Source organism: Ziziphus jujuba, chromosome 1, assembly GCF_031755915.1.
Source record: "Ziziphus jujuba cultivar Dongzao chromosome 1, ASM3175591v1".
NCBI lineage: Eukaryota > Viridiplantae > Streptophyta > Magnoliopsida > Rosales > Rhamnaceae > Ziziphus > Ziziphus jujuba.
This window is the reverse complement of record NC_083379.1, coordinates 2,735,405-2,796,352: the sequence shown is the minus strand read 5'-3', so window position 1 is coordinate 2,796,352 and position 60,948 is coordinate 2,735,405. Positions and strand designations below refer to the sequence as shown.

The 60,948-nt window shown below is 33.1% G+C and overlaps 11 protein-coding genes across 23 annotated transcripts; 6 read left to right on the top strand and 5 right to left on the bottom strand.

Annotated features, from left to right (window-relative positions):
• The first annotated feature begins 320 nt into the window (after positions 1-320).
• LOC107434079 (uncharacterized) lies at positions 321-7,073 on the top strand. Of its 7 annotated transcripts, none has more exons than XM_048467249.2 (13): positions 321-685; positions 1,739-1,913; positions 2,302-2,371; positions 3,046-3,242; positions 3,653-3,728; positions 3,816-3,899; positions 3,973-4,052; positions 4,232-4,358; positions 5,138-5,197; positions 5,304-5,354; positions 5,447-5,605; positions 6,049-6,181; positions 6,597-7,073. In XM_048467249.2, the coding sequence occupies exons 1-13, from the start codon at positions 592-594 to the stop codon at positions 6,767-6,769; spliced, it is 1,479 nt and encodes a 492-aa protein (XP_048323206.1). In that variant the 5' UTR covers positions 321-591; the 3' UTR covers positions 6,770-7,073. The 7 variants fall into 7 exon arrangements, with proteins under 7 accessions (XP_048323206.1, XP_048323212.1, XP_048323211.1 ...); XM_048467251.2 differs by having other exon boundaries at positions 324-681; XM_048467252.2 differs by lacking the exon at positions 321-685 and adding an exon at positions 706-861.
• Positions 7,074-7,745: 672 nt separating this feature from the next.
• On the top strand, positions 7,746-12,007 carry LOC107433926 (serine/threonine-protein phosphatase PP2A-4 catalytic subunit). 3 transcript variants are annotated; one of them, XM_048467600.2, is made up of 11 exons: positions 7,751-8,065; positions 8,615-8,671; positions 9,215-9,298; positions 9,701-9,772; positions 9,873-9,944; positions 10,079-10,119; positions 10,467-10,533; positions 10,711-10,902; positions 11,004-11,093; positions 11,191-11,298; positions 11,513-12,007. In XM_048467600.2, the coding sequence occupies exons 1-11, from the start codon at positions 7,985-7,987 to the stop codon at positions 11,576-11,578; spliced, it is 930 nt and encodes a 309-aa protein (XP_048323557.2). In that variant the 5' UTR covers positions 7,751-7,984; the 3' UTR covers positions 11,579-12,007. The 3 variants fall into 3 exon arrangements, with proteins under 3 accessions (XP_048323558.2, XP_060669928.1, XP_048323557.2); XM_060813945.1 differs by lacking the exon at positions 10,711-10,902 and having other exon boundaries at positions 7,749-8,065; XM_048467601.2 differs by lacking the exons at positions 11,004-11,093; positions 11,191-11,298; positions 11,513-12,007 and having other exon boundaries at positions 7,746-8,065; positions 10,651-10,853.
• Positions 12,008-13,082: 1,075 nt separating this feature from the next.
• On the bottom strand, positions 13,083-14,021 carry LOC107434481 (uncharacterized). The gene has a single exon (XM_016045976.4). It carries the CDS (start codon positions 13,751-13,753, stop codon positions 13,268-13,270), a length of 486 nt encoding a protein of 161 aa, XP_015901462.1. The 5' UTR covers positions 13,754-14,021; the 3' UTR covers positions 13,083-13,267.
• Positions 14,022-15,520: 1,499 nt separating this feature from the next.
• Positions 15,521-19,339, top strand: LOC107434312 (uncharacterized). The gene is made up of 4 exons (XM_016045797.4): positions 15,521-17,000; positions 17,433-17,693; positions 17,787-17,878; positions 18,430-19,339. The coding sequence occupies exons 1-4, from the start codon at positions 16,278-16,280 to the stop codon at positions 19,193-19,195; spliced, it is 1,842 nt and encodes a 613-aa protein (XP_015901283.3). The 5' UTR covers positions 15,521-16,277; the 3' UTR covers positions 19,196-19,339.
• Positions 19,340-19,837: 498 nt separating this feature from the next.
• Positions 19,838-25,642, bottom strand: LOC107433844 (protein SOSEKI 1). 3 transcript variants are annotated; one of them, XM_048467707.2, is made up of 7 exons: positions 25,403-25,642; positions 22,891-23,062; positions 22,669-22,738; positions 22,471-22,583; positions 21,477-22,194; positions 21,236-21,358; positions 19,838-20,316 (listed from the first exon to the last, which is right to left on the bottom strand). In XM_048467707.2, exons 2-7 carry the CDS (start codon positions 23,018-23,020, stop codon positions 20,274-20,276), a joined length of 1,197 nt encoding a protein of 398 aa, XP_048323664.2. In that variant the 5' UTR covers positions 23,021-23,062; positions 25,403-25,642; the 3' UTR covers positions 19,838-20,273. The 3 variants fall into 3 exon arrangements, with proteins under 3 accessions (XP_048323664.2, XP_048323663.2, XP_048323662.2); XM_048467706.2 differs by having other exon boundaries at positions 19,838-20,320; positions 21,236-21,355; positions 25,403-25,638; XM_048467705.2 differs by having other exon boundaries at positions 19,838-20,320; positions 25,403-25,635.
• Positions 25,643-26,937: 1,295 nt separating this feature from the next.
• LOC112491831 (cation/H(+) antiporter 15) lies at positions 26,938-30,311 on the bottom strand. The gene is made up of 3 exons (XM_048473159.2): positions 29,852-30,311; positions 28,747-29,757; positions 26,938-28,471 (listed from the first exon to the last, which is right to left on the bottom strand). The coding sequence occupies exons 1-3, from the start codon at positions 30,110-30,112 to the stop codon at positions 27,134-27,136; spliced, it is 2,610 nt and encodes an 869-aa protein (XP_048329116.2). The 5' UTR covers positions 30,113-30,311; the 3' UTR covers positions 26,938-27,133.
• Positions 30,312-31,919: 1,608 nt separating this feature from the next.
• LOC112489868 (cation/H(+) antiporter 15) lies at positions 31,920-35,868 on the top strand. Of its 2 annotated transcripts, none has more exons than XM_048473165.2 (3): positions 31,920-32,389; positions 32,673-33,689; positions 34,400-35,868. In XM_048473165.2, exons 1-3 carry the CDS (start codon positions 32,129-32,131, stop codon positions 35,732-35,734), a joined length of 2,613 nt encoding a protein of 870 aa, XP_048329122.1. In that variant the 5' UTR covers positions 31,920-32,128; the 3' UTR covers positions 35,735-35,868. The 2 variants fall into 2 exon arrangements, with proteins under 2 accessions (XP_048329122.1, XP_048329125.1); XM_048473168.2 differs by having other exon boundaries at positions 32,223-32,360.
• Positions 35,869-36,715: 847 nt separating this feature from the next.
• Positions 36,716-38,910, bottom strand: LOC107422865 (hypothetical protein At1g04090). The gene is made up of 2 exons (XM_016032407.4): positions 38,635-38,910; positions 36,716-38,540 (listed from the first exon to the last, which is right to left on the bottom strand). The coding sequence occupies exons 1-2, from the start codon at positions 38,747-38,749 to the stop codon at positions 36,964-36,966; spliced, it is 1,692 nt and encodes a 563-aa protein (XP_015887893.3). The 5' UTR covers positions 38,750-38,910; the 3' UTR covers positions 36,716-36,963.
• A 7,467-nt stretch (positions 38,911-46,377) lies between these two features.
• Positions 46,378-48,420, bottom strand: LOC107423148 (hypothetical protein At1g04090). Its single transcript, XM_016032708.4, has 2 exons — positions 48,220-48,420; positions 46,378-48,107 (listed from the first exon to the last, which is right to left on the bottom strand). Exons 1-2 carry the CDS (start codon positions 48,314-48,316, stop codon positions 46,543-46,545), a joined length of 1,662 nt encoding a protein of 553 aa, XP_015888194.2. The 5' UTR covers positions 48,317-48,420; the 3' UTR covers positions 46,378-46,542.
• A 3,351-nt stretch (positions 48,421-51,771) lies between these two features.
• Positions 51,772-54,062, top strand: LOC107422770 (beta-hexosaminidase 2). Its single transcript, XM_016032301.4, has 2 exons — positions 51,772-52,815; positions 52,910-54,062. Exons 1-2 carry the CDS (start codon positions 51,843-51,845, stop codon positions 53,854-53,856), a joined length of 1,920 nt encoding a protein of 639 aa, XP_015887787.3. The 5' UTR covers positions 51,772-51,842; the 3' UTR covers positions 53,857-54,062.
• Positions 54,063-56,501: 2,439 nt separating this feature from the next.
• On the top strand, positions 56,502-60,201 carry LOC107425558 (uncharacterized). Of its 2 annotated transcripts, XM_016035656.4 has the most exons (3): positions 56,505-56,702; positions 58,121-58,357; positions 59,117-60,201. In XM_016035656.4, exon 2 carries the CDS (start codon positions 58,136-58,138, stop codon positions 58,349-58,351), a length of 216 nt encoding a protein of 71 aa, XP_015891142.1. In that variant the 5' UTR covers positions 56,505-56,702; positions 58,121-58,135; the 3' UTR covers positions 58,352-58,357; positions 59,117-60,201. The 2 variants fall into 2 exon arrangements, with proteins under 2 accessions (XP_015891211.1, XP_015891142.1); XM_016035725.4 differs by lacking the exon at positions 59,117-60,201 and having other exon boundaries at positions 56,502-56,698; positions 58,121-58,574.
• The last annotated feature ends 747 nt before the right edge of the window (positions 60,202-60,948 follow it).

The following is a 60,948-nucleotide window of genomic DNA, read 5'->3' as shown; positions in this document are numbered from 1 at the left end:
AAAAAAATTAAAAATTAATATATAAAAATCAAAAAATATATACTAAAATTAGTATATAAAAATGAAAAAAATAAAAAAATATATAATTTTTTAGTTATATAATATATTATTTGGATTGGATTGGATTGGATTGGATTTATATTTTAAATCCATAACCAATCCAGTCCGTACAATTTATAATATTTTGAACCCAATCCAATCCAATTGATATGAAAATCCAATCCAAACCGTTAAAAATAGATTGAATTGAACGGGTTGAACGAGTTGGATTTGATTTTGCCCACCCCTGGTCACAGTGCTAAAATATTTACCGTGTAAAGCAAGTCAGGTAAAGTGAGTCAGTCAGAGAGTGAGTCCCAAAGCGCATTAAAAATTAACCAAAAAGAATGGGATGGATTTGCGTCTTTGTGAAGACGAAGACAAACAAGGCCGCCCAATTGACAAACAGCTAACTCCACCGAAATTACACAGTAACCCCTTCCTTATTCCACCGTATGAGACCAATGTAAGAAGGACCCAGATGTCATTTTAGCTTCTCTTCCCCAGTCCGTTTGACGTTCCGAGTTTCGAAGAAAACGGTTTGTGGGGTTTATGGAGGGAGGCTCACGCACACCCAGAAAAAGGGAAGCAGACAGAGACTTAAAGTTTACCAGGAAGAGTACAAAACAGACGATTAGTAGTGTAGGTAACCAACTAGCAGGGCTTCAAAATCATATCTTTATGGATATTTATTTATTTGCATAGCTGACAGTTACGCCCTTAATGTACATTTTATATATATTATAATATTATAGTGTATTTGCTTGTTTTGGTTATCTTTATGTCCATCCATTCGGCAATTCACGTTTCTTGGTATTTGAGGTGAGGGTTTGTTCCTCCTTCATTCCCTTATCTGATTTTATTTGACTTCCTCTGCCCCAGTTTATTGGGATTCTGCTTGTTTTCTTTCTGGTGGGTTTGCACCGCTTCTTTTTTTGTTCTTAAGCAGTTTGAAGGCTCCTTGATCGATGAAAAGGATGTTTTTAAGTTAACTTGGACTAGTTTTGAAGGCAGTTTCAATATCTAATTTAACGAGTTTGCCTGATTATATAGATCTTGATTTTTTATTTTTATTTTTTTATTTTTCCGTATGTGTCTGTATCTTCTCTAGTCAATTGTGGTGGAAGGCCCTTGGCCTTGTTTCTGGGTTTATTTATTTGGGTGCATTTTCTCTTTTTTGTGGGTTGCATTATTAGTGTTCATGGAGTTGTTATCACTTGATGTTCAAGTTAGCCAATCCAGTTTTTTGTTTGAGGGCGTTCTAGATCATGAAATTCTTTTTACCAGGAAGTTGATAAACTTGTGTTCCACTTAATGTGTATTATGATTTATGTTTGTACTGATTTTTTTAGAAAGCAATAAAAGGAAACAAATTGTATACATTAGTGTTTTATGTGTTTTAGAAAGTCATATTTGTGATGGTATTTCGTATTCTTTATTAGTTATGCTTCATCCTTTCAGGAGTTATCATGATTTTTCGAAATTATATAGAAGGAAGAAGTAAGGTTCTGTTCTGTTTTTTGTGTTGAGGTCATCATGAATTGGACTTGTTTGATATAAAATAAGGGCCAGCTAATTGAATTTTTTAAAGAAATTTTATCGCCAATTCTTTTTCCAACATGGAGTTGCAAAATTAGTCCTTCTGGTTTGGTATTTATTTATGTTCAAATCTCAAAAGCTTCAAATTCATAATTTGCAGGTGTACATTTTACCAATATGGTTAATGATGCCGAAGATGATAATTCAGTCACCAAGCCCCTTGGCAGATTATCTGTCTTTTATTATGGCGTGGGGCACATGCTTAATGACATTACTGCTTCCTGTTGGTTTACTTATCTCTTATTGTTCTTGACAGATATTGGACTTTCTCCACGGTATATATCTAAAAAATCTTTAGATTCTACCTGGATTTACATTTCTATTCGTGTTTATGCATACATGCAATTGCATCTCTGTGTATCTTTGTGGACACATGCATCGTTTTTCAATGCATTAATGTGATGATGAAAAAATGAATATGCATTAATATGGGGAAAAGACATGCATATAGTCTTGGTTTCTGCATTTTGTAAAATGAAATGCAGATCTCAATAAGTAAACCAAACTGAGCCAATTATTCTTTCTGTTGGATGTGAGACTAATAGTATGTTGTTAAGACATATACTATTCTGTCTATTTTCCTTGTGACATACCCCATTTCGTGATTTATTTTTTAATTTATTTATTTTAAGTAACTCTTTTTTATTTCATTAAACTTCATAGGAATGCTGCTATTGTTATGCTTTCCGGACAAGTTGCCGATGGATTCACAACCATATTTGCTGGTGAACTGGTATTTTGAAACTAAATTTGTCCTTCATGCATAGTAGTAATTTTTCTATACTGTGCATTTTAACATTTGTTCTGTTGCTATCTTTCCTAATTCATCACTAATTTGATTAGTTATGTTTTTTGACATCAAAATTGATCAGTATGATCTTTTTGCTGTTGAGCTTGAACCTCTGGCAAATTGACTATCTAGACTAATGCGGATGAAGCGATCTCACTGCCTGGGTCATTATGATTCATTTGTGTATTTAGGATGCTCTGTAATAAGGAAATTTGCACATGGTATCTGTTGCAAAATTTGGAAATGGAATGCTGCTTTGTCTTGATGTAAAAATAAATAAACAATTCCAATATAATCATTTCAAGTCTTTTAGGTTTATCGTTGAGTGCTCCCTGTCTTTCAGTTTACAAAGAATGCTAACTAGTTTTAATCTTGGAATAGATATCTAAAATCTACCTACCTTCGTGGGTGTCTTTAATTTCTCTTATGTAAAACATCTCAACTATGGGTGTAGAAGTGTTGTAATGACCCAAGCTTGAAATCCTGCTAAGTTACTTTCTAACTTATTTAGTAGAAATGACTTTAACATTCTTTCATGTTTATGTTATTCTAAGCAATCTTGTAACCTTTGGTTGTTGGAATTGATGTTCTTGCTTTTTCATTTTGTGTTTTGATAGATAGACAGGTTTGGACATTTCAAAATATGGCATGCTGCGGGCTCTATTTTGGTTGCTATTTCATTTTCATCTGTTTTTGGTGGTTGCTTACCTTGTACGATTTTTGCTACCTCTTCATCAACATTAGAAACTGTTAGTTATAGCACATTTGCAGCAATCTTTAATGTGGGTTGGGCTGCTACACAGGTTTCTCACATGTGAGTACTTCATTTCATTTTACAAATTCACAACTAAATATGTAAACTGCACTTGTAGTTTCTCTCTATACCGATCCATTTTAGCCAGGTCTTCTACAATCAACATGTTGTTATGTTGCTTTGGATATCTTTAGGACTTCTTGTCATTTCATCAAAATAAAAATGCTGAGCTACTGTGATGCTAAAGAGCTGAATAGATATTTATCATTAACTTTATAAGAAACTGAGGCAAAAAGCCATTGAGGGCCTGCCTACTATTTATGGAAATTTATTAAGCGTAGAGCACCAGTGAAGCCTTCAACTTCTATCCCTCCTACACTAGAAGATAATTAGGAGAAGAAAATAAAATATAGAAACACATTCATTGGACATGGAGGTACTTATACGAATTATAATTGTTTTTGTTGAAGGTCTATGGTGAATTGCATCACACTGAATTCAACAAGTAGAGTAGTGCTGGCTAGCTGTCGAAATGCTTTTACAATGGTCAGCTCCCCACGAATATTAAATTACTAATAAATTTTTTAACACTTCTTTTGCACTGGTTGACAGCCCTGTTTATTTCTCTGCAAGGTTGCCAACCTCAGCCTGTATGGAGTTGCTTTAATAGTCTTCAATGTCACTCCAGCAAAAACACATGCAGATATTCAAAATCAGGTATTTTTATTGATTATATCTGTTAGAGCTTCTTCTCAAGCATGATTGTTATCCAATTTTTGCCTATGAACAGTACCGCTGGATAGCATATTTGTCAATTTTCATTGGGTGCTGCTTTGTGGGTATATTCCATCTTGGAACCAAAGAGCCAAGGTGTGCTAATTAGTTTATGCGATTTATCAATTCTTGTTTCTCAATTTTCAAGAGGCTGTTGCCTAATTCAATAAAACCATGTGCATCATTCATGTATCATAATTTTTTTTTGCAATCATGTATCCTATTATGCAATTGCAGTTAAATGCTCATAACAACCATTTTCATTTACTGTGTAGACTAAAGGTAGGCATACAAGGAAACAGTCATGCAAGGATATCATGGACGTACTGGTTCAAGAGAGTTTTATATTATCAGGTTGCTATTGTTTATGTGCTCACTAGGCTGGTACTTAATGTTTCACAGGTTAGCAAGCTTTTCATTTGTGGTGACTTATTTTTTTAAATGACAAGAATTTACGTATCTTCACAATGTGTAATAGAAAATATAGAGCTGCTAATTGATGTAGGACAGGTAGGGAAGGAAAGAAAATTGAAAATTAAAAGATAAGCTTTAGTATCAGACTAGAACAATTTTAGGATCACTCCTAAAATCCCTAGGCATCACATCTAGTTTTGGTTTGCATTACACAAAACCAGAGAAAATAATCTCATAAAAATACTTGTATTATTAATCAACTTTTCTAGAAGAGTTACAAAGATCCCTATTTATAGTAAAACCACCTAACAACATTAGGAAACTAAAATAATTAAAAACCTAAGAAAACTAATTAATAAAAGTTCTTAACATCATAAAAAAACTAAAATAATAAAATAATTCTAATTAAATAAGGAAACTAAATTAGGCTAATGCTGCTAGATCCTTGAAAGGCAATGAGCCCATCTTCATCCTAGATCATTCCAAATCAAAGTTTGGGCTTTAGAATCTGATTTTCCTCTCCTTTGATTGATAAGTTTTCAAAGGTTTTTTTTTTTTTTTTTTTTTTTTTTTTTTTTTTTTTTTTCCAATTTGCAACAATTTCTTGTTTCCTTCTTGCATCACTAATACTTAAAGTTTCATTGATCTTCCAAGTAGAAAAATTTATCTTGGTAATATTATATAAATTTGTCCCCCTTTAATAAGTTTTTCAGATGTTTATGTGCAATTTAATGTAGTTTTTACATATATGACCTCTTTTTACTCAGGCGTATCTTGCATTCTATGTAATTAATGACCTGCGGATGGCACAATCAGCTAAAGCTTTGGTATGTAGAAAATCTTATTAATATAATATTTCTTTTAACCTTTGAGATTATACAATTTGGAAAGAATAATGAAAGGCTGATTCTCTAATCCAACTTATGGGAGTAGGTTCCTGCAATCATCTACATATTTAGCTTCATCATATCAGTTACTTTACAGGTTCCCTTCTGAAACTCAGAGGTCAAAGATTTTTAAATGATCTTTATTTGCTTTGTTTGTTGATTACAAAACATTAAACCTTCACATTGCAGGAGATTTCATGGACTGGCCAACGTCTCAAGGCCTATTATACTGCCGGAGGAATTCTTTGGATATTTTGTGGTGCGGGGATACTTATTTTGCCTAGAAATTTGAGTGGCTTCATGTACATTGTGTCAATATTTATTGGTGTAGCAAATGCTTTAATGACGGTATGATGTATTATTTGGTTCTTAAGTATTTGATTAATTTCTTGCAATTTACAAGTTTATTGCATTTCAGTGGAATTTCTATGGAAGATAAATAAACAGTATAACCAGTCAACGAAGTCAGTAGAATTGAACAAAGCCTGATGAGAAATTTAAGGAACCTTGTTGTCCTAAATATCATTGTTATGGAGGAAGTACTTCATTAGTCTGGCATTGTCTGCATAATAACACTTAGCACTAAGGTATCTGAGAATCTTTTCTAGCAAAGCATTTAAGTTATTTCCTTAGTTTCTGATCAAGATAAAGAACTTGAGGCCAAGATAGCTAGAATGTCTTTAAGCTAATATGAAAGAAAAAAAGGATTAGCTGCTAACACTGATTATTATTTTGTCTCATTTTTGATAGTTGTTGAAAACTTTGGATCTAAAATTTCTTTCATGTAACAGGTGACTGGAGTAAGTATGCAAAGTGTTCTAATTGATACAGATCTCAATGGCTGTGCATTTGTTTGTGGGTCATTGAGCTTCTTGGACAAAATCTCATGCGGGATTGCTCTATATGTTCTTCAGTCTTATCAACGTAAGTTGAATCTTACCAAAGTATATTGGATTGCTGTATGCAAAGTGTTGCTCTATTAATTTCTTTCTTGAAGTTGTGTCTGCGTCTGCATGCATTGCTATAGCCTATATTTCTGTTATGATTAAATTGTATGGAAAAGCAGAATAAGTATGTTATCAGGCCCTTTTGAGTTTTCACCTCTGATGAAGAATGGAACACCCTGTGTAAGACTTAGGGACTAAATAAAGTCATATGTTCTACTCAAATTACTTGAGATTGAGGCATAGTCAAACTGAATTGATAAATCAAAACAAGATATTCTTTTCATCTCTCCTCTTCCCATGCAAAAGAAAATAATAAATGTCCTCTTAAACCTGTGGTGATTCTCAGTTCAAAACTTGGTCTTTTTAATCTGATATCATACTCCACAATGCAGGTAGCTCTCTGGCCATGCAGGGAAGTAGTACAGATGGTTACTACGTTTCAGTAACAAGAGTTGGTTTAGGTCTTCTTCCAGCAATCTGTGCTCTTGTCGCAGTGGTGGTAACATATAGCATGAACCTTCACCGTCCCCTTCCAAAACCTTTAATAGAGCCATTGTTGGTATAATGCCCGAAAAATATAGAAGATAACCATTGATATTCAAAATCATTGTAACATATTACAGAAATTGCCTGATCTTTCAAGAATGTGCCTGAGATGGACCAAGGAGATTTCAGAAGAGAGTTCTCATGAAAGTGCCACGGTGAACAGGGTTAACAGGACAACAAAGCATTTGTTTCATTTTAATTCTTTTGTTCAAGGACTGCAATCTTCCATGTGGAACTTTCTTTATAGGATATTGTTTTTGTGTATACATAAAATTTGCGATATATTTTTTTGCATTCGTTGATAGATAGTTAGTTCTTTTTCATATCTGGTGAAACTTTGCTGGAAATTAGAATTTGAGAGTAACAGTCACAGTTTTTTGAATTTTGTAAAACTAACAAAATGAAATAGACACTGCATTAAAATATTGTTTTCTCAAGAAGCAATTTCACTCATTTATTATTGACTATGAAATAATGTGACATTGGTTCCATATAAATTAGACATATATATATATATATATTATTTTTTGCTCATATGGACTACATTTTGGTAACAAATTTAATATTTATATTAGACATGGATCATGAAATTGTCTTAAAGTAGTTTCATTAATTAGAAAGTAACATCCCCAATCATTATATTTTATGAAAGTCAAAAGTAAATTTTATCGCTTAAATAAATTAAAATAGAATTTGAAATAAATAAGAAATTTAGAAATGGAGAGATGAAATATAAAAAGGAACTCTCTTAAATTATTAAAGAGATTTATTATTGAAACAGCTTTTAAGCTTATGTAATTTGAATAAATATAGACATTTATTTTATTTTTGGATGAAAAACACAACATAAAAATATAATGGATCCAATAAAATAGGATAATTTAATATAATATATTATTATTATTATTATTTTTTTAAATAAAATGTATAAAATGCTCCAATCAAATTTCCTTATTTTGGGAAAAATTACAAAAATTTTTCGCGGTGAGAGAATTGGAGGTGAATTTATATTAAGAGTCATTTGGGATATAAAACAAAACAAAACTAAACCCAGTTTATGTGTTTGCGTGGTTTGTTTACTTTCGTTTGCAGTTTAAACCAGTTTTTGTGTGTGTGTGTGTGTTTGTGTTTGTGTTGGTGAGTCGAGAGTGAGTGTAGTTTTTTGCGTAGAGAAGACGAGAAATTGGGGTTGCAGGAGGACGACGACGACGAAGACGAAGAAGAAAAGGACAAGATGAGTGTGGATCATGGGAATTTGGATTTGGACTGCCACATTTCACAGCTCATGGATTGCAAACCCTTGTCGGAAGTCCAGGTTTCTTTTCTTCTCTTTCTTTTTCCCGCATTTTCCTCTTCCATTTTTTTTTTTTTTTTAAATTCAGGGATCTAACCTAGGTTTCTTGATTACCCTTGAATTTTTGGTTTTTGCTTCCATTTGGCCCCAAATATATCCTTTTTTTACCTGTTCGGGTACAAAATTTTGTTCTTTCACTTTTCTTTTTGGCCCTAGATTAGATTTAAGCATATGCATTTCGTCGTAGAGTTGAAAAATCTCGCTTCCAGTTCTTGTGACGATTCCATAGTGGTATATGCTGACATTTCTATTAATGTTGTTTTTGTTTCGCAGAAAAAAGAACATATAATTGGTAATGGTAGTCTTTTAACCGTGTTCTTGATTTTTTTTTTTTTTTGGTCTTTTTTAATTACGTAAAATTTCAGTTGGAATGTTGGAATGAGATATGGATATGAAAAACTGTTGGGTGCATGTAGTTAATATACATTAAGGTGTATCCTGACCCCTGTTCCGCGTGCATTTATTACTGCTAAAAAGATGGATAAGATTTTTCCGTGTCTGTGAATGTAGGTTAGAGTTTTATGTGAGAAAGCAAAGGAGATACTCATGGACGAAAGCAATGTTCAGGTACTTTTCTCTCCTTTGCTGTTTTGATTTTCTACATGCTTCTGTGCCATACAAAATATGATAATGTGGTTATTCTCCAAAAAGCTTGCTTCTCTTGGAAAGTTTTGTAAAGATTTGGGTGCATTCTTTTGATTCTATGATGTTGTTACCATGCCTAAATACCCCATTGGAAACGTTCTCTTAATTTTCATATTTGGCACTTTTTTGGAAGGATGTTTTGTGAGGTTGACTGTCTTGGATTCTCAGTGAGTTCACTAATAAGTACAGGGTATACCCATAGGAGTGAAAAGAAAATGATGAACTCTAAGTAAGTTGAGCACACAGTTTGGTAATATGTATGAGATTATGGTTATAGGCTGAGGTCTTAGCTTTTTGTGAGCAACAAAAATTATTTATGAAAAGAGTAAGGTGTCCTGGCAGTGCCATTATGTATTATTATTACATCATTGCAAAGCTGAGTGCACTATCACATAGCATAATGGATTATTACCGGGTTTTGTGGCTAAGTTGTTTTTATTTATACATTTTTATTTTTGAATGCAGCCTGTTAAAAGCCCTGTGACAATTTGTGGTGATATCCATGGGCAATTTCATGACCTTGCTGAACTTTTCCGAATTGGGGGGAAGGTAGTGTTTGCTCTTACTTTGATGATACACATTTGTCATATTGAATCTATGTTTGTGTATTATATGATTAGCAAAAAGGATAATGTGGTATATGTTGTAAAGCTTTGCCACTAACTATATAAATATTTTCCAGCCAATTTTGGAATATTTTTTTTAGGAAGTGATTCTTATACAAAAGTGCTTTTTTATGAATCACTTTTTAACAATTTTTATCATCAAAGAAAGCTAAATAGCAGTGATAAGCAAATGCACTAGAAAACACTTTTTCCTTAAAGCTGCTTTAAACAATACCAGAAGCACTCCCAAACATGTTTTAAGTCATTAATTCTGAATGGTGCACATCATACTTGTAATAGCTCTTTTATGAAATTTATAATTACCTTTGTTCTTATGTCTTGACAGTGTCCAGATTCCAATTACTTGTTTATGGGAGATTATGTAGACCGTGGGTATTATTCTGTTGAAACTGTGACAGTAAGTTTCTGGCTGAACCATTTGCATTCATTATTTAGCACAATATCACTCAGATCGTCTGTATTATGGTAATAGTAATTGACTGTTTCATTTTATTCAGCTTTTGGTGGCCCTCAAAGTGCGTTATCCACAAAGAATAACAATTCTTCGTGGAAATCATGAAAGTCGTCAGGTATTCTATTATTAATTTTTCCTCCTTTTGGAACACACCTCGGTATTACTTTTTTTCTTCTCTGAGATATCTAGGACATGTTGGCAATGTTGATTGTGTTAGCTTACAACATATTTTATTTGTTTTATCTGCAGATTACTCAAGTTTATGGTTTTTACGATGAATGCCTGCGGAAGTAAGTGCCATTTGTTCTTGGTTATTTTGGCTTTCATCAGATATGTTATTATATGTTTTATCACTTGTTTAAACCTATAGGCTTTTTTTGAAAATATTTTTGTAAGACTCTCTCTCTCTCTCTCTCTCTCTCTCTCACACACACACACACATATTGTGAGATGAGTTTAATTGGACTTGAACAATTACAAAATTATAACAGCACCAGTCTACTGCAAAATTGTAATCATAATAAGCATAGACAGTGATTTTAAATTCATAAGGTGCTTCAGTTTGTTGCTTTCATCATGTTCTGATAATGAACATGCTATACTCTTATAGTTGGCCTTACAATTTGTCTAATTACAGGTATGGTACTGCTAATGTTTGGAAGATTTTTACTGACCTGTTTGATTATCTTCCATTGACAGCGCTGGTTAGTAGGATCATTTTCCTTTTCTAAACCTTGTGGGCTATTTAGTGCGTAATATTCTTTCAGTTAGTTATTTCGTCTGTCATTTTGAAGTAACTAGTTATTTTCCATTGAATGAAGGACCAATCTATTTTTGTGTACATGTACAAATTGAACAATTGATAAGTTCTATGGATTAAGGTTGAATCGGAAATATTTTGTCTGCATGGTGGGCTGTCTCCATCCATTGAGACCCTTGATAGCATACGGAATTTTGACCGTGTTCAAGAAGTCCCTCATGAAGGACCCATGTGTGATCTCTTATGGTCTGATCCGGATGATCGGTGTGGTTGGGGTATTTCACCCCGTGGTGCTGGATATACTTTTGGCCAAGTAACACTGACTCATCCAGTTTTATTATCTGCTTTTTTCTTATATAACTGGCTTTTCTTCATACTTTTATGCCTTCCTCATCTGTCATCACATTTTTGCAGGACATATCTGAGCAATTCAACCATGCCAACAACCTGAAGCTGATTGCTAGAGCTCATCAGCTGGTTATGGAGGGTTTTAACTGGGGACATGTAAGTACTGTTTTTTTTTTCCAGTGATGAATGCCCCCTTTGATATGTATGGTGTATATGATGGTCTAATTTATTTGTTGACATTGTTTTTTGTCAGGATCAAAAGGTGGTTACCATATTCAGCGCACCCAACTATTGTTATCGCTGTGGGAATATGGCCTCCATTTTGGAAGTTGATGACTGCAGAGGGCATACTTTTATCCAGGTCTCTCTCTCTCTCTCTCTCTCTCTCTCACGAAAACACACACACACACACAAAGGTGTACTGAAAAATTGGAATTTGGTAAAAGGCAGAGTTATGCTTTGTCAGTAACATTTTTGGATGGGCAATGTTTTATACATTCATTGGCAAATATTTATTTTAGTTTGATTGGTGGTAATTTACTAGAAAAACTTTTCACTATTCTTTACCACTACAGTTTGAGCCGGCTCCAAGGAGAGGAGAACCTGATGTAACCCGTAGGACGCCTGATTACTTCTTATAGTGCTGAATTTCCTAAGACATGTTGCGTACTGACTAAGAGAGGTGCTTGAAGCTATTTATAAAGATTAAAGATTTGTTAATATGAAGTTTTGCGCGGTTAGAGGGTGTTGATGGCCCAGAGTACATAGAGCGTGCATTTAACCTAGTTTGGAGCTTTCATAAGTTTCCTGATTATGAGCCGTGAAGCTAGCATCTCTTTGTATCTTTTCTTCCCAGATTTAAGTCATTTTTGTTTTCCAGTTTTGGTTTATTTTATTTATTTTTTCTTTAAATTTTTTTTAATGGATTTTGTTTTTATTCATTAGAATTGTTTTGTCCAATTTATTTATGACCTCAAATGGGGGCCGCCTGTACCAATGGATCCACTTTAGACGGAATTACAGCTTTTTAATTTGATGTTAGGAGGATTTGATCCGTTCCATTCGTCCAATTAATGATTGTTTAGACAATTACATACCTTCACAGTTATGTACGAAATCCAGTTGTGAAATGTTTTTTTTTTTTTTTTTGGGTGAATTAGTTGTGAAATGTTATGATGGAATGCTATCGCTGTATTTTTGTGTTGTAGCAATGAGGATGTCATAGTTAAGGAATTTTGTGCCTAATTTTTTTTTTTTTTATTGGATAAATAATTTCTTCTTTTTAAAGAAGCAAATGTTTTAATTTTGGGTTTCAACCTGTTCGAACCCGTGCCTAAAACATGAAGGAAGGTAGATTTTATTTGGGATTGTATACTAAGATAGAATAGGATAGGATGTATTGGATAAAATTGTTGAACCTTGATTGAAATCTTTCCTCGTGGCATGGTAATGACCATGTAATTGTCTGTTCACAACCAGCAAAACTCCCCTCTAATTATTCAATACAACAATTGTAGCATGTTAGCGGTACAACATCACTTTTTAGTTAAGAGGTTGGTGGTTTTTTTATTTTTATTTATTTTTTTAATGTGTACGCATGTGGGTCATACGAAAAAAAAAAGGGTTTTGTAGAATAATTTAACCTCGATGTGATTTATGTTATTAAATTCATCAAGTCCATAAGGGAATCACTGTTACAAACTTGCAGAAAAGCATACTGATCCTCGTAAAAATCAAAGATCGATAGTGAATAAAAGACCAACTATTTGTTGTTTAGCAAAATAATAAGAGCTTATATCAAACCAATAATAATATGGACTAAAAGTAAAAGCATAAGTTATAAACACATAACAACTGATACAGAACAAGTTTGAAAGCCAAAAACAAAAACAAATGGTTATAATATTGGGTGTCAAATAATTAACTTGGAATGCAATCTCAAATGATACTGCGAGTGAAAAAATTACTAGGAAATTCATGCGTCTATGTGGCCAGAACTTGCTCCAAAGTAGCGGAAATTTGTCTTTGTTTTAATTAATTACAAGTAATACAGAACAAGTTTCAGAATGTAAAGGTCATTTAATACAAAAAACATACATATATATATATATATATATATATATATTTAATTATAAATATAAGCAATAATAATAAAACCCCATGGTTTTTCCTTTCAGGAAAATAGACAAGAAACACAAAACATATAATACCTTAAACAAAAATGAAACGTACTGCGATGGGAATTAACCAAAAGATTATCAGCCTCTGGAAAATACATGCTGAAATCACATATATAATGCACATATATAGAAAAAAAGAAACAAGAAAATCTACATAGTTAGACGTAGGACGGGCTTTTTCTGGGATTCCTTGAGAGAAGAATCACGCTTGAGCTTAATCAGATGGCTTAAAACCTTTGCATAACGACTCACCATTTTCTTGAGCTTCCTTCCTTGCAAACCCTCCTTCTGCTGTGTTGTGATCAGCTGTAGATTCTTCTCTTCTTCTGTGAAGTGTTGGCCAAGGGAACTTCTTCCTTTGCTAATTTCCTCATGACGATCATCACCACCACCAGACTTGATCACCACCACTGCTTTTCCATCACCATTGATGAGTTGCTTCAAGCTCTTATGCCCATTTTCTTCCCCATCAAGAGAGCTCTCTCTTCTTCCTCCTCCCTCTTCTCCTCCATTAAGATCACCTTCCGGAGGACTATATTTTCGATTGGCATCTCGGGTATTCAATGGCTTTCTGGTCCTCTTGGACATGGAAATATCATAATGGAGCTTTTGAGGAATATTGCACTCACTTCCCATATTATTGCAACACAAAAAATTGAGAAGAATGAACCCTACTCCAAAGCAGAGTGAATAAATCTCTTTTTTTTTTTTTTTAATTATTTAAAAAAGAAAAAACAAATAAAATGATAAGAAAGTTAATTAATGATAGCTTTGGAAGAAAAAAAAGTAAGAAAAAGGTAATGAGAGACTGGATTGCTTGTTCATCAAATGAGAGAGTAGTTCAAAGGCATATTAAAAAAAAAGGTAAAATGTCTGCTTTCGGAATGTCTTTCTCACCACCAATAAGATCCTCATCACTACTAGAAGGAAGCTGGTTTTTTGAGTTGAAAAATAGTTCGAGAAGGTAATTATAGATTAGTGGAAGAAGAATTTGGAGCAAGAGGGCGTGGTAGCGGTACCAAACACATTTGTTTATTATATGCTTTAACTACCGTCTGATTTGAATGGTGGTCCAGATGTACGATTGGATATACATGTAGAGTCATGTAATATACTCTCAATTTTTGAGTTGTCATTTTCTCTTAAGAAATTTCCTTTAGATCATTTACATTTGGTAGGTGATTGCATGCTTTCATGTTATATGGTGGATAGTAAATTTCTTTCTAATATTTGTTGCTTTCATATTATATGGTGGAGAGTAAATTTCTTTCTAATATTTGTTTCCTTCTCTCCAGTGTTAATGTCTTCAAAAATTTCCAACCCACTGACCCCTAAACATACAAAAGAAGAAAAGAAAATTTAACGTCTCTATTTTGTTAATTTACGCTAGTGTTTTAATCACTTGGTCAAGAATATGATCCATTGAAAAAATGTAGGGTAGACAACTATGCATGACATATAAATTACAAGATTTAATTTTAAATTGTATGATTATTACCCTGGAGGAGGGATTTCAATCCTCTTTTAGTTTTTGGTTGAGGCAGCATTGCCATCCTAGAGAAAAATGTACTGAAATTTACCAAAAAAAGAAAAAAAGAAAAGGAAAATGTACTGGGTAAAATAAATAAGTAGATTTTAACAAAAAGTGTAAACATGCAGACCGAAAAATAAAAGTTGCAAAGCAAAAGCTGAAAAAGTTTTTTTGATAAAAAAATAAAATAAATAAAGTGGTTGGGCTAAACTTTTTTACATTTTAGTTGGGCCCAATCTTCATTTCATTTCGTTATATTATGAGGCCCATTTTGTAAATTTATTGCCAAAACAATTTTTCAAAATTGGTTAGATTTTAAACTAAATGCAAAGCTTAATATATAAAAGAAATACAATGTGAAAATAGGATTGATTATCTCTAAAATTTTCAGGAATTTTCCATTGGATGTATCTTAAATTGAGAGATTTTTAATTCACAAATATTATCAAATTAGTACATTATTATTGTCATCTCATTCATGTTATAGAAAATTGTAAATAACTTTTTGTAGGTTGAAATTTTTTTTTTGTTTTATGTATTTTTTATTTTTTATTTTTTTTTGGCTGGTGTATTTGTTTTATGTATTTATTCGGTGGGTTTGGATCAATTACACATTACTATGGGACCAATGAAATTGTAACCTATATACAAATCAAAGAACATTTAAGGGCAAGGCAAAAAATTAAAATATATATATATATATATAAAGCATAAAGAAGTGCAAAAGTAAAATAAGAACAGTAATGTTCAATTTTTTCTTCTGTTTTTATTGTTTTTTTGTTTTCCAAAATTATAAAGGTTTTGTATTTCAAAGAAATATCTATATATATATATATATTTGTATTATGTAGAGGTTTTGAAAATAACGACTAGCATATCAAACTGGTGGAAAAAACATGCCAACCCATGTGCATTTCCTTTCTTTTCCTGGGATCTCCATTCCATATCTCCATCTGCACAAAACCCCAAAAACCCCAAAAAGAAACCCTCTCTCTGCCTCTGCAACTATATGAATAGCTCTCTATCTCTCTCTCTCTCCCCTCCTAAATCCTAATCTACTATTATTACAACTACGGCCCCATATCTAGTTTACAATATTTACAATATTCTGCAAACTTCCCAGCTTCCCATTCCTCCCACTTTTAGCATCCAACAAAAAAATATTATAAAATTAATCTCAAAAAAACCAAAAATTCAATCTTTATACTTTTGTGGGCAAATGAACTACAAGCTTCTTGGTCTACACATTCTGTCCTCATTGGCTATGTTGGGGATGAAACCTAGGAATCTGCGCTCTCTCTCTCTTTCTCTTTCTGCAAATCTCTATTCTCTTACAACTCCTCTTGCCTAGTACCTAATGCCCCTATTGCAGATCTCTAAGCTAAGCCTAGCAAAACAACGACAAAAAAAATAAAAATTAAACAAAAGCACACTTATCCTGCTTTTGACACCTGTCTCCTGTGCACTCACCACTGAGAAAGACGATGAATTACCCAGACCCAGTTACTTCCCCAATGCCATCCTTGAGATTCCACAGCCATTTGTCCCATCTCTTCGTTGCTCTTCATTTTCCATACCCATGTGCTCTACTGCCAAAAGAACAGAGCTTGGCTGAACCCTTCTTCTCCAATGGCGTCCCTAACGCCTGGGGTTCTTTCCAAGCTTCTCAACAGTGTCGCCGATAAGGATTTCAAGGTTACCGGAGACCACCGCTCGGCACTCCTCCAGGTTATTGAGATTTTGCCTTCGCTCGGTGAAGGTGATGACGACGATGACCCTTGGAGTAGTAGAGGGTTTTTTCTTAAGGTTTCTGATTCTTTGCATGCTGCTTATGTTTCCATCTCCGACCATGACGTGGATTTGATATATAGCGACAAGATTCAACTGGGTCAGTTCGTTTACGTTACTCGGCTTGATTCGGCGTCTCCGGTTCCGGTGGTTCGTGGCTTGAAGCCTGTTCCAAGAAGACGTCCTAGTCCCTGTGTTGGGAACCCCATTGATTTGGTTTCCAGTGATCTGCTGCAAATTGGTTCGAGGTTTGGTTTTGAGAAGGCTAAGAGTAACGGCGTGAAGAATAATGTTGAGAAGGGTGGTTCCAAGAGACGGGATTTGAATAATGGGAATGGCAAAACCAAGGCTAGGAGCTCTATCTCTGTCTCTGAGGCTATTGTGAAATCGAGATTTGGGTCTTCGGCGACGATTAACAGTAATGGTTCTCCTGCGAAGAAGATGGTGAACGAAGGTTTGGACTTGAGGAGACTGAGCTTGGACTCGGCTAGAAGAGCTTGGAATCATACCCCAACCTCCAACGATACTGCACAAGGAAGTGCTTCGCGTTTCAAATCCAAACAAGTTCTGAGTTTTTCTACTTTTGTCTCTTTCTGTGCCCCCGTTTTTGTTTATAGTTTTGTTAACATGGTGAAATATATATATATATATATGTATGTATGTATACATCTTTAGTTTTCATGGGGCATCTAGTTGTGCTTGTAAACTGAAGCTTCATCTCTGCTAGAACTTGCCTTTTTATAGAATTAAAAAAAAAAAAAAAACGTTTTACATAAGATCAGAGTCTGTATGCTTTGCATTGCACTGTAGGATTAATAGTATGCCCGTCAGTTGGATGTTTTTATTCTTGTGCACGTGGAACTGTTATAATTTATAAACATATTCTCTCCTGGTGCTCTTGAAAGAAAAGAAAAAGATTTTAGTAACATGAATAGAATGGCTGTTTTTTTTCTCTTCTCTCTATAAACTGATATGATTAGTTTTTGGTTGCTGCAGGTGATTTCTGATAAGAAGGCTTCTGTTAAGCATGATTCATCTGTAAAGCGTCCAAGTTTAAGCATTTCATCACCTCTGAAAACCAAAAATGAGACATGTTCTCCAATGTTAATTAACAAGACGCCGAAGAAGGTTGTGAATTCAACATCCGAGCAAACTATTCCTAACAGGCTTGTTAAGGTGGCTTTAAGTTCTAAAACTTGGTCAGAACAGGGGATTTCATGGAATAAGTTCCCACCTGCCATTAATGATCTAGGAAAGGTATGCAATCGTATACAAGACTATAATGCCAGACTTTTAGTCCATGTGGTGGAAAGTTCTTATTCTCTTCTTTGATAACGTGGTCTGTTTCAGCAAGCTGTTCATCATAGAAATGTTGCATTTGTAGCTTCTGTGCGAGCTCTCCAAGAAGCGTCAGCAGCAGAGAGTGTCATACACTGCATGTGGTATGGTTTTTTCTATTATTCTGGTCGTGGTTTTGTTTTTGTTCACTTGCTTATCAAGTTTGAATTTTCGTAAATGAGATAGCGGCTGTGCTTCTTTTTGCTGGTAATTAGTTTATTCAATAGTGCACTGCCTGTATTTTAAAGTTATCAAGATTGGTGTATTTTTACCTGCATATTTAGATTGTCAAATGGATAGAAGGAAACTGGAAGTAATAATTTTGGAAGTAAAGGTTTATCGCTAAGGTTGTTCTCATTCTGTGAAAGAAAAACATAATGAAATAATACAGAACCTCAAGTTAAGGCAGATTAGAGCCCTTTTCACTCGTTGTTGGAAATTTCCCAGAAGTTCTTGTATAATATTTTCCCTTCTCGATTCTATAGGTGATACTGATATTATTGTATGTGAGGTTATATGAGTGCTGATGTACTTTCCTCTTTGTTGCACATGAAATTGGGCTTCTTAACCTGCTTTTGGGGAATGTTAGAAACTGACTTCTTTTCTCTTACTCATGCATGCAACAAAAAATGATTACTAAGTTTCCCTTATTCAGTGTTTTTGCAGAACTTTGTGAGTCCCCCCAGAAAGTCTCTGCAGGATCACTAGTGCAGAAATTTTTGGACCTCAATCAAAGTATGCAGAGTGCAGCAATGGTTGTTGATTCCTTGCTAAACCAAGGGCCTCGTGATGAACAGCATTGGTTAACACCAGATGTGTGTAAAACTTCTTCTAGCAAGAATGCCACATTATGGGTTAAAGCTGCTGTTGAAACTAATCTGTCCAAATTCAATCTATTTAGAATACAGGACAAGGGTGAGGTTCTAAATGGTGAGAAATGCCATTGTGTCATCTTAGAGAATGCATCTGTGGAATCAAAATCTGAGAATTGTTCACCCAAAAGTAAACAAAGTCCTAGGAATCATGGAAGCTCTTCATCAGACTCAAATTCCAAGTCAGCACCATCTTCGTCAAGGAAGTTCCTTTCGACTGCAAGAAAACCAAGTACTGAAAGGGAAAAGTGCTTGAAGGGCAGCAGATTAAAGGAGGCAGCAAGTTTAGCCGAAAAACTTCTTCTGTTGTCTCGAGAATGGTTCTTGAAGTATTTGGAGGACTCACTAAAAATAGGATTCAGGGTGAACAGGGGTGGGGAAGGCTCTGAAATGGCTTGTCTTCTTGGGCAGCTTAAAAGGGTAAATCAGTGGTTGGACAACTTGGTCATGGACCGAATTCAGGAAGATGAGAGGATAGAGGACCTGAGAAAGAAGTTATATCGATTTTTGCTCGAGCACGTTGATTCTGCGGTTGTTTCCGGTAAGTAGATCTATATTTGAACGCTAACAGTAACAACACCCTAAAATATATGCTATCCTAATGCTGACACATTTCAAGTTCTTGGTAGAAAATTTGAACACAATGAATGATCTAACCGTATAAATGATTTATTGTCATTTGATGCTTCTTCATGCTTCTCTTTTCATTTTTGACCACTATGCTTCTTGACTCTTTTCCAGTTCATGAAAATTGATTTGACCACTATGCTTCTTGACTCTTTTCCAGTTCATGAAAATTGATTATCTGACAAATAAAGACGAATCTAACAAAAGCATTTAGTGCAGAGTTCAAATCTGTGTTAGTCTGGCGTTTAAGGAATGGATGATGGAGTATATTATCCAGAAAAAAAAAAAAAAAAAAAGATAAAGAAAAAAAAAAAAAAGGACGTTTCATTCTTCTGATAAACTGTTAGGAATGCAATACCTCTTTCATTTTTTTTGGTAATGGTACAATACCTCTTTACTATTTTGCATCACTGCAAGAAATCACTATTGAGGTGAAAGAAGTTCAATTATATATTTGCAATTTACATTTAATTATTTAAATTCATGAATGGGATTATGGGAACAAATAGTCTCCTTCCTGAACAAATTGCAGCCAATCTTAGTACATTCTGTTTTTGTTTTATGTTGTTTTTTTGTTTTTTTTTTTTTTTTTTTTTTGTATTTTTGTGTCCATTTCATTATGGAATTCGGAGAATTTGTCACTTGGAGTGTGGCTGTTTTATGCCATTACAATTAAGAAAACTCTATTGTACAGTGCATGAATTTAATCAAAGAGCCTGCAAAATTAATAAAATTACAACAGAAGGATGCTATATATGTAGGAAATGTAACTAAGACTGTAGTTTTACATTTTAATAATGAATTATAAAAAGAAAAAAAAGAAAAAAAGAAAAGGAAAAAAAAAAAGCTTGGTATCAGCACTATATACTTTTAGACTAAATAATTAATCAGTTGGTCAAAAGATAAGCAGAAGCTGAATCATTGAAATTAGAATGAGAAGGTGTTTTTTTTAGTGAAGTTGGTGCAGCCTTAGCCAAAGCTTTCATTCCCCTGCAAGATTTCATGTGGGAGTGCATTTTCTCTGGCTTGAATGGCTTCCCGCACTGCCTGCATTAAAAAAGTTCACTCAATTTTAATTAATCAGAAGGATCAAAACTTAATTAATTCACAAATTACATTAATCTATGTATCAATATTGGCAATTCGGCAGAGTTAGCGGGACTACATATTATAATTATTCAATGATTATGACTTACTACTTAAATTTGATAATAAATTAAATAATTTTGTACGATTGTTGTCACAGCCGGATTGCCACTTAACATATTATATTATTATGGTCGCACAACCAAATTTACATTCAAGACAATATAACAAACGAAATTAAGGAAATTAATTTTTGGTAATCCTTTTTCATAAATAGAAACATTTAAATTTAATTGACCAGAATAGAGTAACTTTAAATTTAAAGGAACTATAAAATATAAGTTTGGTATATACGTAACATCAATTTTGTTGTTGTGATTATTATCCAATAGTAGGCATTCACCAAAAAATAAAATAAAATATGGAACTATAAAATATAAGTTTGGTATATACGTAACATCAATTTTGTTGTTGTGATTATTATCAAATAGTAGACATTCACCAAAAAATAAAATAAAATATGATCCAATGGAAGACGTTTATTCAGTCATACAATAAAATATGATCCAATTGAAGACGTTTATTCAGTCATACTCTCAATTGAAATAAATTTTTTAATGCAATATAATTCGTTGGCTCAAAAGGGATTCTAGTATTGATTTTATATACATATATATTATATTAATATAAATATCATAGGGCATATCAAACAGCAATAGTTCAGTCAACGAAATCAGAGAGCAGAAAGTTTTCGTTGCATCCTACACTCTAATATATGTTTTGAGTCTACGACAAAAGTAGCTTTCATCAATCAACTTCAAGAATAAGATATGCAAACGAATAAAAATTTTAAAAAAGCATTTAGTTTTCACTTACGCGCAAATTGGTTCTCGGACTGGTCTGTAAGCAGCAGAAACTGCTTTTTGGTTTGTGGATTCACACTGGCTCTGGCTCTGCTGCTTCTTTGAGTTGTCTTTTTCACCATCACAGCTTTTCCTGCTGTATGTAAAGCAAAAGCTACCCAATATCATTATCTATGTATACAATATATAAATATATTAATTTGGTACATTAAAAGAAGTAAAAATTGTGAATGGATTTGATATTTATAATATACCTTGAACTAGAAGAAGCGCTGGGCTGAGGATGCCAATAAGTTCCAAAAACTCTGGCGGACCCACCCAACTTGTCTCCTTTTAAAATAACATTCTCGCTACTATTTCTCCGTTTGGTTTCATTAGATTTATCGCCACCACCGCGACGGTTCAACATCACCAATACGGTGTCGTTGGTATCCACAGCACCACAGCTCATCAAATTCCTGAATACATATGAGGCTCCGCTTGAATGGCTCTTGCTCTTGGTGAAGGCTGATTTTGATGATGTTGTTGTTGTTGTTGCTGTTGATGATGATGAGGATGAGGATGATGATGATGAATGTGAGGAAGCTGGTGTTCCTTCCATTTGATCTCTGCCATCCATGTTCTTCTTCTTCTTCTTCTTCATCATTTTCTTGTTCATTTCTCGATTGGAATTGAAAGAGAAAGAAGAAGAATGATCCTCTATATTCTTCATGCTTTCATCGGATTCAGTGTCAGTCAAAGTGGACCTGTCTGATCCAAAATGAGGAGATTCTTCGTTGATTTCAGAAGATGTCTTTGTTGGGATTTCGATTTTGGAATCTGGGTATGTTTGAAAATCTTGTTTGGAAGACTTTGGCTGATCAAGTTGTTTATGTTCTTCAACAAGCTCAGTAATGGGGGCCTGTTGTTGTTCTATGTGTACAGGAGAAGCTGCTTTGTTTTCAAGAACATATTGAATGTTTGAAGGAGCATCTGTATTTTACCATTTAAAACCCCACAATCAATTTGGATTGCTACAATAATTAAGTTGACAGAAAATGGATGGTAAAGACTATAAATAATCCAACCCATATTGTCATATATATATATATATATATAAAGATTTTTTTTATATGGTACAAAAATTCCATTGATTAATTTCCAAATTTGTGGAAATACAAATAAGGAATTATAAAAATTGTGATAGAATCAAAAATATGAAACCCAGCAAGGCAGGTCAGGGTGGGGATACTGATGGAAAATCATTACCAAAAGTTGCAGAGATAATCTCGGATCCTTTGAGAACGTATTCATTGTCAGAAATGGGAGTGATTAGGTCGTCATCCAGCAAGTCTTGCCAAACATAACCAGTCTTGTACCTCCTGCATTAATATTAATTCAAATATTTCCATCTACAATATATTCATAAATCACCCAGTGGTTTTATTTGGATGGTAAGAAAAAAACCTTTTATAAGACCAAGCATAAGCTTCCACCATCTCTTTTCCTCGTAAATCAGTAAGCCAGCGCTTAACATCTTTTCATTGTGACATATGGACCCAAAAAAAAAAAAAAAAAAAAAATCAAACTATTAATTGCAATATTATTGTGAAAATGGACATTGTGCGTGTATGTGTATGTGTGTGTATGTATATATGTGTGTGTGTGTGTGTGTGTGTGTGTGCATACCCCGTAGATAAACTCCAGTGCGAGTGAGATGGTGGACTCGAATGAGATGGGGATGATCGACCCGACCCATATGACTGAGGAAGTAGATGATGTGAAGTCTCCTCACTTCACCTCCTGCTTTGGCTTCCATTTCTAATTAACTCACTCTCTCCTTTTTCTTCTAATACTTTTTCTGCGACAACAACATCAAAAAAATAAGACAGTCGACCAGTACTGTTTTCCAGGCAACCAAACACTTCTAATTCCTTAGCAAACAATTCAAATTTATCTTTTATATATATACATATACATATATATATATATATATATATATGCTTGGGAAGCCACGAGAGATCTTTGTCTCTCTGCTGCCGGCCTGCGCTACAAAAAAGCCGAATGAAAACATCGCACATATATACATATATATAGTACTTTCATGTAATTGTTACCTTATTTTAAAGCTTATGATAAAATAATAGAATAATGCAGGCCTGGCATCTATCTACCCTATAAAACTATGGAGAATAAAAAAATATACATTTATTTTGGTAAAAATTATAATAAGCTTTCTCGCAGAAACAAAAAGAGAATCATGGGTTTTCGAGATTACTCTTTCTCAGTTATTTGTTTTTCTTTCTACATACATGCGTTTGTTTTGTATCCTTTTTATATTCTGTTACAGGCTTATAGCAAGTGTAGCTTTGAAACAGTGAAATTAACTAACAGATTGTACGGTATACCCAGCTGAAATTTTGGAGGATGACCCAGATTTGCTCGCACCTATATATGGATTATGCAGAGAGAAAGAGAAAGAAACTTTATCTGATTTTCCGCGATTTAAGTAATGAGCAGATTAATGAAGTTGAACTAGGCTCCCTCAGCTTTTGACCAAAAACGTTTTATTGATCTTTTATAATTTTCTTGGAAAATAAGTAGTCGGAGGAATGGTCCACATGATCAGTCCAATACTAACCATTTTAATTATTTATTCGTTCACTAATTAAGTAAATGAAAGTAAAACTAGTAACTTTATTTTTGGAACTATATACAAGTAGATATCATAACATTTTGGTCTCAAATTAACCATATTTGTACTTTTATGTATGTATGTGAGCCGTTGAAAACAGAGCAATAATATCGGGGTCCGGTGGGCTTTCAGTCATCAAATTAAATTTTTTTTTGTAAAAAAAGTGATAAAATAAAATTTTAAAAAGTTTGTAATAAATATATATAGCAACTTAATTTAATTAGAGAGGGTGTTGGTCAACCAATGCAGCAAGTCAATCAATGAATTGGTTGATTTCGTTAGCTACAATTATTATTGTTATCTAATTTTTTTTTTTTTTTTTGGTACCCTCCAATGTCCCAAACTATATACTAGTATTGTATGTCATTAAAGTTTTTATTTGGTGCTTAACAGAAAAAATAAAATAAAATAAAGTATATTTGGTGGGGATGACTACGACAATTGAATTAAAATTTTTGGTTTGTCAAATCTACATCTAGCTAGAAATCAGAATAGATAACAAGGGAAATAATAAATGCAAAGGTTCAAATGGATTACTTAAAAGATATGCATACGAACAAATTGCAAAGCAGACTTTGGAATTTAGAACAATAAGGGAAGGTATGTACTCTATGTGTATTCAACTCGTTTCTATCTTAATTCCACCACGGCTGAAGACTACTTTGGATTCTTCTAAGAAATTTCTTTGCGTACGTAGTCTCCGACAGACAATCCAATGTCAAATGTTGAGAAAAGGTACAAACAATTTCATCAACGAAAATGATATATCATTTTCTAACTTTGTTCATATATTTTGCCAAGTTACTATTCTAGGTTTTTTTTTTTTTTTTTTGGGTTAATTCTCATATATATATATATATATAGTTTTGCATTTAGTGTAAAAAATAAGCGTTCACATGAGAGCTCAAGGTCTCTGGCTTTCAATCAAATAAAACTGTTGGTTTGAATAGAATATAACCGTTTAAAATTTTTGAATTGAATTTGATTATTTTAAATTTAATGCATATTAAACTAAATTTTATATCTAACTTGTCAAATTTAAAAAAATATGGTTGAGCATCTATATTTATATCTACAAGCATATAATAAGGAATTTAAGGGATTTGAGTAGTTTGTAACATAAGTGTTTTGAATCAATTCCTACATTTCACAAGGGCACTTTCTCTTTATGGATTACATGTCGTATAAAGTATGCTTTTTGATCAAAATGTTGGGTTTTTTTTTCTGTTTTTCTTTAATCAAATTACACAAGAAATAAAAACAAGTAGCTAGGTTCCTAAATTAATCCACCTGCATAAGCTATATGGATAAATGAAAGAGCAATAAAACATGTCAACCTTAACAAGTATACATAAATATATGAAACAATTACATTGGGACCTCATTAATGAAACAGCGCAAAATGAGAAAGAAAAATGATAAGACATGGGAGAGAATTTAAGAGAGGAAAACAAAAAAAATTGATAAAATAAGATGATAATATGTATGATCATTGTATATTCTTACTTTTTCTGCCGACACACCTGCTGGCCAAAGAAAATTAATAGGCTTCCTTCAAATTAGCCATAGCTATTGCATCCGCAGAATTAATAGGCTTCCTTCAAATTATACATTCACATATACAATATTATTCATAGGCCAAAGAGAGAGAAGAACTGTAAATACACACAGACAGACTAATGCTATTTTATATTGGTTGCCAGGTTAATGGCAATAACCAACAAAAAGACCAAAAAAGGAAAAAGAAGTAGGTTAAGAGTAAGAAATCAGGAAGAAGACGAAGATGCCTTTGGTGGAGGGGAGTGTTTGATGTTGAAAATGCAATTATATCTGAAAGGCTACGTACGTACCTATTTTCAGTAGTTGAATTTTTTTTATTTTTTTTATAATCTACGATAATGATAAATGGACCCCACCATATAAATAACAAACCAAAATGCACATGAGGAACTAAATGTACAAATATGGATCAACAGATGATGGTGATTCCTAGCTTTTGATGACCTTAATTTTATTCATAAGCTTCCCATATATAATTTCCTATTCTAATATTAGTTACCATTACCAATTTATGAATGTGTAAATAGAAAAAAACCGTGGTGTAAAAAAAGAAAAATGCTATCTGTTATGTTCACTAAATGAATTTTATATACACAATTTAAATAATTAATATTAAAATATTTATTTTTAAATTAAAAATAATAAAATTTAATATATAAACTAATGATCTTCACCGACCATAATTTATTCTTACCAATGATAATAAATAATAAAATTCGAAAAAAAACAATATACATATCTGTTGGAGTGCTGCTATCCTGTCCAACTTGCGAAAGATCACAGTTGACAATCCAGTACAGTTCAATGTATCAAAAGTACGTCTGTAACGGACAAATTTTGAGATTCAATAAGAAACAATTTCAGTCTTAAGCGCACGAATTAAAATCCCGTTCAATGAAGGACTTCAAAATTATATAATTTATTTTGAGACTAATAACGCTTAAAGCATCGACGTGCAAGTTACGAAAATCAATTATACATCATCTATACTAGCAAGGAACTCTTTGATTACGTAATTTTCTTTCTATAAATATTTAGTGGAACACTTGATTAAAATTTTCTCATTATAGAGAAAGAATGCTGGTCTGGTGCCTTGTATTTTTTTTGTGAGGATGGTTTGGTGTGTTGTTGATTCAGGAACTACGTCCAAACTTTAGCTAGATTATATCAAGCACCGATTGATCTTTTTCATGCATATATGTGTTTTGAAAAAGCAACGAGATTTTTTAACCATCAATTTTACTTTAAGAAGATTATACTTAGTTGTAACATCACAGTTAATTAATTAACTATAATTAATCAATAGCTCTTTTAAGGGAAAATAATCGAGTCCATGATATTTTTTAATATATATTTATCTTTTTTGAAAATCAAAATTCTAGTGAATTCAATGTAAAATTGTCTTAATCAAAGAAATCAAATAGAAATAAAATAAATAAAATTGACACGACATAGTTTCTTCAACCACGTCAATATATGTATAGTTTTTTCAACTACGTCAATATATATATTTCGAAATTCATGGTGATATTCACAATTAAATCAAATAATGCTCCATTTATCTCGTCATGACCTTTTAATTTGCTCAAAGGAACACTTATTTTGCCATAGAAAAATAAAACGTTCCATTTCAAGCAAACTAAATTCAATTGCATACACATAACCACAAAATCACACTCAAAGATGATCACTGTCATGATTCATATGTCTCCCTCTCCGATGAACAAACGGCGCGAATTCCGGCGCTTGGGCCTCCGAAACATCCCATGTCATGCGTCCAATATGCTCCTTCAACTGTCCACCACTTGCAGCCTTCTCATCATCATTATGATCAGATGATGATGATGAAGCACCTCGTTGCACTATGAGAATCGAAGTTTCAGCCATGAAGCTTGAAGACACCAATATATCTCCCAAGGCTCCTAATTCCGGACACTCACCAAGATCCAAAAGTCCTTTCGTGAGAGCCGACATTCTCTTCTTCCCCCTTCCTACGATGAAAAGATCACCTTTATAATCCAGACTCCCAATCATTCTCACCATCTCATCGCCATTACTAACCACATGCTCCACAAACTCCACAGACATCGAATTTCTCGACTTCGTCTTGAATTCCTTGATGTAGTCATCATCAATCTGTTTGTCACGGTCTGTTAGAATATCTTCAATGCCATCTTCATGATCATCATTATCTATAGACCTGTCTATAGCATCTTCACTGCGAACAAACCTGATTACTGTTAAGTCTGTTGTTGAGTTATTAGACATTCTCCATGCATATGCTAAAGCCTCCCTATCATCATCTCCGCCGATGAATACCATGTAAAAATGGCGTCGATCGCCTTCGCCTTCGCAATATTCAAGTGTACTAAGTCCACGATCCACAAATAAAGCGACCGAGCATTGAGCACTGTCCATAACATTCTTGTTAACATCTCCAAAAGGGTTATTAGCATTGTTATCTGTTCCTGCTTCAACAGCAATACCAGTTTGCTTGTGAAACGGGACGATTATGAGGGAGATTGTCTTATCCTCTGCGAGACTGCAAATGTCTTCATGGATTGTGGAGTATGAAGAAACGGCAGTGAGTTCTTGGACTGTGATTCCTCCATCAATTCTGGACTTCAAATTCTCAAATGAATTGATGGTGTGATTTTGAGGTAAGTACTCTTTGTTTACGTCTTCGTCTGGTTGGCATGTATCATGGACAATGAGCATAGCTGCGTGGTGACCGGTGTTTTCGACGAGATGGACGACAGACACATTGATTGGTGTTTCTACTGTTGGATTCGAAGCCTCGATGATGTTAACGAAGCTGCTTATGTTGCGAGGATTGTGTACGCATGTGAGGATTTTAAGCTCCGAAGCGTCTTCTTCTACACTCATTATTGTTCTTCGCTTGTACTTGCCGAATTGTCTACAAGGCTTGTAAAATCTAGCCAAGACTGGACCAACCACAGTAGCCATTACCCAAATTGCACATAACATCACTGTAAAGGCTTCAGAATTCAAAGCCTGATGATAAATTGACATATAGATGAGTTAGTCCATTTCAGGGCCTTATTGGGATAGCTCTTGTCTCTGCTTCTTCTAAGCTTCAATTTCTGTAAAAGAGCTACGTATGATTATTGGTTTTGAATAGAAGCTCTTTTAGGAAATTGTCCTAATAATATTCTCAAAAGTAGCTTATAAGAAGCTATTTCAAACATAACCTCACGAAGATGTTGGTATAATTTGTAAGCGACTAACCAAGTAAGGAAGGGAGAAAAAAATACGTTAAACATACAAACCTTTAGGTCTCGACCAACGCTGATGATAATGAGAGCCAATAAACCTTTGGTATTCATGAGAAATCCGAGAGCTAGACCATCTCGAGGAGACATGCGGTTCAAGCAAACCGAAGCCATGAAAGTGCTAATAATCTTAGTACAAAAAGCCGAGATGAGAATGATGATGTAGGTTATGACAGTAATACTACCAGGGACATTAAATTTGACAGGATCGGTTCTAAGCCCAATAATTAGAAAGAAAAGTGGCATCAAAAGCCCAGATACAAAGTCTTCAACCTTCTCCATAAGTATATTCTTCAGCTCTCCTTTTGGCATAATAACTCCCAACATGAAAGCCCCAAGAATCGATTGGCTACCCAATGAATCCGTGATGAATCCGAAGAAAGGAACCAAAGCCATAACGAAGCATATATGGTACTCACCCAATCTATCAATATCGTTACTAGTTAAGGAAATCAACCATGCAAGAACAGGACGTACAGCACAGAAACACATGGCTACAAAGAATATGGAAGAAACTATGGTAAAAGCTTCACCATCACTGGCCGTGGCGATGGCGACAACGAGAAGAACCCAAGAGAAAAGATCCGTTATAACGGCAGATGAAAGTGCAATTCTTCCAACCTCGGAATGGAGGAGTTTGAGATCCGAAAGGATGCGAGCTAGATCAGGGAAGTTCGTGGTTGCCAATGCAATGCCCCAAAATATTGGACCGTACCTTGGACGAGAACCGTATAGATCATCATTGTCATAGGGTTCATTGTTCATCAACCTATGCAATGCATACCCAACTGGTATCGGAATTAGAAGGCTAACGAGTGCGATGCTCAGAGGCTTTTTACCCGCCCGCATTGCCGGTTTTATATCCACCTCTAATCCAACAAGAAACATGTAATAGATTAAGCTGAGGTTTCCAATTGTCTCCAATGTCAACAAGCTCCTGAAAGGAAATAGATAAAGTGTTCCAACTTTTGAAGAACCAATGAAAGATGGACCCAGAATTACACCACTCTGCAAAAATTAATAATCATATCAATTAATTAATACTCAACAAAAAATGATGAAAATTGTATTCACGAAATGAAAATTAAATTAGATTTATTACAAGAATCTCAGCAGAAATACGAGGTAAGCCTAATGGTCTGAATAGAAGCATGAGTAGGCGATTCATGACAAGGATGGTGACCAATTGTAAGGCGAATAGAGGGAGAGATGAATCCAATGCATTTGCAACCTGCCAGAGACCTGTGTCATGTGTTAACGTTTTGTTGTAACAGATGACCAAGTAATTTGGTGTTTTTCTTTTCTGGCACCAATCAAGGCCCGGTAAGAGCATTGTAGCATTGCATAGAACAGAGTATGCCATGATTTATATATTTATTATATATATATATATATATATATATATGTAGATGCAATTTTTTCTGCTCTATGAAGGTTTCAATTTGTTGGTCATGTACTTTTCTTCTCTTCCACCGTAACCATATGCATTTGCATAGGTTTGTGGTTGAAGAGAAGAAAAGAGAGATCAAACGGAGAGAGAAAAAGCTCTCTAAAGGGAACTTTTTTTTTTTTTTTTTTTCCTTCCGTTTTAAGGACGATATAAAGCCCCATTTCCTTTTATTGGCTTTTTTGGTTAAGATGATCAAGCAGTTTTTTTTAAGCCCTGTATACGGTCGAGCGCTGAAACTTGAAGGCTTTTCTCAAGGATTTTCTTGTTGTCAGTTGTTTCACGAAAATTTCTTAATGTACTTATTGATTTATTTATTATCGAATTTATTTCTTTATTTTTATTTTTATTTTGTCCTTAGTAATTAGGGTTTTCTTTTCTTTTCTTTTCTTTTTCTTTTTCTTTTCATATGGGCATCTAGTATGATGGACTAATGATAAGCTATGAGGCTGTCCCATACGGCCGAGTTCGGTTCTTATTTTAATGCATTCATATCTAATTTTTTTCCTCTCGATCTATGGATACACTGCATCTAAGGAATATTAAAATGGGGGAAAAAAAAAATGAAAGAAGAAAGCTAAAAGCAAAACTTTGATGGACTAAAATCACTCAATTTGTATATTAAAGTTGATTTTCATATTTGTCATTGATGATGATTGCTAATAGAATCATTGCTGTTATTGTATTTAGTAATTAGCTGCATTTGATTATTATTAGTTTTTTATTCTAAAATTTTAATTTTAATTTTTTTTAAAAAAAATTATTTAAATTGTTAAATAATATATGAATTTTATTGATGATAGATACTAATGATGTCAAATAGCAATTTTTTTTTCTTTTTTTGGTGGCTTAGGGAGTACAATATATTTAACACCTAAAAAGAAAGTAAATTTCAACTAGATTTGGTCCTAGCGGTATATTTTTATTGACTTTTACCATTGTTTTACTTTTTAGCATATTCCTGTTGTATTAATTCGTCAGCTATTAATGTCTGGCTTAGTTGGAATCTAAAATCTGGTGATCATAGCAATACTCAAAAGCACTAAATTTTTTTTAAAAAAAAAAAAAATCTATTTTTGTGGGAAAAAAATCAATCATAATCGATTTTCCTTTCTTAAATTGAGAAACCAATCATATATCTGTATGCAACCAATGTTACATAATTCTCAATAATTAAATGATCACTAGTTCAAAAATTTTTGCTTATTAATTGACACAACACGCATTGGTGGTCCAGTGGTATATGTGACAAACAGTTTTGATCTTCTCGCAACTTATTCCAAATTATACATAAAGAAACGTGCACGTGGTAAAGGGTTATCATTTCTATAACTAAACTTTTAATTTTATAATTTATTGTAATGTCATCCATAACCCTTGCCACATCATCTTTTATTATAATTTGGAAAAAGTTCCACTAGCTAACAGCAAAAAATAAATAAATAATATCGAATGGCAAAGAATATTATAGTATAGAGGACATCTAAAACAAAGATACAATATAGTTTAACGAAAGAGGAAAATAATTCATTAATAAGTATGAGCAAGTGTGACAACAATAAGTTAAATAAATAATAATAATTAAAAATAAAAAATAAAAAAGAGGGAGAGAAAAAGTAGCCTCCAAATTTGAGCGCTCAACCGCACATTGATTCTAACTAAAAAAACAAGTCTTTTATTCTAAGGAAGAAAAAATCAAAATGAAAGAAATCTATCTGTAGGTCTTTCTTCTCACCCTCCAATTAATTTCTCTTTTCTTTCTCTCCCTACCACAGCCTATGCGATTAGTGCATATGGTTATGGTGTAAGAGAAGAAAAGAACATGACGAACTAAACCTCCATTTCCTAACAAGAACAGGGAACAGGGAATTGTATATATACATATCCATATATATATATATAGATAGATAGATAGATAGATAGATAGATATCATGGCAATGTCTGATCAATGTAATGCGACAGTCCTGCTTCCAGACCTTGATTGGTGTATTAGAAAAAGAACAACAAATTATATGATCATTTGTTATAACAAGACAATACACCATCAACAAGGGATGTGGCAGATTGAAAATCCCACCGATCAATCACTCCCTTTGTTCGACTTGCAATTGTCTCTTATTCTTTCTCTCTGTTTACTTCTCATGTTTGCCTTCAAAGCCTTAGGTTTACCTCGTATTTCTGCTGAGATGTTTGTACGTAGCTTTATTTTCTTTATTCCAGAATATATATATATATATATATATATGTGTGTGTGTGTGTGTGTGTGTGTGTGTGTGTTTACATTTATAATCACAGGGTACACTTTGGTTATATATAATCGTTAAGATATTTTATTTAAATTATATGTAATTGGGTATCGGTCCTCCTAATAAGCATAAGCTAATCGTATTTGTACCCCAATTGCATGCAGAATAGATTAAATTTGTCATGAATATTTATTGATGTTTTGATTAACATTAAATTTGAAATTTGCAGGGTGGTTTTATTCTAGGTCCATCTCTATTAGGGAAAAAAAGATTTTTCTTCCCTTTCAAAAGCTTGTTGACATTGGAGACAATTGGAAACTTAAGCCTGATTTATTACCTATTTCTTGTGGGATTAGAGGTTGATTTGAAACCGGTACTGCGAGCTGGTAAAAAGCCTCTAAGTATAGCCTTAATTGGTATCCTCATTCCAATGCCAATTGGTTATGCCTTACATTCCATGCTTAATATGAATGAATATGGTTTTGACGACGACGACATTTACAGTAAACGTATCCGTTATGGTCCTCTGTTTTGGGGTGTTGCATTGGCCACCACAAACTTCCCTGATCTGGCTTGGATTCTTTCAGACATTAAGCTCCTCCATGTCGAAGTTGGACGAGTGGCCCTATCTTCCGCTATTATCACAGACCTTCTCTCTTGGCTTCTTCTCGTGCTATCGACAGCCATTGCCGGTGAAACCACAACTTTTACTTTAGTTTACTCCATTATCTTTGTGGGTTTTTGTTTGCTTGTCCTACGTCCACTTCTTGCATGGCTCATCTCACGTGACGAACGCGAAGACCAAAGCGGCGGCGGCCGTAGCTACGATGAATTGCATTTGTATTATCTTTTAGCAGCGGTTCCATTCTTTGGATTTATTACGGATTCAATTGGTTGCCAATCCATGCTTGGGGCTTTTATGTTGGGAGTCATTATGCCTAAGGGAGTGCTCAAGAAAACACTCATGGAGAAAGTTGAAGACTTTGTTTGTGGGCTTATGATGCCCCTTTTCTTCCTGATTATTGGACTTAGAACCAATATTCACACCCTTTTCGGAGGAGATCCTGGTTTTGCAACCATTGTGGTGATTATCTTCTTAGCTTTTGGTGCTAAGGTTTTGAGCACTTTCCTTGCTGCTGTATTCCTCAACAACATGTCAAGTCGAGATGGTCTTGCTCTTGGATTTCTCATGAATACCAAAGGCTTAGTGTCACTAATTATTATCAACACAGCTCGAGACCTAAAGGTATGTGTGTACAATTTCTTTTTTATTGCTTACCCTTCAATATTTTGTTTTTTTTTTTCATTTCTGTTGCTTAATTGATGGGTAAAGTAAAAAATATATATATAAATATAACAATAATCTATATCTAAAACTTAAGCTTCTGAAAGACTAGTAATATATTAAAGCCTGCAGAAATCCAACAGGTCCTGTGTCCAAAAATGACCAGACCTATATATGATTGAAAGTGTTAAAAAAGTGTAGTATATAATGATAATATGACCGGCCCCTTTGTGATGAAGAGTGTTAAGATAATATATACTATAATGATAATTAATCTTCTAATCAATAAGGTTTTTGGACAAGTTGAATTTCAACCAACTAGTGTTAGAGAAAAATATAAAAGAAATAATAATTCACCCCATCAATTTAAACTTGCATGGTAATTCAACTCCTAATAATTTCGAAGTTATAGAAGCATACATGGGCATAGGTTTTAGAAAACAGTGGTAATTCAATTAGTAATCTTGGAGCCTCCACTTAATTATTAATTAATGCATAAACTAATACACTATGCAATTAGACATAATTAATTTTATTGTTTTCTTTGTACAGGTCTAATTTTAAACTTTTTGTTTCTTTAGTTTAAACAAAAACATTAATTATAAGTATGAAATGCTTCTTCTACTCATATAACTAATCTGATTTATATTGTGTCACAATTGAATCATCAGGCATTGACCAATCAAAGCTTTTCAGCGATGATCCTTGCATTTTGGGTAATGACAACAGCGGTTAATCCCATTCTATCTAAAACTTACAAACCTATTAAGAATTTGAGCAAATACAAGCGCATAACCATCGACGGCTTGAAAGAAGACTCGGAGTTTCGAATCCTTACATGCATCCACAACCCGCGCAACATAAGCAGCTTCGTTAACCTCCTGGAGGCTTCGAACCCGACAAAACAATCCCCAATCTGTACCATTGCTGTTCATCTTGTTGAGAACACCGGCCGTGCTTCAGCCATGCTGATTTTGAATGATGCATGCAAAATCAGTGAGGAAGAAATCAATGGCTTGCCACCAATCCATTTCATGAACTCCTTCGAAAAGTTGGAGGCAAGAAACAAAGCCATCACTGTACAACAACTCAGCGCGGTTTCCTCTTACTCCACCGTCCATAAAGACATTTGCAGCCTTGCAGAGGACAAAAAAGTCTCTCTCATAGTTGTCCCCTTTCACAAGCAATCTACTAATGCTGAAACAATTTTAGCTCCTGGAGAGAAAAAAGGTTACTCGCCTTTCAGAGATGTCAACAGGAATGTGATGAACAATGCACAATGCTCGGTTGCTATCTTTGTCGACCGTGGCCTCAGTTCCTTAGTGCACAAGCATCCCGTGGTCGATGGTGAAGATGATGACAAACACAGGGTTCAGCGCCATTACTACATGTTCTTCATCGGCGGGCCAGATGACCATGAGGCATTGGCATATGCTTGGAGGATGTCTAAGGATCCTAGGGCCAGCTTAAGTGTAATCAGATTCGTACCAAGTGAATTAGGTGGCGTTGATCATAATCATCAAAATTTGCATGACAAGATCTCAATTGACAACCAAAAGGATGCTGATGATGAATTTATCAAGCAGTTCAAGTTTGAATCGAGGAATTCCCCTAATATACAATTCTTGGAGAAAGTGGTTGATAAATCCGACGATGTGATGAAAGTGATAGGGAATTTGGAAGATAAATGTGACATTTTCTTTGTGGGAAGAGGGAGAGGTACATTGTCACCACTCATGAAGGTACTCTCAGATTGGATGGAGTTCCCGGAGTTAGGACCTTTGGGAGATTTTTTGGTTTCATCGAGCTTCATTCACTACGCTTCGGTTCTTATAATTCAACAAGGTGATACATCCATTGAAGATGAAGAGGAAGCATGTGATCAAGGACAACTGAAGGAGCATGCTGCTGGGCGTATGACATTGTCAGTTCCAGAGGTAGAAACACCTGAATTCGCACCATTTGTTCATCGTAGAGGCAGAAGTATGAGAATTCATGACCAATGAACATTTTTGAGTGATTTCAAATGGGGTCTAATTATAATTAGCTATTACATGACTACAAATTTTGGAATACAATGTTGGTTTTATATGGAAGAAAACTAATATGTACTTGATTATTAACCATAGAGTTTATCACATCATGCAATCGTAAGAAACTTTTGTCGATAAATTTCTCATATATAGCTTCTTCTTCATTTTTTTTCTTGTTCTTTTGATTACATTAATTTTTTTATTTTTTTTAATTACATGAATGAGGACCCTTTTTCTGTAGTGTTGTAGGGATAGTTGCAGAATTGTAAAGAACATATAATAAAGTGACTATAAAAAAACAAACAAATAAGCAAAATCATAAACTCCTCTGTTTTTAAAGCCAGCTCGCTTATGATAGCTATGAATGTTATTGCTTACAAATTGTAAAATTAATAAGTTCTCATGTTTGTATAAGCGCTAATATTTATTTATTTATTTTAAGTCTTCCACTTGTACATATTTTTTTTAAAAAAAAGAAAAAGAAAAATGTTGTTATGAAAAATAGAATAAAACAATAGTAATAGAAGAATAAAATAGAACACATAGATTTACGTAGAAAATCCTTGACCGAAAAAAACTATAGGCAAAAAGAGGCAAACTTTTATTAGTGAGGATTGGTACAAAAGGTGAGCAAAATAGAGCGATTTTGCTCAAAACAGATTTCATCAAACGGGTCGCACCGCGAGTTTTTCTGATCGGATCAATAAGAATTCGGATCACCGACTCTAACAAATGTATTTTACAAAGAAATATTATTCAATATTCCGAACAAGCGAGAAAAGTCGGGACCGTATTTTAATTTACAACAACGCGCTGCTTCGTCCCTATTCTCAACCTGCTCTGTATATTTCTAGGAAATTTCATGATCGTGCCAAAAACTTTCTCGCAAATAATTGTTCCCAAGTTTTTAGTCACATAATGAGGACAAAATCCCATTAACAGAGATATATAATATTCTAAAACAAAATATGTAATTATTTCATTCAACATGTATAAATGCATATTAAATAAATACACAACACAAGGCTTATCATATTCATTAAACACACTTGTCAGGAGGCAATATACCAGATGGAATTGATGCCCCCACAAACTAAAAATTCTTGGCTATTGGGATTACAAATTAAATCAATGCAATATTTCTAGTAATTTAAAATAATACATGTTCTTTAATCTATAAGATGATGATGATGAAGAATTGTTCATGGTTCATCTCCACTCCAATTCATTTTCACTTTAGGACCCGTAGGTCCTTCTTCACCAAATATCTCATTGGGAAGACTATTCACAAACTTCTCAAACGCGGTTTTCAGTCTCCCAGGCAATAGCTTCTCCACCTTCTTCGCTTCCTCTGCAATATTATAGTCAATCTTCGGACCCCATTTCCTCAAATAGTTCAGCCATGGAGGCTCTGTGATATCAGAACCCAAATACTCTGCCGCAACTACAGAGTACCTCGATCCCATATCCATCGTTAGCTTGCTCTTCGCGGTATCGTTCCGTATCCCAATCCCATTACTCCCTTGCAAAACAAGTCCAGGTTTGGAATACAAAGCATGTCCATTCAACGAAGCATAACCAACCAATTTGTTCCCGCTATGGAATTCGAGCTCAGATGCATCAACCCATGTACCCCCACTGTGTTCTGAGAAATAAGCCCTCCATAGCTCGCCATTGAAATTGCTCACTCTCAGTGTTAAATGTTCCCAATCTCCTATATGCTCTCCTATCTTCCCCAGTGGAACATCGATGATCTCCACCTTGGCTGTTGAAGGGCCATTGAAAGGGTAAAAAAGCCAAATGGCTATGTCAGTGAAAGTTCCTCCAAGCATTGGCTTTGCGTGTAGATAAACCTCTGAGCTCTGCAAATCCCCTTTCTTTACCCTTTCCTTTTCTGCTTTATCAACAGGAAGATCCAACCAATAAGTGCCGTCGTTTTGACCACCTTGAGGAAGATTAGACCCATTTGGTTCAATCGGAACAGGTTTTGATTCCTCTGTTTTGTGATACAGAAGAGCTCCATTTGCGAAATACCATGTTACAGAGGATGGAAGGTGCTTTTCATCAGGATGGAAGTATAAAAATGGTGAATAAGCTTGAAAGATTGCGTCGATCTGGTTTTTGTTAGGCATGGAAGATGTGATTGAAGAATTAGTGTTCTTCAAACAAGCTAATGAAGAAGGTAAAGTAGTAGCTCCTCCTCCACCATTTTGGGCTATGAATGTTCCTACACGAACACCCATAGCTTGTGTACCTTTGTTTTTGGGTCTGAGACCATATGCATTGAACCCATTTGCATCATTCGTCTTGCTTGGTCCCCAGATCCACGTATCGGCTTCGCATTCATCGGTGAAATCCAACCGAACACACCGGATTTTTTCGACTGAAGGCTTTTCCGGCGAGGTTGTGACAACAACTCCGGTTGATTTGTAACCATCTGGAGGAGTTGGTAACCAGAAGTAGCCATTGCCATCTTTCTTGATCTTCAACGACTCACTACTCCAAACCAGAGTGTAATCAACTGGGTTCTTGAGAATTTCATTGGAGGGGTGGTCGTCTTCTTTCGCAGCGAGTGTCCAACCGAAGAAAGGCGTGTTGTTTGGCTGGCAGTAAAATCCTAGACTATGGAATCCTTCTGGTAAAGAAGACGGTTCAAAAAAGCTGGCTCCGAGATTGCCAGGTCCTCCTTCATTGGTGGACCAAACTTTGGTGAAAGATGAAATTTGACAGACTTGTAATCCACCACCAAGATCAATAACACCAGTTGCAAATCCTTCACCTGTAAATCATATATCAAAAAAATTAAACAAAATGTTGCATTAAAACAGAGTTGGTAGTGCAGAAAAATCAATTGAGTGTTGTAGCATTATTACCTGAAGGCCAAGAAGGCAATGGAGAGGGAAGCTTGAAGAAGGTTTCAATGGGTAAAGTTTTTCTTTTCTTGGAAATATCCCTTGTAGAAGTGGACACGGCAAGACAATTCCCCATTAATGCCCTGTGTCGGGTTTTTCAAAGTTTTTAGCTAAATTTGATTTACAAATCGGAAGATTTATAATTGTAAAAAAGCTATATAAAGTAAAATAAAGAGGAGTTAGTTTGCAATGAGCATTTTCTGTTGATGATAATGATGATGGGATTGGGAGAGAGTTGAAAAAAATGAAAGGGTTTTTAAAGAGGCAATAACAAAGTCAGGTCCCATCGGATTTGTCGTGCAAGGAAGCAGCTTTGTCTTTTTTTTATTATTATTATTATTTTTCATATATGAATGCTTCTAAATCTTGTTAAACTTCCCTTCCACAACAAGATGCTTCAATTTCCCAAATTTTGGGTAATTGCCGTACCATCTTCCCAAGTTTGTATCATCCTAGTGCAACTATGAAAGAGAAAATTTTTCAATATTCCCGGAATACATACTCACATATGAATATTATAGATTTCTTCAAGGTGCCATGTTTGTTTTTAGCCAATATGGTGCATACGCATCATGCTTATCCATTAAGTGAGATAAAAGCGTTATAAAATAGAGGTATTTTTTCCTACATATAATCAATTTCAGGATTACATTTTCATTGACTAATTTAAGGTTCATTTATTATAACATTGAACGCTCAAGTAGAAAGTTGATATCCAAGAGGATCTTCATCTCATGATAAGCAAATGGTCATATTAGAGAATGGAAAGATTCTAAGCAATCTTAGATTAAAAATTTAAGACAAACAGGAAATGGAATTGATTGGTTAAGTATTAGGATTTAGATTATATAAGGGGAGATTTTCTTGTCTTGGAGGGTTGAAATTGGTACAAAAAGGGAAAGAAAGGTTGCATTTGGAAAAAGGCATGTATTAAGCATTGCAGTAGTAATGTAGGATGCATTTAAAATGTGCATCCAAAAGCCAAATTGTGACATACAAAGTTTTTACCCGTTTCACTTTCCCACTAGCTACGTAGAGGTAGGAGATGATGTTAAGATGGGTTGTGTACCACCATAAGTAACCTGCACGCAAAGCCTAAATATGGATTATAGGCTTTACTCTCTTTTTCTCCTAAAATTTGTATGACTGAAAAATATAAAATCTTATGGGGAATCTGTCAATTTATGTCTCTTGTTCTCGTGGTCATCTAGGCTAGTTTTAAGTTGAATGTTCAAGCATTGGGACTCCAAAGCCATTGCATTTTGACCTTTAGTACTTAGATGTTAAAATAAATAAATAAAAAATAAAAATAAAAACCTTTCGTAAATTGATACTTGTGGGGAAATATTAGGTAGCAGTTTAAACCAAAATGAGCTACTATAAAGTTGAAATTGTGACTCTCCAAAAAACAAAATTAAAAAAAAAAATAAAGATAATGTTGGTTTGCTAAGACGATATTGATATTATAACAATGTTGGTAAACCAATTAGACAGAGAAAAACAGAATCCACTACTAGGCATTTTCTCTCTCTCACTTTCTATCATTTTCAATAATTACTAACGTGGACCGTACGTGTGTGAATATATACATACAGGCACACATGAAAAAAACATGCATAGTTGCATCTATGTTGCTGTCACAATGTTATATAATACAAATAAACAAAATTATTACCAAAAAAATACAAATAAATAAAATATTATATTGTTTTTATATAAAGACTATATATCAAGTGTGAGTATTTATTAATTCACCAAAAAAAAAGTGTGAGTATTTATTAGAACTGACACATCCAGCTGAGCCACAGATATTATCTCTGCCATCTCTCAACCAGAATGAAAAAGTCATCCATCTGATCACCTAATCCGCCATCAAATTCTCTCCTACTCAGGGCTCTCCTTTATTATGGCAAAAATTAAAACAAAAACAAAATAGAGTGGGTTTCGAGAAATAAAATTCAATCTATTAAACGTATATTTTATTTTATTTATATTTAATTATATTTAATTTTTAATAATTGATTAATTTATATTTAAATTATATTATTCTGTTAATTAATTAAATAATAATACGTATTTAAATAATTTGATATATTAAATTCGATACATTTTGCTATTCCTATTACTTATTTCCAACTTAATTACAAACTAGTATAGCTTCTTTTTTTTTTTTTTTTGTTTCAAAATTACTCAATTGCATGAATATTCAATTATCAACGGCTTGTTTCAGCACGTCTTATTCACCAAAAATAATAATAAAAAAAAGGGCTTGTTTCAGTTCAGCACGTCCTTTACACAACAAGTCATATATAAAATATTTTATTCATAAAAAAAGGCACAACCAATCAGGTAGCATAATCCAAAAGTTTGATTAGGATTAAGGTTCAAAAAATCGATTTAGATGGAAATATTGAGAGTTTAAAATATTAAAATTTCTATAGAAATATTAAAAAATATTGAATATTGATAAAAAATTATAAAAAATTATGGAAATTTGTTTTAAAAAATGAAAATTTTTATTGAAATTTTAGAATTAGTTTATTTAAGCTATTGATTATAAAACTTGCTAAAATATTAAATGTATGTTATATTTTTCTTAGTGAATTGATTTATAATAAGCATTAGTTATCATAGATGAATTATTATTAATAAAAATATATCAAAAAATACATATATGATAAAATTATTTATTAACTAAAATATATAAAATGATTATTATAATTACATTGTTGTTCATAAATGTCATCTTAATACCACATAGAACTTCTGGATGGTTGAAAATTATCGGTTTCTTTCTCATTTTGATTTTGAGATGTGAAATGTAAGAAGTAGTTATGAAAAGATGTATCTCCCTGATAATTTTGCATATAATTATTAATATGCCAACCATATGGATCTTGCATTATTAGTTGACTATGTGCATAACTACTATTCTCTGATGGTTGAGTTTGAGCTGGTAACCACGAGTTGCTACTTGATGACATTCTATACATATCTATTAAATAAGGATTATGAAAATGACTTCCAACCCTCATAGATCCAAAATTTATAAAAATTAAATCTTTTTCTTGTTGTGATATCTCTATTATAGATTTTTTTTTTTTTAATGTATATAGTCTTTTCCAACAACACTGAATCTTTGACCTGCATCTCTACTCCCATAATCTTCATCTTGTGTTGTATGTGTGTAATATTGATTATCAGTAAATGACCTTAATCCAACTTCTTGACTTGATGATTCCTTTTGGCCACTATCTCTTCTAACTTCTAATTCAGATAATTTATTAAAGTTATTTTCATCACCATTGGAGCTAGAGTGACTACCAAGAGTCTCAAATTGTAAATGTGTACCACTTGATGGAGCTGAGGTACTAGTAATTCTAGTTGGCTCTCTCATAAGCTTTTGAAATGAATCACCACTACTAAAATTTACTTCTTCAACAATCACTTTTTGAATATTTATTCCCTTTTTTTTTAGCTTGTTGAGCAATTTTTAGATTAGGAATCCTTGAGTCTCAAATTGTGAATGTGTACCATCTGATGGAGCTGAAGAACTAGTGGTTCTAGTTGCCTCTCTCATAAGTCGTTGAAATGAATCACCACTACTAGAATTTACTTCTTCAGCAATTATTTTTTGAACACTTATTCCCTCTTTTTCAGCTTGTTGAGTAATCTTTAGATCAGGATTCCCTTCATGTTCATCCATTGGTATATGTGCCTTCTTCGTCATCATCTTCCATTATAGCTTCAAATATTAAGATTTCCAAGGTTTAAAAATATAATCCATAATCTTTGTATTTTTGCTTTATCGATATTCAATAAATAAGTAGAACTTATTAATGTTATTCAATTCAATTCATTCTATTTTGCTTATATCACTAAATGTCTAAAAAGCAATTAAAGGATAAAAAAAATTATCAATGAAGTTAATTTGATAAAAAATTTTACTAAATATCAATAATATTTGTGATTTTTTAAAAAAAAATTAAAAAAATATCGTATATTTTCAAAATTTCAGTGGAAATTTAATGGAAATTTTGGAAATTTCTATGGAAATTATAGATTTTTTAACCAATATAGATATTTTATGAAAATTTCCATTAAAATTTTATCGAAATTTCAGAAATTTCAATGGATATTATGGAAATTCTATCCATTTCCATGTCGAACTTAAATTTTATTTTGATTCCTTTAAAAAATAAAAATATCAAAGAAATATCGAATATTTTAAATCTTGATTAGGATCAATTTACAAAACAACATGTTTATATTGTGCAGATCTGCCCAAAACAACTCAAAAATGAAATAAAATAAAATCCTCAAAACTTCGTTTATGCTTCCAATCAATCCTCTGCAGCAAGCAATTGGATTTATTAAAATACATGTTCCCTCGCATCTGCATAGCCAGGGGCGGATAATATAGATATATTTATATATTGAACTTTTTTCTAGATAAATTATATATCAAACTTTTGCCTATCCATTTCATATATTTGTATTTGTTTGACTTACGTTTTCAATTAACACCATATATATATATATATATATAGTATCTGAATAGAATTTTAAGTTGTTTTTTAATTTTGCTATTAACATGAACTGTTTATCTTAATTAATTTTGTAATATGTTGATTTTACGTATCTTTTATTTAAAAAAATTTCTTTGATGAATACTTCTAACTTATGATATGTAAAATAAATTTAGAGTTTGATGTATAGAGGTATTTACACGGTCAATTAGTGGTAAAACTATTGTTTTAATATATAATGATTTCAAGATCAAATCCTCCATTTTTTAAGTTAAAACAAATAAAAAAAAAACTAATGGCAAAATCATTGTTTTGTTGTGCAATAATTAAAAAATCAAATCCTTCACTTTCGATATCATAAAAATAAAAAATGACGTGTAGAGTATAATCTCTATCTTTTATTACAGCATTTCTATTTCTATCCAAGATAATAAGTTCAAAATCCATTCAATTAATAACAGAGAGTTTATATAAGCCGATTCTACTAAAAAATTTAGCTTTATAAATCGGCCCACCCTTGGCAAAATTTCTGGATCCACCCCTATATATGTATAGCATGATGATGTGTTGAGGGGAGGAATTTTTTTTTTTTTTTTTTGGGTGCTATACATATCCAGCTACCAATACTAATACCATTACCAAAAAAAATAAAACTAACTATATGAATACATATATGACCAAACACATGTGAGACTTTAAAATTAGAAAAATTAATTAAAAGAAGTTTATTGCAAAAAGAATAGTTAATAGAATACGCTTGAGGTCTTGAAACACTTCTCAGTTTCTATGTATTTTTTAAATATTTTTATAATATTTAACATTGAAAATAACACATTTCATTCCTGTGTTTCCTAATGCCAATTAAGGATAACAATATATATATATATATATATATAGATATATATATTTGTCCCAATTTTTAATTCAATACTAGCAAAGATTTAAGTTGTTAGAAAGTGAACCAATATACTAATTTAATTCTACTTTCTTCCTAATTAATCTAATAAATCGATTCATCATGTATAATATTTAGGCAAGTTCAATACGATATTGCATACTCCAAACGCAGACGTAAAAAAATTTGTCTATGTTGGAAAGAATCATATAAACGCAACATTAATCTCTAGCCTTTACTTGTAAAATAAGCAAATGTGAAATGACTCATTTTGTTCCTATAATGTTATTACTCTAATGAAGGGATCAAGAATATTTAATATTTGGCTATGTAGGATATATAGTTTGGAGGCCATTTAAGCTTCATTGTATTTTCATGTTTGTCCAAGCTAATTTACAATTTTATTTTCCCTTGTTTGAAGAATCTGTTTATCACATTATGATAATGCTTTTATTGCTTGTCAAGCTTGGGATATGCTTTCTTCGAAGTTTAGGATACGATGATTTCTTGTGCTTATGATCAACGCGTCTTTTCAATTGAAAGAATATTTTAGTCCAAAGTATCTTTTTGCTTTGACTATTTTAATATTTCTCCTCAGTGTTTTTCTGATAGACAAAGCGTATAATTCAAAGGCCCCCAAACAAAAAAAGTTTTATCCTTGTCTCTCATGATTTTCGTAAGAACAAATTGTTGTTTCCAAAATGAAGAAAAACAATTAGGTTAATTCATAGCTAAACAAGTTCGTAATGTTTGAAGCTTCTAAGATATGCCTAGTGTATAAAACTGTTGCCTTATTTACTTTTGAAAATAAATAAATATATAGACAGAATAAATTTTAAATATAAATCAAATCACTTACCCTTTTGTAATTTTACCAATCGAATTGGTTATGAAGTAGTTTATAAGAGCTAACTTTTAGTTAATTCATAAACAAGCACTTAATTTTTATGCCTAACATATAAAAATTGGTTACATATACTCAAAAATTGTTATTAAAAACAATTGGTTAATTCATAAACAAGCTCTTAATTTTTATATCTAAATGTAAAAAGGTTAACTAGCTAGTTCCATTTGAAAATGTAAAAAAATAAATTTAAATATAAATAAATCACCTATCCTATTGTAATTTTATAAATTAATTAGTTATGATGTAGTGGGTTTTGCTTTTTCTTTTTTTGGTTTAGAGAGATGCAGTTTCTTAGCTAATTGTAGTGCATGGATCACTTACTTTATCTTCTGTTAGTTTTCTTTTTTTGGTTTAGAGAGATGCAGTTTTAGCTAATTGTAGTGCATGGATCACTTACTTTATCTTCTGTTAGTTTTCAATTTGTTGTTGTCTGTTTGTTATTGTTCTTATAGAAAAAGTGTAAACCTCAATTCAAATGGAAGTAACCGAAACACCATGATGCAGAAGGACAATATTGTTTAGCCAAGTTGGTCCTTTACTCCAAACCAGGGGCCAATTTGCTTGTTTGTGTGGACTCGACTTTATTTCCTTGTTTTATTTATGGGCCGTAATTGAAAATCTATGAGATGAATAATCTTAAGCTTGACAGTGTATATCAATTCTGAAAATTGCATTTTATTTAACAATTTGTTTTTCTTTTCTCAAAATCAAATTTTGATTTGTTTCATAGTTAAAGTGTAATTTTGTCATTCTATGAAGCCGAGATTGTAATTATTTCTTGGTTTAAACATCACAAACTCTCTAAAATATACCATAAGCTGATGTATAATATCGTGTCTCATTTCTATTGGTGAAGTCACTATTTATTATGATAAAGATCTAGACAGTATAACCAAAAAAAAAAAAAAAAAAGGGGTTTTATACTCTTAATAACATTTTCTTCAAATTTGTTTGTTAAATTTGAAGTATCATGGTAAACAGTTAAATCGATTAAAATTTAAATTATTATGCTAAGTAGTGAAATCGATCAAGGATCTTCCATTTTAAAAAAGAAAAGAAAAATAAAGATTTTCCACAAACTTAATTTTTCAGGATAAATGGTAACTTAATAATGTTGTCCGTTTGGAACAAACAACTATCTTGAAATAGAAAATTTTCAAGCAATTGTGTCATAAAATTTGTCTATAAGAAAAATGTGACTAATTAATTAATTTGTTTCCATTGCATCTCTAGTTATATTATATATATGGTAAAAAGCCAAAAAAAAAAAAAAAAAAAAAATCTATGAAAGATGGTGTTTTTATTTTCTGATCATGTTCTTTCCATTTAATTTTTTTCACTTTATATACCCGTCCATCCTTGGTATAGAGTAATTGAGGGAAATGCAGAGAGTCTTGTTTTGTCGACTAAATTAATGTAATGGCAATATATGCATACATACACACAAGCAGAAGCGTATTGGAACTAACATGAAAAAAAAAAAAAAAAAAAAAAAAAAAAAAAAAAAGGACACGGCAATGACTATAATGCAGAATTGTTCATCGTTCGTCTTCACTCCAATGGGGTTCTTTCTGTTTAGGACCTGTAGGTCCCTCCTCTCCGAATATCTCACTGGGAAGACGATCTAAACAAGGCAAAAACTTCGCTAGCTTTTTCAATACCGCAGCAATACGATAGTCAATCTTCGGACCCCATTTTCTGAAATAGTTTAGCCATGGCGGTTCACTAATAATATCAGAACCCAAATACTCTGCCGCAACTACAGAGTATCTCGATCCCATATCCATCGTCAACTCGCTTTTCTCCGTATCATTCCGTAGCCTAATCACACCTCTTCCATGCAAAACCAGTCCAGGTTTTGGATACAAAGCATGGCCATTCAACGAAGCATAAGCCACCAATTTGTTCCCACTATGGAATTCGAGCTCAGAAGCATCAACCCATGTACCACCACTGTGTTGAGAGAAATAAGCCCTCCATAGCTCGCCGTTGAAGTTGCTCACTCTCAGCGTTAAGTGTTCCCAATCTCCGATATGCTGTCCTATACAGACCAGTGGAACATCGAAAAATGGGAACTTGGCTTTTGAAGGGCCATTGAAAGGGTAAAAAAACCATATGGCTATGTCAGTGAATGTTCCTCCAAGCATTGGCTTAACGTGTAGATAAACTTCTGAGCTCTGCAAATCTCCTTTCTTCACTCTTTCCTTTTCTTTTTCATCAATAGGAAGATCCAACCAATAAGTGCCGTCGGTTTTTCCACCTTGCGGGAGATTGGAACCATTTGATTCAATTGGAATTGGATCAGGTTTTGATCCCATTTCCTCTGTTTTCTGGTATAGAAGAGCTCCATTTGTGAAATACCATGTTACAGAGGATGGAAGGTATTTTTCATCAGGATGGAAGTATAAAAATGGTGAATAAGCTTGAAAGATTGCGTCGATCTGGTTTTTGTTAGGCATGGAAGATGTGATTGAAGAATTGGTGTTCTTCAAACAAGCTAATGAAGAAGGTAAAGTAGTAGCTCCTCCTCCACCATTCTGGGCTATGAATGTTCCTACACGAACACCCCTAGCTTCTTTACCTCTGTTTCTGGGCCTGAGACCATATGTATTGAACCCATTTGCATCATTCGTCTTGCTTGGTCCCCAAATCCACGTATCAACTTCGCATTCGTCCGTGAAATCCGACCGAACACACCGGATTTTATGGACGGAGGGCTTTTGTGGCGAGGTTGTGACAACGAATCCTGTTGATTTGTAACCATCTGGTGGAGTTGGCAACCAGAAGTAGCCATTGCCTTCTTTCTTAATCTTCAATGACTCACTGTTCCAAACCAGAGTGTAATCAACTGGGCTTTTGAGAATTTCAGTGGAAGGGTCGTCTTGTTTTGCAGCAAGTGTCCAACCGAACAAAGGCGTGTTGTTTGGCTGGCAGTAAAATCCTAGACTATGGAATCCTTCTGGTAAAGAAGACGGTTCAAAAAAGCTGGCTCCGAGATTGCCAGGTCCTCCTTCATTGGTGGACCAAACTTTGGTGAAAGATGAAATTTGAGAGACTTGTAATCCACCACCAAGATCAATAACACCAGTTGCGAATCCTTCACCTGTAAATATATATATATATATATAGCAGAAAAAATAAATTAAAGATAATGTTGCATCAAAACAGAGTTAGTAGTATAGCAGAAAATCATAGAGTACGTAGCATACGCATACCTGGTGGCCAAGAAGGCAATGGCGAGGGAAGCTTGAACAGTGTTTCAATGCCTAAAGTTTTGCTTTTTGAAAGGGACACGGTAAGGCAATTCCCCATTAATGCCCTGTAATGGGTTTTCAATGTTTTAGCTACAATGATGAAGTTTTACATGAATGCTTCTTCCAAACCTTGTTAAAACTTGCCTTCCACACCAAGTTTATATAGCTCTCTAATGCCAAGGCGGGGTTGAAAAAAAACCAAAAAAAAAAAAAAAAAATCTTCAGTATCACTCAGTAATACATACGTTCACATTCACGAGGACATACGACATACGACATTTCATATAATTCCGAAATATTGTAGCTTGCATTTTTTCGAAAGGTGTACAATACTACAATTAATGTGGGTCCATGTTATCTATTGGGCAATTTTAGCCACTATGTTTCATACACGTACACATACACATTATACTCGTGTATTTAGTGGGATAAATGTGTTACACGCTCAAATAATTTTCCTACACCATCAATTTCACTCGGTTTGGAAAGAATGGGATGTCGCTCTGTTGTAAATTATCTTTTAACATCTTATGAGTCCTGGTTGGAGCTGATGTCCTTCTTTTTTTTTAACATCATAAATTATCCCAAATTTTTATATTTCATAATTCAAACCTATATCTTTATAATATAGATAAATGTGTTCAATCACGAAAACTATCTTCTGCGTCTCTCTATTTTCATTTTCCAAGCACTTTTTTTAATCTTTCTCTGTTAAGTTTGGTATTTAAGACGGTTCCAGTTAGGCTCGTACCAAGCCATGGCCTCTACGGTTGCATTTGTTAAGGCGTCCAAGAACGGTGTAATGTGTCATTTTAAAGCTGTAAAATGTTTGTCGAATTGGACACGTTTGTCCAATGCACAAACTAAACCCGGCCCACCAAGCCCAATTAGATCCGACCCCCCTTGGGTCGCGCCTGCACTAAAAGTATACCTGGCAATTCGGGTTGGTGGGTCGTGTTCGTGTCAACCCGTTTAATAATCGTGTCAAAAATACCTAACCCGAACACGACCCATTTATTAATCGTGTCAGGTACCTAAAACACTAACCCGACCTGTTTATAAACAGGTCAACACGACACGACCCGTTTAACACGATTATTTTAACGGCTCGTGTTGACCTATTAACCCGTTAACCTGAAATTGACCTATTAACCCGAAAACTAACATATTAACCCGTTAACCCGAAAATTAACCTATTAACCCGAAATTTTTTTTTATTTTTTTTTATTTTTATGTTTTTGTTTTATTAAAGATGTATTTTTTGTTTTTAAAAAATTAGTAATAGAAAACTATTTTTATAAAATTTTTAATTTATAATATTTTTTAGTTATTAAATATTATATTAGTGATAAAATATTAATTTAAAATAAAATTTAAATGGGTTGTAATAGGTATATAATCGTGTCGGGTTGAAATTGACACGTTTAATAAATGGGTCATAACGGGTCAATTTCAAGTTAAACAGGTCATCCCGAAAATGACACGATTAATAATCGTGTTAAACGGGTTGACCCGATTATGACCCAAACCCATTTATAATAAACCCAAACCCATTTATTCCGTGTCGTTTTCGAGTCGTGTCGCCTTGTCATGATCCAAATTGCCAGGTCTAACTAAAAGTATGGTTATTTTTTATTTTTTATTCATTTTTTGTCTTTAGTATTTTAATAACTTTTTGTACTTTTTTTTTTTAAAAACTTTATCATGTAAAGTCATATTAAAAAAAAAATCTATTTTCTTTTTTGTTTCTTCTCTGCTTATGCATATAACATTTTCAATAATATAATTAATTTTTTAAAATTAAAAATTTATTAATTTTATTGTTAAGCTTCTTCTTAATATTTTTAATACAATTACTATGATGAATAATAATCAACACAATTTAACATAATATGAATGATACCATTATTTTAAAAAATATTACTTGAATAATAAAAAAAAATTAGTTTTATCTTCTTTGATTAATATAATTATTTCAGAAAATCATATGCATAGTAATAAATATTTAATTTATTTTTTCTTAGTTAAAATTATTTTTTTGAAAAAATATAGTATATCACATTTCTATATCAAACGCTGTACAACATTAATACAATATATTACAATATAATTCAATCTATTACAACAGAATTAATACAATATAATATTGCATACCAAATTTGTTATATAAGTACAACACCTAAGCAGGGGAATTAGATGGAATAATACCAAAATTAGAGTGTAATTATACTAAATTTAAAGGGTCTAATTGAAATTAATCTTTAAATAAAAAATAAGTCCATTAAATGCCTGTCAGTTTGTTATGACTAATTAATTTGTTTGCGTTACATCTTTAGTTATATATATAGTGACAAAGAACCTAAGATAATGGTGTTATAATTTCTGATTTCCTATTTAATTTGTTTTAATTTCTAAATCCGTCCATATGTAATGCGATTGCATCGTTGGCATAGAGAAAATGGAGAAATGTTGAGAATCTTGTCTAAATTAGTGTAATGCCAATATATATATATAGAGAGAGAGAGGCCTGCTACTGTTGGAACTATTGTCAGAAGATATCGCAATGCCGGCATTGACTTTACACCAAAATTTTATTCGGCAGTCTACAGTTCCTTATAATTCCAAATGCGTGCATCTTTTTCCCCTTTTTTCTTTAAAAAAAAAAAAAATCCAAATGTATTGATCAATTGTTACAGTAATAAGAATAAATAAAAAGTAATTATGAAATCAATTATTAATTACTTTGGTTAAAACATATTTGTATTATCTAATTTTTTTTCTTCATAATTTTATTTTAATGAAACCACAAATACCAAAATCTTTCATTCTGTCTTTACGTTGTTTGCTTTTTCTTAGCTTATTTTATACAAATATATATATATATATATATAAACATAAAGTCAAATGTGAAACTACGAAGAACAAGAAAAGGTTACATATCTATCAATTAAAGAGGTTGGAAATTTGAATTTTTCATGAAATCTGTGGCATAAACACACTACAGAGACCAAAAATTAACAGTCCAAGTCGTTAAGAGTCGGGCACATTTTCATTATTTTGTTTCTTAGACAATAAATAAGGTGCTAATTAATTATTTATTTATTTTTTTGTTAGCCACAGGTTATATATACAAATTGAAGTACTCAGAATGTTGAAATACTAATGTTTCCACGTATCTGACAATGTCTAAGTGCTCTCTCTTTCGGGAAAAAGAATACCTTTTGTCTTTTTCTGGAGTGACATGAAAAAAATGAAGATAAAAGTTTTGAAGTTATACAAGTGGCTATTTTAACGACACTTTTCTGTTCAAACTTCAAGTGGTTTTTATTTTTTTGGTTATAGTTTTGTGCACATTTAATTATTTTTTTTTTTAAATTATCGGCATTGTCATTTTGTTATAGGATTGAACTTGAACCAAAAAATAAAAAATAAAATAAAAAATTTGGCATTTGCTAACTTGGTTACGACCTCGGTCACTTTGTGTACATTCAAATCGGATCAGATACAAAAATTTATCCCTATAATACAGTAATATAGTCCACCAATCATATAATAATTGAACCCCATTATTTATACCATATGCAATGCCTGCTGCGGAGAAAGTCTTCCAACATATAAATCCACGCACAAAATCCCAAATCACTAGCCAACAGAGCAATACCACCAAGACCAAGACTTGTGCTGTCACTTCCCACTCATGGCTCACATTATGTATATATATTAGTTGCTTAATTTACATTTTAATAACCATACCATCAATGAAATTCATGGCTAGTCCAGTGCTCCTCATCGTCATCTTCATCTTCATGTTCTGTCTCTTCACCTCTCCAATCCAATCGACCCAATCTGTTGCAACCATCAATGTCTGGCCCAAGCCAAGAACCTTCTCTTGGCCCAATCCTACCGCCCACTTGCTCTCCCCCAACTTCAACATCATCTCCCCTTCCCACCGTTACCTCTCCCCCGCCGCCCATCGCTACCTCCGGCTGATCGTCTCCGAGCACTATCGCCCTCTCGTAACCCCCTCCTCCGTCCATTTCAACACCTCTGCCTATCCATTGAATACGCTCAATATCACGGTTTCAGACCTTAGTGCGCAGCTTCACCACGGCGTCGACGAGTCCTACTCTCTCGCTGTCCCCGTCCATGGTGGAGTTGCTAATATCAAAGCCAAGACTGTTTGGGGCGCCATGAGAGGCCTCGAGACCTTCTCTCAGCTTGTTTGGGGAAATCCATCTGCTGTGGCGGTGGGTTTGCAAGTTTGGGACTCACCCTTGTTTCCCCACAGGGGAGTTATGCTCGATACCTCAAGGAATTTCTATGGAGTGGATGATATTTTGAGGACAATTAAAGCCATGAGCCAGAACAAGCTCAACGTCTTCCATTGGCATATCACGGATTCGCATTCTTTCCCTTTGGTGGTTCCATCGGAGCCTGAATTGGCGGCGAAAGGATCGTACGGTTCTGAGATGCAATACTCTCCGGCTGATGTGAACCGGATTGTGCGATTCGGTTTCGAGCACGGCGTCAGGGTTTTGCCGGAGATTGACTCGCCTGGTTCGATTTCTGCGACACTAATGATGATTTTTCCTCTTTCAACCAGATACGCTTAAATTAATTTCCATTATTAATTTGATTGGTATTTTTGCAGGGCATACGGGATCATGGGCTGAAGCTTATCCGGAAATCGTGGCCTGTGCGAACATGTTCTGGTGGCCCGCGGGAACTGAATGGGCCGACAGGCTCGCGTCGGAACCAGGAACAGGCCACCTGAACCCGTTGAAACCCAAAACCTACCAAGTCCTCAAGAACGTCATCGGCGACGTTGTGAATCTATTCCCGGAACTGTTTTACCATTCCGGTGCCGACGAGATCATTCCAGGATGTTGGAAAGCCGACAAGACCATCCAATCTTTCCTATCCAACAACGGAACTTTGAGCGAAGTTCTTGAAATCTTCATCAATTCCACTCTCCCTTACATTGTCTCTCTCAATCGGACCGTCGTTTATTGGGAAGACGTTCTTCTGGACGACATTATCAAGGTCCGAGCTTCGATTCTTCCAAAAGAGAACGTAATTTTGCAGTCGTGGAATAATGGGCACAAGAATACCAAACGGATTGTTTCATCCGGGTACAGAGCCATCGTTTCGTCTTCGGATTTTTACTACTTGGATTGCGGACATGGAGATTTTATTGGGAACAATAGTAAGTATGATCATCAAACTGGAGACCACGGAGATGGGGATTCATGGTGTGGACCTTTTAAGACATGGCAAAATGTATATAATTATGATATAGATTACGGGTTGACCGAGGAGGAAGCGAAATTGGTGCTTGGAGGTGAAGTGGCATTGTGGTCTGAGCAAGCTGATCCCACTGTTCTGGATTCTAGGATTTGGCCTCGAGCTTCGGCTATGGCGGAAACTTTGTGGTCTGGGAACAAAGACGAGAAGGGTGTGAAGAGATATGCAGAAGCTACTGATAGGTTGAATGAATGGAGGAATAGGATGGTGAGGAGAGGGATTGGTGCCGAACCGATTCAGCCGCTTTGGTGTATCAGGAACCCCGGAATGTGTAACACTGTGAATTCACGTTGATCTGTTTGAATTTGAAAAATGATTGGTTTGGAAATGTTTCGTGTGGTTTTTGCTTTATTATTATATGGGGTTTTAAGTTGATTTTCTGTTACCTTTGGGTATTCATACTTTAAGGAAAATATGGATCCTTTTTCCTTGTGATCCCACATTCTTTGCATTTTATATTTTGGAATTTTTATTATCAAAAAAGTTATATTTTGGAATTTTCCCTCGTTCTTTGAGGTTCGCATTTTTGTTATTGTTTATTGTTTTGGTCAACTTTGTGATAGGTATTGTTGAACATTTCAGAGACCGTTCCTTTATTAAAGCTGAAATCTTTTTTTTTTTTTTTTTTTTGGGTTATATTCTTTTGCTGTTTAAGCAACAGAGATGGAAAAATAAAAATAAAAAAATGTTTTACCAAAGAAACAAAAAATTAACACATAGAGATATATTCCACTTCTGCTCTAATTATTTGGATGTTGTGTTTTACCAAAGAAACAAAAAATTAACACATAGAGATATATTTCCACTTTTGCTCTAATTATTTGGATGTTGCTATTCAATATTTAAGATGATTTTTGTGTTTCAGCAATAAATAAATAAATAAGATGATATTTGTGAAAAAGAAAACTTTAGTCAAATACACTGTGTATGTAACAGCCCTGAAAAGGAAATATGTATGATTTTTTTTTTTTCAAAATATGTAATAATACGATGCAATATAATATTTTTCTTCAAATAGATCTTTCTTTTTAACTCATTCTTTGCATAAGATCAATAATACTAAAACAATTGAAGTAAAAAAATAACAATCTAACTTATTTACTAAATTTTGTGACTATCAATTACTGCTATAATATGCTCATAACCTCCTGAATCATAGGTTTAATTAGAGAGTGCTGCTGGATTTATCAAGCTGAACTTTGGTGCGGCCGTCACTTCAACCCCTTCCACAATTGTTGTTATTGCCATAAATGCATCATGAATGGTCGTTGGGCTATGGTCTCAATGCTTGGAAACATCGTCTCCTGAGTTGGCTGAGGTTAATGCTGCTATTTTAGCTTTTTAGAATTTGCTTAAAAAGAGGAGTGGATGAATATAGTGTGTGACGCTGATGCTGTCAATGTTATTTCTGAGTTTAAGGGAGATTTGTCTAATTTAAGTTGGGAGATTATTACATTACTGAACAAAGTTAATTGTGTAATTGTTAGTATTTTGGTTATGTATGTTTTAATGGATTTCAAAAAGTTGTAATCGTATTGCTGCTCACGAGGCCTGCAAGATTAAAAATGCTCCTATGCAAAATTTGGTTTTTTGTCCATCAGTTTGGCCACAAAACTTCAAGATAGAGCTTCTTTTGTATGGCTGCTTGCCACCTGGAGTTGACTTTGTTGTCATGTGGTTCTAGTCGGTGATCGGGGTTGCTTTGGTCTTTCTTCATATATTTGGTTGCCATTCTTTTGTTTTATTTCAAGGAAGAAAAAAAAAAAAAAATCATAGGCTTAGGAGAAGGTGGGTCAAAACGAAAAAAAAAAATAAAATTATTGCAAAAATATTTAAATGAATAATATTAAAATTATTAAAGCATTCACTAATTTATTTATTTATTTTTAATCATATTTAATTTGTTTATTTTTAATTTTTATTCATATTTATATTAAATTAATATTTTATTGATATATATATTAATATATATACTTTGATAAATATTTTTGGTAAATCATTTAGTACCTTTACTAATAATATTTAATTATTTTATATGGAACAATAATATTATGGGGAATGAAATCATTTACCAAATAAATAATGTAGCATTTGTCTTATTGATTTGAATTAAGTTGCATTTTTTTGAAGGATTTACACATTTTTATCTTACTTAATATTTATCAACCAATAAAACAATATCAAGGTATCTTTTGTACATTATTTGGTTTTCATTTTTGTAAACCATTTAATACCCATAGTAATACTATTATATAAGACCGTATTATTCTGCTAACTATTGATATAAAATATTACTAATTAAGTGATCTACTAAAAAAAAAAATGGAGTTATATTAAATGTATTAAATAAATATATTAAAATTATACCAAGTGTCCTATGCTAATATTTTATTAATTAATATATTGATATTATTTAACTATAGATAAGTGAACTTTTTTGAACAAATAATTGTAACCAAATATAATTCAATTAAATATTGACATATTATTAGTTTCTAGATTTATTTGATACCTCTAGCATTATTCTTAAAAATTATTAATTAAATTTTCACAATGATTTTAAAGGTAGCAGATAAATTTATCAATTCAACATGTACATCAATTGCTATTTGTAAATATTTGATTTGATTGTATGTTTATATTTAAGTTTCATTTATTATAACTAGATTATATTAATATACTAATTCATGAATATTAACATAGTATTTGATATATAGTTGGGTAAATTTATTTGGAACATTTAATATTATTCATATTTGCTTGGTGAAGCCTCTAGTATTATTTGCAAATAAAATCTTTTTTTTTTTTTTTTTTTTTTTTTTATAAAAAGGTTATTGATAAAATCAGGATCCATCATTGGTCCAACAAAATGGATCGGATTGTTATTTTGGATTAAAACAAATGGGTCGGATTGTATATCAATAACTCTATTTGCGACCCGTTTGCCTCCGCTTGTCTTTCTCTCCCTTCTGTATCTTGGCTCTCGATGCTTCCTTTGATCCTCCTGTATCGGACGCGCCGCCGATAACAGCTGAACCCTCGCTGCAGCAACGCGTCCTGCTTTATTATTCGCTCAGATAGTCTTCCAAAGCTCTCTCTCAGTATCAGATTCCAGAATCTCTCTAAATTTACTTCTGTTGGTAACTTGTCTCGCTCTAATTCTTACTTTCACGGATCCACTTAAACATAAGTTTTATTTGATTTTAGATATTTTTAAACTAGTGCATGGTCGTAATTTTAAATTTTAATTGTGGAAAGATGTGATTTCTTTTGTCTAAAATTAGTGTTTTGGATTATCATATTACAATTGGGTTTTCCTTGATTTAACTCTCTCGTTTTTATATTACAATTTTGTTAATGGGTCCACCTAGAGATGTGTTATCGAGGACGTATTACTTAGAAATTTTGCTGGTTATTTGTTAATGGCCGAGGCTTTGAGCTATTTAGTTAGCTTAGAAATGGTGTTATCAGTGGTCGTCTAGTCTTTCAGTTGCCTAGTGGTGTTAGGTGATAAGGCGACTAGAAATGTATACAACTAGATATTTCAGCTGTTTAATTTATGCATGTTCTATGTCATGCATTGGTAAATTCATTTATTTGGTTTTAAGAATCCTTATAATAAAGCATGGTGTACATTTCGTGATTCCTTGTTTAAAATTGCCTGTTATACATTTTTGCACCAAGTAAACAGATATGAGATATGGAAACATTTCCTTATTGCTTAGTTAGAAATTTATGGCATTAAGCATTGCATGAAAATTCTCCTGCTTCTGAGGTTTCATTTCATTAAATTTTTTTTTTTTAATTAGTTTTTCACTTATCTCTTAAAACTAGGGAGGCATATCCTTTGCATCGATATCAACACTAGAAGTTTAGGATGTACAAGGAAGATAATTTTGCTGGAACCGTAAGATTGTTTTAGTGTCAAGGATTATACATTGTTCATATATGTGGGTTTGGGTTTTTTTTCTATTTAAAAAAAAAAAAAAAAAAAAAAAAGGGAGTGAAGAAAGGAGAAGGGAAAAATAACAAACTCCACAAATTAGTGTGTTGATTATCATTTAAAGATGCAGAGGTATTATTCTTTTTTGTTCTTCATGAAAGTTTGGAATAGGAATTCTAATTGTTGACTTATCTAACCATCAATGTTTTGTTTGACTATTCTGCAAGTATGCGTTAAAATTGCTGTTGCATTGTATATTTAAAGTTTACTTATGATAGTGGTTCTCAGATGCTTGAAGCTGAAAATGAGCATTGGCAAACCGTAGCTGATGATTTATGTCATTGCACCTTTATTTTTAATTAAATATTTACATGTTTGGATGTCCTTGTAGTTTGGTAGGTTTTTATTCCCCTCTTGAAATTTTACTTGGCTTTATATCACACACACATGTGGATCTAGAATGAACGGTGTTGATGTCTGTATGTCACCCCAGTTGATTATGTAATAAATAATGTCTGAATTGTATTGGTTATTGGATATTACATGCTTTAATTGGTTGGTGATAATGTCTCTCTTATTTGTATGGCATGCTGAAGTAAGATTTGAAATTTTCAGGTTAGGGAAGGACAAATGTCGAAGTCTTGCAAGGGACTAGCAATGGAATTGGTCAAGTGCCTTAGTGAAAGCGATTGCATTAAGGTTGAAAAGCGGTCATTTAGAGAATGTGCTGGAGAGAAGAGTCCCTCAATATCTAGTGAATGTGTTGGTTTAAGGGAGACATACTTCAATTGCAAGAGAGGCCAGGTTGACATGAGAGCTAGAATACGAGGAAATAAGGGCTATTAAGTGCTGGTAATGTTTGGGAAATTATTGATTGGATTTTTATTTTTATTTTTAAATTATGTTTGAGGTTTGACTGGCTGTACTCATTAAAAATGTCTTCTCCCTATATAAACAATGGAGAATATATAAATTACCATATAGAATAGGTATAGGCTTTGCATTTAACCGAAAAGTACCAATATTTTGATAAGAAGTCTATCTGGTGCATTTGTGCACTTTCATATGATTTCTAATGGCATTATAACCTGTGGAAAAATCTAGAAGCTTTATTTTCTATATTAAAGTTAGTTTCTGTTTCCACAATATAAGGAATCAGATAGGTTATCTCATTTATTTTGTAGTTGTTAGCTATTTTTTAGGATATTGGTTATATGGTTTCTCTTTCTTATGTTCAATTTGTACTATGATAAATAGTACCATACCCAATGAAATACTAACAGATTATTTTCTCCAAAGCTTTCTTCATAACGTTATTATTTTTGCCAAGATGTACTACATTTTTTATTTAATGTTTTTGGCAAATGCTTTTGTACATATTGCTATACTGCAAATGGTCAGTACCACGTTCAATTTACGATCCTGTGGATAGAAAATAAATGGAATTTGAGTCTTCAAGGTTTTCTATATTCACCCTAGTTTCTGGAAGATGAAAGCATCAGGGAGATTTATGTTCTCATTTATTTGCTCTCTCTCTCTCTCTCTCTGTGCCTTCTCCCGTGTTTATGTTGAGTAACTTGAGTTTATTACTTTGTATTTTTCATGAAACAGAATGTGGCGATGATGACAAATTATGACCTTTTATTTACTGAGACATTCCTATGATGACTTACAAGCACTTTTGAGCCACAGTTCAATTTTATCTCTCGGTGAACTAGTTTGACAGATAAAACATAGTTTTTATAATGTGGGAGGCAAATATAGTTGATCTTTCTTTTTTTTTTTTTTTTCCCCCCCCCTTTTTTTTTTAATTGTTTATTTATTATTATTATTATTTGGGTGTGTGTGGGTGTGGGTGTTTTTTTGGGTGGGGGGTGATTGGGGTGGAGATGATGAGATAAATTTAGAAATCTTATTTTGAATTTGCCTGTTGTTATGTCTTCATGTTTCTTTTTCTTTTCTTCTGTTTGCCTTTGAGCGTCTGATTTGTCTGTTTTCCTAAAATTTTCCGCTTATTTGTAGTGACCTGTAGCGATGACCATGTGAGTTTTCAATTGTGGACATGGCTGTGATGAGTTAAAGTCCTAGTAACATAGACAATTGAATCATATAATATTCACATATTTCTATACTGCAAAATAGCTAGTATACACTTTCAATTTGTGATTCTATGGGTAGCCCAAACATGGAGATCAAACTTTTAGATTTTCAATCTTCTCTCCAGTTTTTCTTGAGGATAGCTTATTTCTAATCATTAGAACTTATTTTATATTTATGTATCAAACCTGCATTTTTCTTAAAGATTTTATTGCCTTATTCATGCCATGAAACAGAATGTGGCGATGATGATGAATTTCGACCTTTTAACTGAGACATTCTCATTGCTGTGCTCTTAAATACTCCTGAGCCACATATATATATGTTTTTTTTATTTTTATTAACCGCTTGATCTCCGCTTTTATATATTAAGGATTGGATGAATTCTTTTAGCATGGGACATATGAATTCGTTGTTTTGGTCCGTCCAACATCATTTTGTTAACTTCAAAATGTCCGAGTTCGAATCCTCCACCCTCAGTGTCAAAAAAAACTAAAGTGTTAAACTGCATGTCCATTGATGGTGGATGGAATTGATGTGTTTAAATTTGACTCTGACAGAATACACGTACTAAAGACTAATAACGAAGTACAATATAACATATTACTTATATTTATGTTGAAAGGTAAAATCGAACATAAAAACCTGGATTATGGAATTTTTCTTGGGTGGACGCCAACTCTAGGATTAAGCTGATCATACCTTTTGGTGGGATATAATAAAAATAGTCAACTTTAAGACTATGGAAACCAATTCTGTACCCAATAAAAAAATAAAATAATAACAAAATACAGATAGACGACTATGGATTTTGGATACAAAAACCGATCATTGCTTAGCTGGTTAAACTTTATTTGTATACTATCATATACATTTTTAGGCATCTATATGTCATGTAGAAAGAAAGAACACTAAAAAAAAAACAAAAAAATGAAAAAATAAGTGACACATCTTCCAAATAATTTTATATTTATATTCATTTCCTTATATCCTAATACTTGGTTACCTAGTCTCATTATTGTTAGTGTTAATTATACTTCTATCTCTATGAAATATATCAATTGACAAAATAAATTATGCACGTTTCATGTAACTCTTTAAAGAAAATTCTATTTTATCTTTTTGTTATTATTTTATCATGTCATCTGTAATGATTAATTTCATCAAATTTTTATAATAAAATTACATTACTAGATTAAACCAACATAAGAATGTAATCTTAGGAACAATTAAAGTCTTTTTAGGCTAAATGAAGAAATTAAAAAAGATAAAAGTATAACTAACAAGTGTTATATACAAATTAAGATATAATCCACAAAATTAGTTGGACAAACTGTAATAAAATA

Bases quoted from the DNA above. Each gene is read 5' to 3' on its own strand.
- LOC107425558 (XM_016035656.4), top strand. From the start codon at position 58,136: ATGTCGAAGTCTTGCAAGGGACTAGCAATGGAATTGGTCAAGTGCCTT.
- LOC112491831 (XM_048473159.2), bottom strand. From the start codon at position 30,112: ATGGCATACTCTGTTCTATGCAATGCTACAATGCTCTTACCGGGCCTT. The intron at 29,758-29,851 runs GTAATAAATCTA...TAATTTTTGCAG, and splicing joins GTATTTCTGCTGAGATTCTT to AGTGGTGTAATTCTGGGTCC. The intron at 28,472-28,746 runs GTTTGTATGTTT...ATTTATCATCAG, and splicing joins GCGTTGGTCGAGACCTAAAG to GCTTTGAATTCTGAAGCCTT.
- LOC107434312 (XM_016045797.4), top strand. From the start codon at position 16,278: ATGGCGTCCCTAACGCCTGGGGTTCTTTCCAAGCTTCTCAACAGTGTC. The intron at 17,694-17,786 runs GTATGCAATCGT...GGTCTGTTTCAG, and splicing joins CCATTAATGATCTAGGAAAG to CAAGCTGTTCATCATAGAAA. The intron at 17,879-18,429 runs GTATGGTTTTTT...TCCCTTATTCAG, and splicing joins AGTGTCATACACTGCATGTG to TGTTTTTGCAGAACTTTGTG.
- LOC107434079 (XM_048467249.2), top strand. From the start codon at position 592: ATGGAGGGAGGCTCACGCACACCCAGAAAAAGGGAAGCAGACAGAGAC. The intron at 686-1,738 runs GTAACCAACTAG...CATAATTTGCAG, and splicing joins ACAGACGATTAGTAGTGTAG to GTGTACATTTTACCAATATG. The intron at 5,355-5,446 runs GTTCCCTTCTGA...TTCACATTGCAG, and splicing joins TCATATCAGTTACTTTACAG to GAGATTTCATGGACTGGCCA.
- LOC107434481 (XM_016045976.4), bottom strand. From the start codon at position 13,753: ATGGGAAGTGAGTGCAATATTCCTCAAAAGCTCCATTATGATATTTCC.
- LOC112489868 (XM_048473165.2), top strand. From the start codon at position 32,129: ATGGCAATGTCTGATCAATGTAATGCGACAGTCCTGCTTCCAGACCTT. The intron at 32,390-32,672 runs GTACGTAGCTTT...TGAAATTTGCAG, and splicing joins GTATTTCTGCTGAGATGTTT to GGTGGTTTTATTCTAGGTCC. The intron at 33,690-34,399 runs GTATGTGTGTAC...TTGAATCATCAG, and splicing joins ACACAGCTCGAGACCTAAAG to GCATTGACCAATCAAAGCTT.
- LOC107422770 (XM_016032301.4), top strand. From the start codon at position 51,843: ATGCCTGCTGCGGAGAAAGTCTTCCAACATATAAATCCACGCACAAAA. The intron at 52,816-52,909 runs GTTCGATTTCTG...GTATTTTTGCAG, and splicing joins GCCGGAGATTGACTCGCCTG to GGCATACGGGATCATGGGCT.
- LOC107433926 (XM_048467600.2), top strand. From the start codon at position 7,985: ATGAGTGTGGATCATGGGAATTTGGATTTGGACTGCCACATTTCACAG. The intron at 9,945-10,078 runs GTATTCTATTAT...TTTTATCTGCAG, and splicing joins GAAATCATGAAAGTCGTCAG to ATTACTCAAGTTTATGGTTT. The intron at 10,120-10,466 runs GTAAGTGCCATT...GTCTAATTACAG, and splicing joins TACGATGAATGCCTGCGGAA to GTATGGTACTGCTAATGTTT.
- LOC107422865 (XM_016032407.4), bottom strand. From the start codon at position 38,749: ATGGGGAATTGTCTTGCCGTGTCCACTTCTACAAGGGATATTTCCAAG. The intron at 38,541-38,634 runs GTAATAATGCTA...TATGATTTACAG, and splicing joins ATTGCCTTCTTGGCCTTCAG to GTGAAGGATTTGCAACTGGT.
- LOC107423148 (XM_016032708.4), bottom strand. From the start codon at position 48,316: ATGGGGAATTGCCTTACCGTGTCCCTTTCAAAAAGCAAAACTTTAGGC. The intron at 48,108-48,219 runs GTATGCGTATGC...ATATATTTACAG, and splicing joins ATTGCCTTCTTGGCCACCAG to GTGAAGGATTCGCAACTGGT.
- LOC107433844 (XM_048467705.2), bottom strand. From the start codon at position 23,020: ATGGAAGCCAAAGCAGGAGGTGAAGTGAGGAGACTTCACATCATCTAC. The intron at 22,739-22,890 runs GTATGCACACAC...CACAATGAAAAG, and splicing joins CACTGGAGTTTATCTACGGG to ATGTTAAGCGCTGGCTTACT. The intron at 22,584-22,668 runs GTTTTTTTCTTA...ATATTAATGCAG, and splicing joins TATGCTTGGTCTTATAAAAG to GAGGTACAAGACTGGTTATG.